At 35.2% G+C, this 63,897-nt stretch overlaps 1 protein-coding gene across 1 annotated transcript; it reads right to left on the reverse strand.

Moving 5' to 3' along the window:
- Nucleotides 1-17,374: 17,374 nt before the first annotated feature.
- Nucleotides 17,375-53,655, reverse strand: LOC131152145 (vesicle-fusing ATPase). The gene is made up of 21 exons (XM_058103827.1): nt 53,303-53,655; nt 52,557-52,652; nt 52,384-52,465; nt 52,167-52,217; nt 51,263-51,433; nt 50,769-50,923; nt 50,472-50,580; nt 47,870-47,969; nt 47,742-47,797; nt 46,944-47,009; nt 46,781-46,863; nt 46,502-46,635; nt 32,750-32,960; nt 31,044-31,175; nt 30,911-30,971; nt 30,719-30,778; nt 30,454-30,512; nt 30,280-30,367; nt 29,068-29,190; nt 17,897-17,962; nt 17,375-17,784 (listed from the first exon to the last, which is right to left on the reverse strand). Exons 1-21 carry the CDS (start codon nt 53,485-53,487, stop codon nt 17,641-17,643), a joined length of 2,232 nt encoding a protein of 743 aa, XP_057959810.1. The 5' UTR covers nt 53,488-53,655; the 3' UTR covers nt 17,375-17,640.
- Nucleotides 53,656-63,897: the final 10,242 nt, after the last annotated feature.

Below are 63,897 nucleotides of genomic sequence, written 5' to 3' on the forward strand. Positions count from 1 at the left end.
TCCTCCACCATCCTCAAAGTCGTCCCTTCCTTCACCCCTGTTCCATTGATTTCTTTCGAATTTTCTAATCACTGTGAAAGCCACAAGCGACAACAACAGAGCAGCCAAATACAAAGAAGAAGTAAACATAGTTAGCATCTGACCGTCGAATGTGCAGTATTGGTTCATCGAGGCATCCGCCATCTCCTTTCGGTACACTAACGGGAAGAAATCCTTCAAGAACGACACCATAGATGTAACCCCACCTAAAATGCCCACATCAGCTCCCTTGTCTTCTCCTTCCCACTCGCCGCTGCACTCTTTGCAACTCCGGCACCGTCCCTTCCTTCAATCCCCTACACTTGCAGTCGCACTCTCTGCAACTCCGACACATCTACCCCACACTCTCCTTGCAACTCCATCGCACTCTCTGCAAATCTATCACCTCCATAATTGCCACTGCGCTCTCTGCAATTCCGGCACATCTTACGCCGCACTCTCTGCAACTTCGGCACATCCGTCGCTGCACTCATTTCTCCGGCACATGCACCGCCGCTACACTCGCCTCTTCAAAGGATTCATTCGAACGATAGCATCACCTTCTCCACCAACTTGGAAGACTTGTCAAAGTTGGAGATTATTTGCAACAGGAAGTGGCTTTCTTGACGGCTTCCAAACCCAAGGTTTTCTCTGTTTCTCATTTATATACGTAGATAATATTTCTTTTGCAACATCTTGGTTTCATTTGTTGATTTGATATCTACAACTAATTCCTTTGCATTTGAAGATGGTTGGTGAAAGAGAAGATTCTCTCCAAGTCAATAGTGCTAAATTGAATAGAAATAATTATTCAAATTGGGCATATGTTAAGAAGAATTTTTTGATTGGAAAAAAACTTGTGGAGATATGTTACTGGTAATACCTGTATGTAGGGACCCGAATCCAAAAAATAAAATAAAGAAAAGAGAAGGGAAATTAAAAAGGATAAAACAACAGAGCTCGTCGACGAGTTTCCTTTTTCTTTTCGACGAAATCTCTTATGTGGCTCGATGACGAGACGCAGGGACCCGTTGATGAGAAGATACTGAGGGATTTTCGAAAGTTCTGAAATCTCTGGATCATCGGCGAGGTCACTCTCTCAGCGACGAACGCCCTTCTTCGACTCGTCGACGAGGCTGGCTGGGTCAACCTAGTTATAAATAGAATGTTCATTGCTTCATTGCTAAGTTATCCCATTTCTCTCTCTCTCTCTCTCTCTAAGATTTCATGTCATCTGTTGTCGGAATCAACAATCTGACGTCACTACGTGGATTAGGAGGAGAATCTTTACAATTATAGAGGATTAGATTTTCAGGTTTTTCCCTAAAATCGAGGTAAGGGTCTAATTTTGTTTTTGGTTTGGTATATATGTAGTAGTTGGGATTATAGTGAAGTATTGTTATTTGATTTTTAGGTTTCGGGGATCCCGTGTCGTTGTTTTGGATTGATTCGTTCGTATTTTGATTTTTGGGATTAAGGTAAACGGATTTGTTTACATCAGTATTTTTAGAAAACGAAACCACAGGTTATGTAGCTTATGTTTATATGTACTTGTTGACTGCTTATTTGCAAAGTTTTACCAAGTATAAATGTCAATTCTTACGATTTTCACGATTTTACGGTTTTGGCAAAAATGAGGTTTTTGACATATGATCTTCAAATTTCCTAAAATTAGTTTATTTGCGTTAAAACTAAAGTAGGAGATGTTTGAAACTCTTAAATTGCTATAGAAATGATATTTTACGAACCCGTCTATATGAAATGTATATTTGATCAAATAAGTGTGACGCATGATGTGAGTTGAATTTATACTGGTTTGAAATATATGTATATGAATTATGGGGACTAAGGTTCCAGGTGGTTATCAAAAAATGCAGAAAACAGGTGTCGATTAGATACCGCGCCAAGTATGAGAAAAGGATAAAATCTAGAGGTTACTAGCCGATTTTTACTATAGTATGAATGAAAGTATGCATGAATGAGATTATGAAAATACTAGAATTGCACAGGTTATTGTTGACTCTACGAGTCCAATTCGGTTTTGATAATGACAAATCACTTGGTATTTGATCTGTGCATTATTAAACATGCACGGAAGGATAACGAGTCATGGAAGCCTTAAAAAGTAAAGCTTACATATCTTGGCAAGATCCATGAAACTCAAAGAATACGAGAATCAAGATACAAGCGGCAAAGTTCAAGCACATCATGGGAATGGGTACTTAAACCTTATGTATTTACATTTTAGTATGATTTAATTTGCGGCTCAACATAGACCTTAGAATGATTTTAGGACTCATGTATTTTATGAACATCATTAGGAGACATTCATGGATTTAGAAATAATGTCAAAACCTTGGAAAATGTTTTTATAAAAAATCCAAGAAAGAAAGCAAAATAGATTTTTGAACCAAAAAGAAAATATGCAAAAATTGGGAACTTCAAATGACTGAACTTTATATTCAGTTGATTGAAGAATTTCCTTAGACGTCTGAAGAATAAGCTCAGTCATCTGAAGATTTATGGGCGAAAAACAAAAACTGGTAGAAGCACCTCATATGACTGAACTTTGACCTCAATCGTCTGAACTCGACACTTTGGTCGTCTGACCCTTGACCTTAGTCATCTGACCCTATGTCCAGGCTATTTTTTTCGAATGATAAAATGACTTTAGTCATCTTGGCTCTTGACCTCAGTCGTTTGAACTTGTGGGAAAGATTAAAAATGTGATTTTTATTGATCAAACACGCGAGCTATCTTATGATCCAACGGTTGAGATCAATTCTAAGGGTAAGACACTATATATACTGAATATCTAAACCCTAGTTCGCATTCCAAGAAAAATAAGAAGAAAAAAGAACACCTTTTGAAAGCGAATTGAGAATGTTGAACACTTTGCTATACGATTGCCTGCACTTCAACTTACTCTTATCAAGCTTGGGCAAATCAACTTTGGAAATCAAAAGGGTTTTATTCACACAACTTTATTTCCTCTTAGTATTAAGGTTTGGTTGATTCATTTAGCTTTTTCAAGGGATTCTCATATCAACATCTATCATTGAATATCTTTAGAGAAACTTGATATTGAGTTTTGTTTTCATATTCATATAAAGATTGTTTTTGACTAGTTGAATACTTGAGAAAGTTTTTAGTTGGTCATTGTTTAAAGAGTGATCGTTCAAGTGTGTTCAAAGCTAAAGACGTGATTTTTTGGTTACTTCTAAACTAGTTCATTAGATATCCTAAGAAGTGCATAACTAGATCTATACATATTGAAGGATATTTTCTGAAAATCATATATTAAGTATTTGATACTTGGTATTGTCATCACATAGATACATATATATATATATATGGGCAAATACTACCAAGACCACATTGAGATTGAACTCTTGAGTGAAATATTGTTTTGTTGACAAAATGTGTGTCAAATCTTTACAATCTTCAAAGCTATTTTTGTATTCAAAGATTTAACCTAAGTTTCTCCAAAGTATTGATTCATGGAAACATTTTAGGAGATTTAATAAAAAGAGAATTGTGTGTTGAAGCATATCATACATAAACGATTGTATCGTTTCATACATTTTGAGTTTCAAGTTATATCATATGTTAATGTATTAGGAATTTGAATTGTACTCATGAGCTTTTGTTTGGAAGCATTTTTGAGTGTTTTTTACAGATTCTATTGTATACACAGTTCGGTGTGTGAACCGGTGTTTGAGGAGAGAGTTGTATCTTTTGTAAGTAGCGGAGTAGGAGGGAGTTGTACCTTGTAAGCAACGGATTGTAAGTGAAGCTCCGTCCCAATTTAAGGAGCAAGGATTTTAGTGAAATCCTTGAGTGGTTGCTCAAGGCGAGAACATAGGCCGAGTTGGCTGAACCTCGTAAAACCCGCATTTGTCTTCTCTCTTCCTTTTACTCTTTACTTTCAACACTACATTTAAATTGTTCGTCTTGCATGTGCAGGTTGAATAACATTGCACACAATTAATTGGGTAATAAAAACTCATAGCTAAATATACAAGTAGGGATTAAGTGGTAAATAAATTCAAAGAATTTTAAAATACTCAATTCACCCCCCCCTCTTGGGATTACACCTAATTCAACAGTTATTATGTTTTAATGTAAATTATATATATGATATTGGGACCGCAGCTTGTTACACAGAGCATAAGAAGCTCAAGAGTATATGAAGCCTTAAAAAGCTTATATTCTGTAGGCTCGGTATCGTTGCCAAAATAGAGGTACAATGCAACCACATGCAATTATTTTTTAGTGTGGGTATTTAGTAGTCGGCTTGGTAAGAAAGGCCACTCGTCAAAAGGGATCAAGGTGGTGATGGCCAAGTCGGGTTGGAGTATGTTATGATGTCTGACAATGCCTGCATGAACAGGGCTCGATTAATGCTTTCTTATCACACAACTCTTGTCATGGGGAGATACTGACATAGTTATGATAGTTTCAAGCTGAACGGTGTTCTAAATATGCATATACATGATTTAGAAGCTTTAATGGGCAAAGTCACAAGTTTGAGTACAGACAGAGGGATTGTACAGTGTATGGGCATGTACCCTACCCTAACCTATGGAACTCTTACTTGTAATGATGCTGAGTTATCTATTATCAAGAATTTATATATGTAATATATATATATATATATATATATATATATATATTATAGTATTGAGAATGTGCAATCTATATAATTGTTTTCAAACAAGAATATAACTGTACAGTCACACACTGATATAATATCTTCCTCCTTACTGAGAAGTGTCTCACCCTAGTCTTACAACCTTTGTTTGAAGAGTTATAGGAAATCAGTTCTAGTTTTCTAGAAAGACTTTGGAGCGTAGAGTCTGGTTAGCTGACGTAAGTTTTGTTTGAGTTCTGGGTTTTAGCCAGGATGGGTTTTTTTTTTTTTTTTTTTTTTGGGAATGTAATACAGTTTATATTTTACGTACAAATGAATGTATGTAAGGAACGGTTAGTTACTCTGGTACGTCTATTAGAATCCATATGAATTTTTATATTTTCTGCATTGTACGAGAGTATAGATCATTATTAAATACCCGCATGTCCATGTTTAGGGTGGGTAGTTATGTATGTTATCAGGATTTGTACAGATTATGTATGTATAGTAGCACTCTGGGGCCGATTAAGGGTCGGGGCGTTACAGTGTATGCCCATTGATAGCAAGAAAGAGAATTATATAGAATTGTTAGTCATTTGGGAGGTGAATTGTAACGACTCGAAAAATAATGGTATTTAAATAATAAAGAGAGAAGGAAATGGAAACAGAAACAGAAGGAGACAGTAGGCTAGCATTCGTAGACGAAATTGCACTTTGGAGATAATATCCTGGAATTCTTACATAGGACCTCATAGACGAACACAGGGAATTTGTTGACGAGAGCATAAAGGGACTTCGTTGACGAAGCTACACCTCGTCGACAAGAAGATACCGAGAAGGGTTTTTGGGATAGTCTGAAATTCGTCGACGGGGGAGGGAGTTTGTCAACGAAATTATTAAAGGACTCGTTGATGAGGTGACGTGTCTCGTCAACGAATCCGGCTCTATAAATAGTGAAAACCCGAAATTTTTTATGAAATTTCAGCACAGGAAACCCTCTATTTCTCTCTCTATGCCCCTCCATCATTCTCTCTTCAATTTTGGGTCCGTTTCATGCCAGATCGATGATCTGAAGCCACCACGACGCTCCTAGTGAAGTTCTCTGCAAGTCTGCTAGAGCTGATCATTGGTGGAGTTGGTTTGGATTTCATCCCAATCTCAGGGTAAGCCATTTTATTCAGTATTTTTCTTTCCATCAGTTATAAGAAATTCAATACACGAAGAAATACTGATGTTTTGTTCTGAGGAATATTGTTTTCAAGATGTTGAGCTAGGAACTCTGTGGGTATCGGGCTAAAGTACAGTAGGGGTTTTTTAAAGATGAAGTAAGGGAAATATGCTATGTTAGGAGATTTACTTACGTTATCAGAAATTTTATATATGTGCAAATGTATACCAGATATTATACAGGATATGAATTTTTAAAGCATGTGTGACCTGAGTATATGATATTGATATGGAGTTTTATGTAGTTTTTCAATATTTCAAGTTATACAGATATAGTTAGATAATTGCAGATTTTATACAGACAGAATTTGTATACATATACAGTTTATTTCAGATGAATATATAGACAGTTATATATATATATATATATATATCAGTATACAGATATTTATTCGGAATAGTATATATAGTGTATATAGAAAGTTATGATTTCCTAAATGTCATAACACTTAGATTATACAGAAAGGAAGTATAGACAGATTATATAGAAAGAAAGTGCAGACAGATTACACAGTTATAGCATCAAAATGCTACAGATATTACAGTATTTACAGTACAACAATATAGTGTTATGGTTATTTTGGAAATATAATGAAAACGGTATAAAGAGTATAGTATGTATATATATAGTATCAGATCTCCGTGGAAAGATTACAGACAGATACAGTATAGATATAGAATATAGAGCACGGTACCGTTGTTAATATAGATAGAGTGTAACCATATATCTCAGATAGTGTGTGGATACCGTCAACCATGCTCGGAGAGTATGCAGCTTCCCAATTCACTGGGTTGAGGGGGGCTGTCTGACGAGGTAGTAGCTAGTACCGCGCCTAGGAGAGTATGCAGTTTGGCCGGGTTGAGGTAGTGTAGAGTATATTGACTTATCTGGAGGGCCGACCAAATTAAGTCCCACCTATGGGTCACACAACCCTGTCATGAGGGGTTAAATCATGACATATAGAGTCCCAGGAAAAGAACACAGCTATTTATATGTATATAGTTTTACTGCTTTTGTTGTATATAGTATGATATAGCAATATGAATGATAAAAGTTCAGATGATGCAAATGTTTTAAGCTACTTTACATGTGTTTTGCTGATTTTCCAGATCATGCAGTTTTATATATTTTAATGTTATAATTTTTATGACTCGGTCGCCACACACTAGTAATAGCATATTTCCACTTACTGAACGTCAACTTACCCCATTACTTTAACATTTTTCAGATGAACCAACTAGGCAAGCAGATCAAGCTCGCAAATAGAGATCACTTGGTCACCCTAGATATAGGGTAAGTTTGGTGTAGGGTTTTGTATTTTTGGGGTAGTTGACACTGGAGAGAGAAAGGTATTATGTAGCTATGGTTGAAAATACTGAATTCTGGTATTGTATATATATAATATGCATATGTGGTTATGTGATTTATGTTTTCCACTACATAGAGGTGTCCATTATTTTCATATATTGTAGTAATTTGTTATTATTAAAAAAAAATGGTAAGAATTTTGAGGATGTTACATGAATAATTCCAAAATTATTACCTGAATTAATAATTTTGTTGATCAATCCATTGGTATGCAGTTAGCTAAATTTTCTATAGCTAAGTAGGTTTGGGATTATTTAGCAAAATTATACATGCAATCTAATTTCGCTTAAAGATAGTTAAAGATGGATATTAAAGCAGCAAGGCAAGAAGATCAAAGTATTCAAAAATTTTACACTCTTATAACAAGTTTTTGGGATGAATTGGCACTAATTGAACCTACATATCCTAGTTTGAATAAGTCTTACTACACTTATAGAGAGGAAAAACGACTTGTTCTGTTTTTTTATGGCATTTCGAGATGAATTTGAGGTACTCCGTGGTTCTATCCTTCATTAGAGCCCTCTTCCCTTGATTGATTCAGTTGTCAGTGAACTAATGGTAGAGAAAGTGCATCTCAAGTCACATGTGGGTAAAGGTCTTCTCTCAGTTCCTACTCAGACTTTTTCAGCTGTCTCATCTAAGCAATCTTCCAATGGTCAAAATCAACATCATAAAGTTGTCATCGATGAATGTAGTCTTTGCAAGCAGAAGGGTCATTGGAAAGCTCAACGTCAATTATTATTAAGGGACAATAACAGGCTTTAAAGCCTAGGCATTATCATGCTACAACCACTACATCATCAGAAGAGTTGTCTCCCATCGTGCCTAAACTATCTATTATTGCATAGCAGTTGCAGAAGCTTCTTTCTACATCAAAGCCTAATGCCTTATCTATTTATCCCTCCATAGGTTTGTCATCCTCATCCACTTCAGGTATATTTCCATCCACTTGGAAATTTGATTCAGGTTCTACTCATTATATGTCAAATGACATCTCTATATTTACATAAATATCTTCTACATTGACACCTTGATCTGTTTTGGCTACCAATGGTACCCCAATGTCATTGGTAGATACCGGTTCCATCATTTCATCTTGTTTATGTCTTTCTAATGTTTTTTGTATTCCTCAACTTTCATTGAATTTTATTTCTATTAGTCAACTATGTGATTTTGGATACCGTGTTTACTTTACTCCTCTTCATCTTCCAATCATGTGGACCCTACATCTTCTTATTATCCAACGCGACTTCATAAGCCCCATTCTCATCTTGATTCATATGTTCTTACGTCTAATTCTTGTTATTCTTCTAGTTTTACAACTTTTTAGTTTCTCTTCATTCCCATTGTGAGCCTACTTCCTATGAGGAGGCAGCGCTTGACCCTATTTGGCAACAGGCTATGAATGATTAACTTGCTGCTTTGTATAAGACCAACACATGGGAGTTGGTACCTCTTCCTACAGATAAAACGTTAGTGGGATGTCTCTAGGTCCACAAGATCAAAACTAAGTCTAATGGTTCTCTTGAAAGATATAAGGCTCATTTGGTTGCAAAATGGTTTACTCAAAAAGTTGGTTTTGATTATGAGGACACATCCACACCAGTTGCTAAGATGACATACATACGTACTTTGATTGCAATAACTTCTATTAACCAGTGGAATCGCTCACAGTTAGTTGTAAAGAATGTCTTCCTAAATAGGGATCTCAAAGAGGAAGTTTATATGTCTCCAACCTTTGTGTTCCTCATCATTTAGGGGAGGTTTGTAGACTAAGAAAAGCTTTGTATGGTCTTTAACAAGTTCCGAGGGCTTGATTTGAGAAGTTCTCTGAAATGTTTTGTTCTTTTGGCTTCCGCTCAAGTGATCATGATTTCGCCTAGTTTTCTCATTCTACTTCTGCTGAACGTATTATTCTCCTTCTTTATACAGATGATATGATTTTAACTAAGGATGATATAGATGAGATTGCAAATTTGAATTCAGAACTGCACCACCACTTTGAAATGAAATATTTGGAACCCCTAAGATATTTTCTTGGCATTGAGGTAGCCTATTATCCTAAAGGATATCTCCTCTCTCAGTCCAAATATGCAGCAGATGTCATTCAAATAGTTTGTCTTACTGATACTCGAACTGTAGAAACTTCTCTTAAACTTAGTGTTCATTATACCTCTTCTGATGGGGTTCCATTGGCAGATCCAACTCTATATCGTACTATTGTTGGCAGCTTGGTTTACTCTCCATCACTCGACCTGATATTACATATGCGGTTCATATTGTTAGTCAATTTGTCTCCTCTCCCGCTACGATCCATTAGGTTGCTGTTCTCCTTATTTTACGTTATATTAGATGAACATTGTATCATAGTATATTACTCTCTTCTACATATCTTTAGAACTTTATGCTTATTCTGATACTGATTGTACTGGAGATCCTATAGACCGCAAGTCCATGATTGGTTTTTGTATTTTTCTTTATGACTCTCTCATTTCCTAGAAAAAGCAAGAAGCAATCTGTAGTTTCTCGTTCTTCTACTGAGGCTGAGTATCATGTCATGGCTTCAACTACTGCTAAAATAGTTTAGTTGCGTTGGTTACTTGCTGACATGGGTGTCTTTCTTACTGAACCCACTCCTATGTATTGTGACAACAACAGTGCTATTCAAATTGCTCGTAATTCTATCTTTCATGAACGCACTAAGCATATTGAAATTGATTGTCATCTCACACGTCATCATCTTCGCCTTGGTACTATCTCTCTCCTATTCATTTCCTCTACCATACAATTGGCTGACTTTTTCACAAAGTCTCGCACTATTTGTCGTTTTAAGTTTCTACTTAACAAACTCTCGATGCTTCTTGGTGCCCCATCGGGAGTTTGAGGGATGCTTCTTGGTGCCCCATCGGGAGTTTGAGGGAGGATGTTAGATAATATCCTATATAGTTAAGGGACACTTTAGTCTTTGTAGCATTATTAGGATTAGATTTATTCATTAGTTCAATTGTATTTAATGTATATATAAATAGCATAAAGGCAAAGTATTCTTTGGCCTCTTGTGCGACAACCCTCTCTCTCTTTGCATTGGATCATGAATGCTTTCAGTTTGGTATTGACTTTTTAAAATTAGGCAAAAAAATTGAAACAGTTTTATTACTTTACCTAAATGATAAAATAGTTAAAGGTTTCACTATTTAATTGACGCGATCATCTAAATTTAGCAATTTAGTAACAAAAATATCTTTTTATATTAAAATATAAATGAATTTAATTTGAAATTAGTTTTATAAATTTTTAAATATATTTATTTATGTTAAAAAATAATGATCATCTACACTACACGGGTCTCTTTACTAGTCTAAACTATGTAGCGGTATTTTTTTAACTTGGCAATACATATGTAGATCCCATTTTATCTTTTTTCCTAACATGATATTTTTCAAATTTTATAAACAATTTTAATTTTGGAAAATAGAGAATGAGCTAAGGTTGCATTTTTTGTAATTTTTTAGAAAAATAAAAATAAAAATAATACTATTTTTTAAGCGTGCCCTAATTATTTGGCAGGCACTGTATATGGTTCCATAGGAATTAATTATCATGTATTAATGATAAGAAATCACTTTTTAATTAAGTAGAATTTGAATATGGGACAGCTAAGCAATTATTTATGTTACAAGGCATTGGCTGTATACAGTACCTGTTGCAATGTTGGTTTTAATTCTTAAAAAATCAATTAATTTTTTATGTTTTATATTTTATATTTTATCCATTTTGAAATTTGATTAATTTTTTTAAGTCTAATAATTATTTTTTTTCATGTTAAATTATCATAAGTTGTTAGACAGGTACAGTTCAATGATGATAATTTTTTTAATAATACGTTGTTCAATAAATAAAATAAATATTTTTTTTATAATATGAAACACTAAATAAAATAAAGTTACCCGTATTGTCAATTGCTTTAAAAAATTAAAATAAATAGTGTCGCACAATATATAGTTAAAAGAGAAATTGAAGCAAATTATGTGGCCCTACAATTTTGTCATCCCTAAGATTTTTTTTTATGATTGTTAGATGTTTTGAGGGCATCGGTGACCTAAATGTATGCCTTTTTTGAGAGAGTCTAAGTAGAAAATTATTAATGGAATATATCTATGTAAAAATATTAGCTTCATGATATTAAAATAAATTTTAAAATTACCCTTGAGTCAACGGTCATAATTTGTCCATTCTTTATATATATGCCTTCATTTGCACAAATTAGTGAGGATTAGCAAATAGAATTACACTAAAACTCTCTCAAATTTTCAAATCCTATTTTATACTTTCATACACCTATTTCTTTTATCATTCAAGCCTTGTGAGAGTGCCTTGAGTAGGGGTGTACAAAATTTACCGAAAAATCGAAAACCGAATTAATAAATAATAATTGTATAATTTTATACAATAGATGCTACGGGCCCACGGCTGCTACCTGTTGCCTTGGTGTTGGATCGCCAGTCGCTGGTGAGAAACCACCTCCGAACGGTCTAGATGGCAGAGATTTCTGGGACGAAGTCCATGCGAGTCTGCGACGCTCGCACTCCTCTTCTTGGAGCTTGAGACTTGAGAGAGATGCCTCAGATAGAAACAGAACCCATGGACAGATGCCTCAGAGTCTCAGACAGTCACAGAACCCTTCTTGGAGCTTGGATGATCTTCTTGTTGGTGTGGAAATCTAGGGTCATGCGAATGCGAGAGTAGTACTTCTCGATCACTTGCCGAGAAGATTTCTTCACCGTCTTGGTGCGCACATGCCCCATCTGTGTGTGTGTGTGTTTGAGAGAGAGAGAGAGAGAGAGAGAGAGAGAGAGAGAGAGAGAGAGAGAGAGAGAGAGAGAGAGAGAGGCCACCGGCAAACTGCAAAGAGGGCAACTGGGGAAGTACAGATTTGCCAAGGCACATGCAGGAAGCCAGGAACCACATGCTAGCCATCTCACATCGGTTGGAAATGGGAAGAGAACTAGTATCCCACCCTATATATTTTATATGGATCCTCCTTTCAACATGTCTTATGTTTTGGGCTTTGCTATTAAAGCCTTAGCCCAAGAATTTTATAATGCCACAATGGGCTGTGGCCTGTTGATGCAGCCCAGCTCAAGTAATATTTTGTTTTGATAGTTCAAAATTTGGTAAAATCGAAAATAATTGAACCGAACCGCAAAGTTCACGGTTTGGTTTGTTCATAAACCGACGGTATACGGTTCAATTTCGGTTCAGTCATTTTGAAAACCGAGGAGTTCGGTTCGGTTGGTAGTTTTAGTAAAAACCGAACCGAACCGAACTGTGTACACCCCTAGCCTTGAGTGTTTATATTCATTTTACTTAATACTCTTATTTGTATTGTTTGTTAATTAATTTTGATATTGAGAGTTAAGTATAAGTTTTTTCACTAGTTTAATCTAATAAATCTTGTGTGGGGAAAACTTTGAGGCGGTTTTGCGTTCATATTACAAGACACCTAAGGCATTTATTTTGTGGTGCAAAAATATTTTTTACAAGCTTTTTCAAACATCTTTTGTGCTAAGCATTTTGAGAAAATATTTTTGAGATTGTTTTATTACTCTTGCTAACATCTTTGAAACCCTAAGTTGATATTGAGATATATTTTTTATACAAAGTTTCAAAGAAAAACTTGTTGATACACTCTTGTGCATGATTGAGTATAGAAATTATATTGAGTGTAGATTGCACATATACACCACTGAGTTTATCGTTCTCACATGTTTGGTGTGCATTGATTTGTGATTGTGCTTAGTGATACATATTAGCTTGTATAAGAAGCATTTCCGTGTACGCAAAGTTTTACATTTGTTGTATTCCAGGCGTGAGCCTGAAGAGGGAAACTAGCCCTATTGAATAGTCTTGAATTGGCGTAGATTCAATTAGGAAAGTTAGGTGCACCATCTTGGTACGGTATAGGTTTAAGTCAGCCCCACTAATTGATCTAGTTGTAACCGGTGTCGCTCTACCCATTAAGTGAGTCATAGTAGAATTCTTATCCTGGTAAGCCAAGGCGGGGACGTAGGCAGTATTGGCTGAGCCCCGATAACATATCGTGTGTGCACTGTTTATATTTCCGTAATTTACATTTTTACACATGTATGTTATTTTGTGAATGTTGCGCATGATATAATTTCTGCACATTTTATTTTTCTACGCATTTGGGTTTATGAGTATATAGACAAACCCTAAGTTGAGTATTATTGTTGCTGATTTGAACATAGTTAGGAATAAATTTTTTCCTTTATTTTGTTCAAAAAAAGTCCTCATTTGAAACAAAAAAAAAAAAAAAGGCTTTTAATATTTCAAAAATCCTTCTCGAGGCGAGAAGTAAAAAAAAAAAGAAATTGAATGAAACTCACATTTGATTATCAAATATAATTAAACTTTTTTAGACTTTTAAATTTATTATAATTAACAGATTCTATAAACAATAAAAAGTATTGTGCATTTTATGCTAATAAAAAATATTATGTATTTTAAGGCAAAGATGGTATTCAAGTGTGAAGAATAATTATGCTGACAAATGATAAAGTCTCAAAATACTTGGGATACTTATTGTGCAATTAGAGATTACTCATCTCCCATAACATTCTTATTCACACAAAATGTGAAACCTCCAATATAAATGTGTTCAACTCTAACTATCGAAATGTTTCTTATTATGAAACCAAAAAAATTATTTTCTTTACTGCATAAAGAACCCAACACTTTTTGGTGGAAAACTTTTAGTATTATATCGGGGAGAGCATAGATTTTAGACATTAGATTTTGGATTTGAATGTATTTCAAAATTTTTATTACAATTTTATATTGTCTTATCTAAATTTAATACAAATACAAATACTAGGTTTCTCCAAACATAAGGTTCGAAAGATATATTTGAAATTCTATCTTAATAAATTTGAAATATTAAAATATTTGAACATTTAGAAAAAGAAAAAAAGAAAGCCTAAATATACGTCAATTGAAAATTCTTTATTTGAGTGAAGGGATTACGAGATTCAAAATGCCGAATAAGAATTTTTATTTTTTTAAGCAAATACCCAAAAAAAAAAATTGTGATGAGAATTAAATTACTCTTATTTAAAAATGTTTTAACTTTTAAATGAGGTAGGAATCTAATCAAATAGGGTCTTAACCCTTTTTCATTCTTAACTAAGCTATAAAACAATTATGAAACAAACGAAGCCCTGTAATATGAAGACTATATATAATTAAATATGAAGGTGCATTCGTGGGTTTAGATATTAGTATATAATTGGCACTACTTCATGTATCTTTGGATTCTCTAGGAATGAAAAAATAGAGTAAAAGATATTGACCTTTTTTGAGATTTGGTAAAAAGATATTGACTTCTTCAGAGATTTGACAAAGAATACATTAACCTTTCCTAAGGTTTCAAAAGTTTTAGGGACCTCCCTTAAAATTTGCCAAAAGAATACAAACATCTTCTTATATTTTGTAAAAAGATAACTTTTTTTAGAGAAGATTCGTGTCTTTTTGTTAAACCTAAGTAGAGACCTGTGGCATTTTTGAAACCTCATGAGAGGTTAATGGAATTTTTGAAACTTCAAAGACCTTCCTTGAAATTTGTCTAAAAAACACAAACCTCTTCTTATATTTTGTAAAAGACAAATTTTTTGAGAGAAAATATATGTCTTTTGCTAAATTTAAGTGGAGATCTGTGGCATTATTGAAATCTCATGAGAGGTCAATGAAATTTTTAAAACTTCAGGGAGGTACTTGTCTTTTTGCCAAATTTTAGAGAAGGTGAATGTCTTTGCCATAAAAAATAATTAACCACAAAACATGATAGTTTGACTGCATACCACAATAATATCCCCACCATTCATTACTTCATAAATTTCCATTTCATGTTTATTATTATTATCATTGTATATTTTTAACATTCTAACCATCATTGTTAATAACAATAACAATATGTTATTGATCTTATTATTATGATTATTACTAAAAATATTTTTAATTAAAATTTATTACTATTTTTTTTTGTTGTTAGTATGATTGTTATAAAGTTATAATTAAAATTATTGTGTGTTTTCATTATTAAATTAAATAATTATAATTGTTGTTGTTAATGTTATTATATGGTATTTATCTATTTTCCTTATTATGGTGATTATTAGTACTACATATTTTTAAAATTATTATAATTATTTTTATTTATCCCTATGTACATTGTAAAAATGTCGGTGACATTATTAACATCAAAGCTATTATTATGATAAATACTATATTTTTCAAGAATCCTTCTAAGAGAACAAAACAAAAGTATTTTTGTAGGATAATGATCACATTTAAGCTATGTGATATTTAAAAAAGTGATTGTGAGAGGTCATTTTAAGATAACTAGAGTCAAGCACCCCTAACATTAATTATTTTTTATTTTATAGAATGAAACGAAATAAATTGAGTAATGAGTTTGATTCTATTTCGGGATAATAAAAATAAGTCATTCTATATCAATTAATCTTAACCCTATTTTGTAATTGAATACTAAACTTCAAAGACAATTGTTGAAGAGAAAATGTCTCATGCAAGATATAATTGGATGCTAAAAGCTTGAAATTCTAATTTGGAAATTGTTGAATTCAAATTTGAAATGAAATAAGAAGAAATATGGAACGAAAGATATGATATCTTTTGTTAAGTCCCACTAGGGATCGTTTAAATGAATTGTTTTGTTAATTTAAATGATTGTGGCAAATTTCTTTAAATAAGTAATGTTATTTAAAAAATAAATAAACACAATGGTATTATAAATACTAAATAAAATGTCTATCTCAAAATAAACTAGTTATATTCTTTTGGTGTCTTCTAAAATTATTGTCAAGTGTCTTAACATCATTTAGATGGGTAATAATATAACTACTAAAATAAATTTTAAAAATAAAATTAGACCTAGAAGCACTCCCAAATAATTCATTTTAGGACAAAAGACACTTAACTTCTCTGAGATTTGGCAAAAAGACATGAACTTCTTCTGAGGTTTGAAATCTCATTGACATTTCCTTAGATTTCAAAAATGGTACATTCCTCCCCTTAAATTTGTAAAAAAGACACAAACATTTCCTCAAGAGACGTGTCTTTTTACAAAATATAAGGAAAGGTTTGTGTGCTTTCGACAAAACTCAACGAATGTTGTTGGAATTCTTAAAACTTCAGGGAAGCTCTCTACAATTTTTCAAACCTAAGAAGAAGTTCTTATCTTTTTTCACAAATCTCAGAAGAAATTAGTGTCTTTTGTCATTTATTTTAAATTTAAAAAAAAAAAAAAACATTGATTGAACATTAGCAAACAAATATAACAATTATAAATATTTTAGGTAAACAAATCATAATATTGCAATAACTTTTTTAATATTTTTTTGTTGAAAAAGGTTATACTAGGATTTTTATACCATAAAAATAATGAAAACATTTTTGTTAAAATTTTTTTATCTATAATTACATTTAAATATTTAATTTAATATTTCACATTCAATAAGATCATTCTTGCCATATCAAATCCTATATTTTTTAAAACACAACTTCCCACATTTAGGTCGCATTATAATAGTATCAAATGTTATAATTATAAAAAATATATATATTATTTTTGAATAATTTTAATATTCATACTTGAATATTTATAAATTAAATTATGATGATATATTATTAATTTTTTAAAACATATATTTAAACTTTATTAAGAATTACAAACATGATTTCCATAATATCATTTACATGCAATCCCGTGCAACCCCGCTGACACATTTACCAGTAAGCTTAAACTGAGAGTCCCAAAAAAAAATTGGCTAGGTGATCCAACTGGACAAAACAAAACACACATGGTCAGCCATTTGGGAGGCAGCCCACATTGACAAGTAGAAACAGTTTAAGATGAGATCATGAGGGGATCCTCTGCCCAGTCCACTGCCAACCCGTTGAGTTGACTCAGCTTCAAAGTGCAATTAAGAAGCTCACTGGGGATTCAAAACCCAAGCTCTTGACATGCACAAGCATGCCTGAAACCATCTGGGTTTCAGTTCTTACTGTTAACCAGGAAGAGAGAGAGAGATTGTCAAGGCTACTTATCAATTATATCAAAAACATGAGTGTTTACATTTATAAACCCAATACCTACACCCTTAAAAGAACAAATATAGAGGAAACATAAAAGGGGATTTGGGAAAAAGCTGAATGGCAAATACAATCTGCAGAATAAGCCTGTTCATCGGATGGAACAGGAGAAAAATAGACAAGAAAGGGTATATGGAAGCAGCAAAACTGTGGTTTAAAAACTCGAAGCTGCCATGAAAAGAGAAACGCTATAGCTTGCACACTAATATCGGACAACATCCTGAAGGCAATCAAAGAAATGAGAGATGTTGATCTTTTCTTTGCCTGCATAAATTGCTTCTGCTCCCCCACCTTGTTCTCCCTGGGCAGCCATCTCAATTAGCATGTACAGCTTCTTGATTGGAATCTGTGAAACACAACAAATTGTAGCAGTCAAAAAACCCAGGCAAATTTGCTTCCAGGAGATTGCTTTAACAAAACTAGAGATGGGTGTTGAGGCTTAGCCTATTTTAACTTACATCATTCAGGGCCTCAGCAGCCGTATCAATATCATCATCCAAGAAAACATTTAGCTGTTGCAGCACCTGTTGGGAATTACAAAAGCATGAATCCAGAACTTGAGACGTGTTATACAGAAACATATTAGGATGGAATGTCTTGCTACCAAATTGATTGCTCCCAAAAAATTAAAACGAAAGAAAAAAGAAACAAAGGCGTTTTTTAGCCAGCATTTAAAAGTTTCCTTGCATGGTAGGAAGAAATTCTTCTAAACTTCTACCCGCTAATATTCCCTGTTAATAATTCGAAAAACAAGAATACAGAAATAAATAAACATTACCATATTCTGTTAACCGGGAAAAAAAAAAGGTATAAAATTCACTGTATTTATGCATCTCATTTGCCTGACACCAGATGATGATCCAGTAATTGCAGAATTATCATTTAAGAACTTCATTAAGCATTGTAAAATTCCATATTGCATTGTTCCCAAGTCCAAGATTAGTGAAAGCATGAAAATAAATTATAACTTAGCTCCCCAAACCAAAAATGCAAAATCTAAATTCCAGTCAAACATGCCAACTAAGTTTTTCAAGCCATTTGTTTTCTTGATAGATAATAAACACACACCTTAACAAGTGCGCACACACAACCACCTCTATGGATAGTAAAACCTTGGCCACCCATCTTTATTCTATAGATGGCATTATCTGAATAAAAGATTTTCCTTGCATGGTAGGAAATTCTTTCAGAGTTCTATCTAATAATATCCCAAGTAAATCATTCCAAATAAGAATTAAACTAACATATTTTGTTGACAGACAATATGGCATAAAATTCATAACAGCGACACTTCTCATTTTCCTGACACTGGAGACAATGATCCAGTAAGTGCAACACCTTGTACAAGTATTTCCTTCACAAAGCATTGAAATTATCCATAATGCACTGTAATCCCTAACTTCAAGATAAGTGACAACTATAACTTAGCTCTCAAGGGTAAAATCAAAATTCAATCCATGTTAAATAAATAACCATTCTTTTTATAGACAAATATGCACATTCTCAAAAGACACACAAAACCATCCTATAGGGAGTTCAACACTGGCCGTCTCTGTTTATGTTTTTGCATGTGTTTTGTTTTTCAGTTGCGGATGACAAATCCATGCCCACATAATTACTTTTCAAACCACAAAACACTTTTAGTAATACTGTAGTTGTCTGCTTGAAGTAGCAGTTCTTGTGAAATTGATCACCCAGCAAAAATTTATTTTAGTGTTCTGTTCCAAAAGGTGTGATAAAAATAATCCACCAAGAGCATAATGAGCACACAAACCTACACATGAGCAAATTGATAGGGATTCCAAACCTAGATTCCAATATCAAGGAAGATTAGCACTACTAGAAGGAAGAGAAGAAAAGGCAATTTAAAATTATAAAGGGAATATATTTCAAGAGCAACAGAACAAGATATTGTTTTAGGATTGACATCGAGAGATAAAAAAAATAAACAAAAGTTACAAGTGCTTATACTCAATAAAATCAATGGCAGCTTCCATATTCACAAAAATTACAAGTGTAATTGGTAAATGATGCAGAGCGGGCTTCTTCTTTGCACAAAAAGCAGCAGTTAACCTCAGAAAGTCCCCTTTTTCTAAAATTATTAAAAGTATCCTTTTCCCACACAGCCTCCCATGTGAACTAGGAGAGTTTGGGAGGGTCCCAAAATCTTCTAGAGGGAAGGAGATTTTCTCCGTTCCAATCCACAATTCATGTGGCTATAGATCTGACAGTAGGATCCAACCTCAAAAAACCCATCCTGGTATTCTTCCATCTAACTGCATCAATCCTCCCTATTGTCCAACTTTCATATAAAGAATGAAAATACACACACATACACACACATGAGAAACTCTCCATCTCCCATTCAAAACCCTCTTACTAGGGGTGAGCATAATTCGGGGAAACCTGAATTAACTGAATTAACCGACCAATTTCGGTCGGTTCGGTTCGGTCAAGAAATAGGGTCCGTTCGGTTCGGTTACGATTTTACCAATTTTCGGTTAATCGGTTATCGGTTCGATTAATATGAATTATCAATTCGGCTAACCGAATTAACCGAATTGATAATTAATGATTCTAGTGATTCTACTCTTATAGTTTAATACCAAAATATCTTTTTTATTAATAAAATTAATAGATGAGATGCCTAATTAAGCTCAAATTAGTAAAAAAGTTATAATTATATTATTTTTTTAATAATTAATTTTAAATTATTTCGGTTAAATTCGGTTAACCGAATTACCCGAAAAGGTAATTCGGTCGGGTTCGGTTCGGTGAGCTTCCTTTGTTCAGTCGGTTCGGTTATCAGAAATCATTAACCGAAATTTTCGGTTAATTCGGTTAATTAACCGAATTTGGCCGAACCGACCGTTTGCTCACCCCTACCTCTTACCTCACCCTTTGAAAGTTGTGTTCCAAATTATCTCCACATCAATAGCAAAATGGTTAGAACTTGCCAAGGCTCCTTTGTTACTGGCCAAATTAAACAATTATAGAATAAGATGTATTTCCCATTTTCCCTCTGTCACAAACGTGGAGTTCTCAATGGCCAAAAGGAATCACCCTTTCCAAAACATCCTAAAAAGTCAAGGAGTCAAGCCTGTGTGGCAGCAAGACTACACCAAGTCCAGCCCAACCGTACCCATCCTTATCCAAGGAAACACTCAAGTATCTAACCATGTGCTCAAGTCTCACGGCTCAACAGCCCTTTAACCAACCAAGGTCATCACTAAGGAACCCGGAGTCAAACGATAAGGAAAACAACTCACATTCGACTACTACTGAGGGTAACTCTCATCCCCTAACATATCCGGGTTAATAGATGGTACCGCCCAACTATACAGCCGATGGCTAAGATGGATGTATACCTAAACCTTCGAGCCAAAAAGACGCACAATTCCATTCCCAAATGGATCGTCTGTGGGGCTCCCAATCCCACACGGAAGCCCAAGACACCCCTTGAGGATGTCAAGAGCCCGTCTCTGAGCTCTCCTCAAGGTTGCTCAGTTAGTACCCATTAAGATACCAAGAGAGGTAGGATGCTTACCTAGTGTTTCCTCAAGAGTTAAGTCTTTGAAGTATTCTCGATCACGTATGAGTAACCATTAAGGATCTAATGATCATACATCTTAGATTCAAAAACATCATAATCAGAACTATCCACACTAACCACAATGCTACAGAGACATACCGAAACCATCCCCTTGACAACTGCACAACTGCATCTATGTTAACTGACCTTACCTCCAAGTCAATAAGCATACACCAAAGCCATGTGTTAGGGTCGCAAAACTCTAAGACCCTAATGTTTTCCTCCACTTAGTCTATCAACGTCCTCATTGAATACACGAACCAAGTTTTAGCAATATTCGTTGAACTCCAACCACAAACTGAAACTCTTCACAACTTTTCTCTGATGCCACGGTAGAATTGATCCCGCTCTAATCCAAAGTCGCTCATGGCACACAACTTAGAACACAAGGTCTTCAACCAAACTCAAGCCAAAACCAAATGCAACTTCCTTTGAGAACCACATTCAGCTCTCTAAACCACCCCAGGACTCCACGTCCAAGGTCACAACTCAACCGCAAGTTGACCACCAACCTGCATACTCAGCAATTCTGAAGAGAACACCACTCCCAGAACACAAATTTTCAATCCTTGATACGGATCCACAACTCTTCCAAAGAGTGTTCTCCATTGATCCATGAAGGCAAACCACTTCCCAAAAGCCAAACTCACTTTAAAACCAGCACCCTCTCAGATTTCACTCTCAATCCTAGGTATAGATCCATAACTTTTACCAAAGTTTTGAAGAGTGTTAGCTCACTAATCCACGAAGGCAACCAACTTCCCAAAATCCAAACTTCATCTGAAACCAGCACCCTCTCATCTTTGTTCAACTAATCAAGCAACCAACCCAAAATCACATCTGATCCAGGTTCTATCATACCCCAATTCTAATACATTGTACGGTACCATCTTCAAACGACCAATACCATCTCAAGGTTCCAAACCAACCTTCCCATCCAAGAATAGATCCCATCTCAAAGGTTCTTCCATATCTAAGAACCAAACAAGTAAACTTCAAAGCTTGACATCAACAACTAATGCCAAAGTGAGTCTCCCCCCCCCCAAAAGTCTTACAAGACACAACTCCAAAGGTGGATCCACACCCTGGGGTACAACAAGCCGACCAAGCTTGAAGTTGCCAAACCGTTCCAAAGGCAAGTCCCCCCCCCCCCCCCTAGGGAAGGAATCTCTTGAACACAACTCCAAGGATGAGTCCACCCCAAGGACGACTCTCAAAACTTAATTAATCTCAGCATCCAGGGTACATATAACCCAATTCCTCACAAGATAACCAACACAACCCAGAATACCACCATTATGAAGTTAAACAATCAGCACAATCCAACCATAGGATCAATGCTAGAACTTTCCTCGAGTCCTCATGTCTCAAGCTCGGGACACAATTCAGGTAACAATCTTCCAAGTCTGCAAACCATCAAGCTCAAACTTGACAAGTCGTACCAAAGGCAACTAGGCGAGTCCTCACCCAAGGAATCTCTCAAACACAACTCCAAGGATGAGTTCTCCCCAAGGAAACTCCACAAAACACGAGTAATATCAACATTCGGGGTTCACAACAAAATTCCTAGAATACCACAATTCTAAAGCTAACCAACCGGCACAAATCCGAGCACAAGAACAATACAAGAACTTCCTCAAGTCCTCAAATCTCAAGCTCAGGTCACGCCACAAGTGACAATCCTTAGTAACAAAACCAATCTTCCATGTCCTCCGACATTCAAGTCTTAAAACCCAAATCAAGCTCAATGATTCACAATCTTTTGTCTAATGACAAAACCGATCTCAACCACAATCCATCATGATTACCATTCCAATATCTTTGCTCCCTAGCATGAATTCAATCTTTGCTCTAAAAGGAAGCCCCCTGGCTCAATTGTGCTGCATAAACCAACACAACAACAACAAAGAAGAAAGGCCCTCTGGCCACAACAGCACATGTGCCTACTAACAACATGGCTCAAATGTCGTCTAGAAAAACTCGTCACAATGCCCTCTAGCAAACTCATCACAATGCCATCTAGCATGAATCATCAACAAGGCAACAAATGTGTACAAACGCACTTCCACCAATTCCACAACAGCAGTCTCCAATAGAATTTGTTCCCACCATAACATATCATTCGAGCAACTAGGTTCCAATGAAGTCCAATGAGCAACAATTCGTGGTTCCTTTCAATTCCATACCCAAGTGGGTAAATGTCACCACAATGACCAACACAGAGCCGCACTCGTGACTTGAGGACATCCGCCTAGGATGCTCACAACTCATTGTCCTCTATAGATCAACGAATGTCGCCTCTCTCTACAGGTACAAACTTCTCAAGTTCCGTAAACGCGGACTTGGACAAACTCCTTCAACTGTCCACTTCCACTAGATCTAAGAGTATCACCTCTGCCTATGGAACGAGGACATCACAAAGTTTCCTTGGAAAACCATCCGAGCTCAAATGCCAACCACAATAAGACGACTCCTTAAGTGTGGTAACAATACTAACCTCAAGAGCACAAGGTATTCTTATCTTAATTCTCATCTATCAACCCTCATCCCTTATCAAGGGTACAAGGCATCATCAAATAAACCGACTTTCGCAAGATATTCACTGAAAGCCAACTTTCATTTCATTTAGCTACAACAGGTCACATAACAAGAAGGGGGGAGCGCGAGACAAGAACTTAACCAAAGATAACTTGCTCCTTCCCCCAATCACAAACTGAATACCCGCAATTGAGTTGAAGCCAACAATTTCAATTTTATTCTCATTCGAGAATTGAGAGATCCTCTCTGATACCAACTATCACAAATTTGGAGTTCAATGGTAAAAAGGAATCACCCTTGCCAAAATCCCCCTAAAGTGTCAAGGAGTCACGCCCGTGCAACGGTAAGACAACATCAAGTCCACCCTAGCTGTACTCATCTTTATTCAAGAAAACACTTACGTGTCTAACCTAATGGTCATGTATCACAGTTCAACAGCCCTTGAACCAACTAAGGTCATCATTAAGAAACTCGAACTCGAACGATAAGGAAAATAACTCACATTCTGCCAGTACTGAGGGTAACTCTCATCCGCTCAACACATTCGGGGTATCAGATGATAGCACCCAATTGTATAGTCAACAACTCAGAAGGACGTACACCCAAACCTCCAGACTAAAGAGACTCACAGGATCCCATTCCCAAATGGATGATAGCGAATCCCAATCCCACACAGAAGCCCAAGACACCCCTCAAGGATGTCAAGAGCCCTCCCCTGAGCTCTCCTCAAGGTTGCTCACTTAGTACCCATTAGGATTACAAGGGAGATAGTATGCTCACCTAGTGTTCCCCCAAGAGTCAAGTCTCCAAAGTATTCTCGATTATGTACAAGTAACCACTAAGATTTAATGATCATACATCTTAGATTCGAGAACACCACAATCAAAACAATCCAAACCAACCACAATGCCACAACGACATACCAAAACCATCGCTATGACAACCACATAATCACATTCAAGTTAACCAACCTTACCTCCAAGTCAATAATCATACACCAAAACCATATGTTAAGGTTGCAGAACTCCAAGACCCTAACACCCTACACCAGCATTCCTACCAAGTCTCCCCTCTCAAATTCAAAACAAATTTGTTCAAAGAAGAAATCCCAATCTTTCCTAATGTTTTTTAATCCTACCCACAAGCACCCAGCATCTTTGCATAATGCAATCACTATGCTCCAACCCATTTTTTTATTCTTCAGTAATTTCATCCAAACTTGCCCTCTTTCCCCCATGTATCTCCAAAGTCACTACCTCCAAAGCCACTTACCAAGTGAAGCCTTGTTAAAAGAATTAAATCTCTTAATTCACAACCCCCCTTATTTATGACATTTTTCTCGATATTCTCCAATTTTTTTTACCAACAAATAGGAAATGAGCTAGAGAACCATACAGTAAATTGGTTAGTTGTATAAAGTACTTTTACTAAGATTAAGCCTACGCCCCTTAAAGATGTAATTTCTCTTCCATACCCTAAGCTTCTTCTCAAGCCTCTCCACCACTAGGTCCCCAAATACTTCAATCCATGAATTTCACAATTTCACTATGTGACGGAGATCCAAGTATAGAGTGAAAACATCCTACCCTTCAATCCATCATGTTAGTTGCAAATTCCCTTCCCTATTTTTTTTTTTTTAAAAAAGCGTCCGCGGGCCACAAGGCTCCCCACTTTGTGAGGGTAGGTAGAGGGTCATCACAGGATACGCAGCCTTACCCTTGCTTTTATGCATAGAGGTTGTTTCCTTGGATTTGGACCTATGACCAACCACTCACAAAGGAGCAATATTCTTGCTGATCCAAGGCCAGCTCCCATTTCCCCAATGAAAATAATCTCATTGTTCCCCAAGTTAATCTTCAATCCAGAGTGGCTTCAAAACATAATATTACAAATCTCATATTCATGGTTACCTCCACTAAAATCAATTGTATCACCAACATAGAGGAGATGAGACACTATCCTATCATGCAAGTTGGCAGTGACAGTGAATCCAAAAATTAAACTGGTACCCTCTACGCTAATCAACATCTTGGTAAGCACATCCACCCCCACTATGAAGAGAAAAGGTAAAAGCAAGTATCTTGCCTTAATCATCTTGAAGGATTGGAAGAAACCGTAGGAAACTCCATTAACAAGAATGAAGAACTTTCGCAGAGAAACACACCTTCTAATCCATTTCCTCCACTAAAGCCCAAAGCCCATCCTCTCTAGGACACAGAATAGGAAACCCCAAGAAACGTGGTCAAATGCTTTCTCCATGTCCAATTTGCAAATCACCCCTTTGTTACCCCCCTTAACTTCTACCCACCACTTCATCAACAATAAGGACTCCATCAATAATTTGGCGTTCCTCCACAAAAGCATTTTAATAACACCCCACCACTTCACCCCCACTACCTTAAAATTATTGGTCCAGACATTAACAATTAATTTGTAGATGCAACACATGAGATTCTAGGTCTAGAGTCCCTTCCCTCCTTTGGAATCAACATAACAACATGTCACTAACACAATTCACAAAATTACCCATGTAATGGAACTCCTTGAAAACTTTCATGAAATCACCCTTGACCACCTGCCAATTCTATTGATAAAAGACATTGTGAAGCCATAAGGTCCTCATGCAATATCCCCATCACTCTTCCACAACACCCCTTGAACCTCCCTCTTGTCAAAAGGAGCCCTTCCCCACTTAGCTTTCTCCTCCCCTTCTCCACTGAACTCAAAGCCATCCACTAAGGGCTTCCTATCAGTAGTCCTCATATAAATCCATATATGGCTTCCTCATCTCTATTCCCCACTCTAACTCCTCCCATCCACCACCACCTATGAATGAATTGCTTCTACTATGCTACTATGCTAGTTAGCCAATCTATGTAAAAAAACCTAGTGTTTTTGCCCCTTTCCTAGAGCCAAAAAGGCTTGGACATTTGCCTCCAAAAGATTTTCTTCATTCAAATAGCATCGACCCACTACTCCTTCGACATAAATCTCCTTTTCCTCCATGGAAAGGAAATCCAAATAGAAGTTTATGCCATCAACTTCTTGCTAACCTAGATCAAGTTCTCCTTTCTAACTTTGATCAATTGATATCTCCAAAAACCTCACAATTCCATATCTTGAGTTGTTCTTTCAAACCTTTCAGTTTGATTATCTCTATAGATAACTATCAAAACTCTCCACCGTCATTCCCTGCCACCACTACCTAGCAAGAACACTAAAGCCCTCAACTTTTGGCCACACATTTTCAAATCTAAATGGGATCAGGCCTCTCCTAACCCCCCCCCCCCCCCCCCCCCAAAAAAAAAAAATCAAGCACGAGAGTGTGATGATTCGACGTTGGCCTAAGAAGGAGTTTTCCAATGGCATTTGGAAAGTGATCTCCTACCCCATTGAGACCTTTAAAGGATCAAATTTGCACATAGACGGTCCATCCCTAAAATTTGACTAAACGGAATTCCCTCTAGGCAAGGTTGCTTCATCAGAGCATATCATACGCAAAATCTCTGAATTCCTCTACATCAATAGTCTCCTTTCTAGCTCCATTTCTTTATGAGGAAAAGAAAATAGGGTTAAATCTCCACCAAGGACAAGGATACTCCCTAAGATCCTTTGGCCACCAAAAATTCTTTCCACAATCTTCTGTCTAGGTCTGTAAACATTTGCAGAAACCCACTCAAAACCATCTATTGCAACCTTTTTGAAAATACATGAAATGGAAAAAGCACCAACTACGTAGTCCATCAAGTTGTCTAAAGATTTCCACAGGACACAATCCCCACCCCCCCTCCCCCCCTCCCCAACCAAAAAAAAAAGTCCTTTGTTTAAAGGAAAAGGAACTTGCAAGCTGTCACTCCTTAAAGGCTGCATGCCACTCCTAAAACAATAGAGTTCATCCTTATCTCCTGTAAGCACACAATGTCAGCTTCATAATTATTTAACAAAAATATTTTTAACAGCTTTCTTCTAGTCATTAATCCCTCTACCATTCCATGGGACAATCCTCCTCAACATTGAGTCAACAAGTCCCTTGCCCCCCTCTCTTGACACACCAGAACCCCTCCAGAACTTATTCTTGTCATAATTAATAGCAAATTCTAGCTCTATCCTTTTGCTCTCTCCCCAATATCTTCAAACAGTTTACAAGCCCTTTCCTCAAACCCCTCAAATGACATTCCCAAAGCCATACTGACTTCACTCTACAAAGAACCCAACTTGACATGTGCTTGTATAAACTTTAGCCCCCAATTTAGATGATTCCTGACCTGCAAACACTAGCCCCATTCTCCTCTGATTCAAAGTTCAAACATTATCTCTAATCTCAGACCAATCTCCCTGAGAATATAGCTTGATCATCACGTTAACTCTGAGGTTCATAGTTTCAGACAAACTCCAAGTGATAACACACCTCCATCTCTGGACACAATCTCTGACTTGAGATTTTGAGCCAAAGTGCATCTCCCTGTCCCCTTTAGAGGTTGCTTTCAAACATCCCTCACTGTCCAGCTGTATGATCACCACTGATTTCCTCTTATGTTTGAGCTCAACCACCCAATTTATCCCTTGGTTGACATGTTGCATTCTTTGCATCAAGATTACCTCTCATTCACAAGGAGCAGCTTGATCGTTGGGCCCTGAGTTCCCCACTGCAGCAGCATGGCCTGATCTCATTCTAGGCCACAATCCTTCAAGAAATTAGAGAATGGACTTAAATTACAAGAGGCCCATTCACTGTTTGAAATCCTTAAATTTTTCAGGCCCACCCCAGATTCTTTAAAGGAACCGGCTGAAATGGGCTTTATCCAGATAAAAGGCCCGAAACTCTTGATTCAAAATAGGATGTGGATTCAAGCTGGTAAACACTCCCTTCTCCCCACTCGCCACAGCTACATAAGAAGCACACACTCTTCCCCCTTCCTCAACCCTTTCTGCATTTCTAGTGTTGGGTCTGCTACTGGTCGAGGAAGCTGAGCGAGAAGAAACAGCCTCATAGGAGTCGGATCAAAGGACTTCCTCTCAATAGAAGCATGCTTACCCCCTCCAGGTTTCATGGTAAGAAAACAGGTAAGTACTGCAGGCAAAAGCACAGAGAGTCACCCCCCCCCCCCCCCCAAAAAAAATTCTATGCCTGTGGTTAAAACATTGAACTTAAAAGTGGTTTTCCTTGCATTGTTGTAGGTTTCAGTGAACAGTTTTTATCAGCATTTCCCTATGAAAGATTTACAGCGGAACTGTTTGCTCCAGTAGATCCATACTGTAAATTATTCGTTTTTTGGGGGGCTTTGTCTTGTTTTTTTCCTTCATTTGGTTATGGAGAATATCTTATCCTCCCTGTTTTCTTTATTTATTCTTGTGGTGCTCTTTTCCTCTGTCTAATAAATTTCTTTGTTTATCAAAAAGAAGAAAAACAAAATGCATTGCCCTCGGAGTAAATAAATATTTATCAAACCAAGTCACAAGAAGGAAATGATGACGATGGTGGTGAAAATGATGATTTACCTTTTTAGCATCCTCTATGTTCAATGTTGGAACATGGTATGTGACGGAGAAAGCATCACGGAGGCCAACTGAATCCAAGAAACTCACTTCGCTTGTTGTCCCAATCACCAGAATGTTTTTCCCCTGAATGAGTTTAAGAATGTGAGATAATTATTAAACAAATTTATGCTGAAAATAGCCATTATCTTTGTTACAGAAAGTGAAAATGGATAATCTCGCAACTAGATTCTGGAATCTGAGCATTCACAATAGCAACAAACTTATTACAGAAACTTATCAACATGGCAACAAGACAAACTAATGCATTTAAACTCCAGTAGAGTTGAACTACTATTTCTTTATTGATATGCTAATAAGTCTGTTTAATGTTTTAGAAAAAAGAAAAAAAATTCAAGTTTGCTACAGGATCATAATTTAAATTCCAAAAGAAGTATAGTTCTGATCTGATTTATAGGTGAAAAAAAAATGACCAGATCAACACGATTAATAAATAGGCTGTGAGACTGCAAAGGATCTGTTTGTAGATTGTAAAGTTTCTAAAACAGACCTTAGAAATCCCATTCTCATTACTTTTTGTTGAATCTCTGAGTCAGATTTTCATATAAGCTGGGAATTCTGTCTCTTGAAACCAACTTGTCTATATTTAGCTCCTTCACAAACATACAGTGTACCATTTGAATTTGGCTATTTTTCATTCAATGAAACGATCCTAAATATCATTATAAACATTGTTTCGGCTAAAGAAACATGAAATAGAATGCGTACAGAAAGGGCCACTACTTCTGGCCTATTATGTATGTTTTTCTGGAAGAATAGGAACTTTTAGAATAATAAGATAGCATTAAATTCATTTTGCCTCATATGAAAAACAAGTTGCAGGGAACGATCCATCCGCATTGGAAATAGTAAATCAAACCAGTACCAATGAAGAGCAAGTTGAAGAAAAGCAAGTTGCAGGAAAGAGATCCACCCACATTAGAAACAAATTAGGAACTCAAACCAGTAGCAGTGAAATCAGTGACACCTACCATACCAAATAACCGTTTAGCTGGGTAACAGAGCAAACAGAAAAGCAAGTAGCAGGAAAAAGATGTACCAGATTGGGAACAAATTAGGAATATAAACAAGTAGCCATAACAAAGATAAACAGAATGCATTCCATGACAAAGGTAAATATCATCAACATTTTCCAAGACCATGGAAAGAAAAAACCTTTGGAGGAAGCCGTTTCAGGAGGACCAATAATGTTTGAGAAATTATATTTGAAAAACGAGGTCCAATTGCAACAAACTCCAGTAGCCTAGAACAACCAGCAGAACAAATCAAATAAGGGAGGAAGCAAATAAATAAGAGCAGGGTCATAAAGTTAACATCAATAGAAATTACCTCTCAATGTCATCAAGGATGATAATGCTTAATTGCGACTTGTAAGCATCCTCAAAAACCTATCAAAAATGTAATGCAAGAAAATAAAATTTGACAGACAAGTTGAAAATAGCAAAAGATGGCTGGAAAGCAAAACATGCCTTCATAACACTAAGCATAAACTTGGCATTTGGCAAACATACATAAGAAGTCAAAGAGAACTTCCTCCTTGTTACAGTAACTTAACATATGTTACAAGTTCAAATTTTTGGTTGAAACATCAAACCTTGACAATTTGTGCACATTTACTGGCCTCACTAAGCCCAATCATGGATTCAGCCGAAACCTAACCAAGTAGAAGTAGAAAGTCACAAAACTAGAAACCTGTGCACCTCTGCTTGCATACATGAGAGAGAGAGAGAGAGAGAGAGAGAGTTTGGAGGGAACGCATGCAAAAGAAAAAAGGGAAGCCACATACAATCTTGACATAGGGGAAATCACTGTCAATACCAACAGTAGCTGCCATTGCAGTTTTTCCGCTGCACAATACAAATACAATTTAGAAAAATGAAACACTAGCAAGCAGAAATATGAAGGCAAAAAACATCTACCTGCCACTTGGGCCTTCCAAAAGACAAGTAACAAGTGGGCTGCCTTTGCTCACTCTTACTTGCTCCACCAGTAGCCTAGCTCTTTGATAGATATGTTCATGTCGTCGTCCACATTCCACCATGCCATTAAGCCTGCAAGTCACCTCTAGTTGGTACCATATGGATGATAATACTCAAGTGATAAAGTTCATTTGCCTCAAGAGACCAACCATTTGCCAAGATATATAGATGTGCTAGGACAAATTGGACTTTTGCTATTACCCGTGGTAAGCTCATGGCACCAGCATGCAACAGAGTAATACATCTAAGTGGAAAAGCAGCAACCATGCCATTAAGTTTGCTGATTACTATATCCAGTATTTACAACAACAATAACAACAGCAAAGCCGATGGTCAATCAGCCATATGAATCATCGTCCACCATTCTGCTCAATCTAGGGCAAATGCCATTTGACACACTACATGTTTATGATTAATAATCAATATCAAATTATTTGAAATTTTCTTTAATATTATTACTTATTAGAATAGATTTATTAAGATATCTATATATGTATACATGTACAATTTAAGAATAAAGATTAATTAGAGTATAAAAATATTGAATTAAGGAAGAAGATTTCGTTTACAAATAATTTTTTTATAAAAGTTGAATTTATAGAGGAGAAGAAAGAAGCAGTACAGAATAGGTCAAGAAATCCTCCAAGGAAAAACACAAGAAGAAAATAAAATAAATAAAGGATAAATGTTTAGTGAGGCAAAGCCTTCCAGTCTTTATGATGTCACTTCACCATTAAAATCACCGAAGGCGGAACTTTACAGCAACACTAATACAATCTTGCACCATAAAAGATCTAAAGAGATCGCCTGGGCATTGAAAATTCTCCCATTACTTCCATACAAATGCAGCAAACAGTAGCAAAAACAGCATAATGCCACAAAAATTTTATCCTTCCTGCTTTCTTTCAAAACCGACATTTAGACAAACTGACTTTTTTACTAGTGCAAGAACGTTCCAAAAGAATGTTAAGGCATCAAAAAATACAAGAAATTCAACATTAGTTCAAAAAGAAGGAAGGAGTTCTTCTAAGAGTTATTTTTTTTCTTTTTTCTTTTTTTTTGGGGGGGGGGGGGGGGCGGAGGAGTTAGATCGGATATATAGTATGTACTTTTACAGGAAAAAAAATAGAAAAATGCTTGGGTAGACTCATGTGAGGCTTATTTTAGCAGGTAACTTGACATAAATGCAATGAACCTCACTTTTGTTGAATGATACATTTGAAAGCATCATGCATATATTACAAGTAGAAAAATGAAATTCAAATCTTAAGCCCATAAAAATGTCACTTACCAACAAGAACCAGGCCTCAAGACAAGTAGTATTATGGGAATCAATTGATTTGGAATATCATAGAGGGAATTACTCCAAAGCAAACATTAAGATAAGATTGTTCAAACAAATTTAGTATTTTTGAACATGTGAATAACGACAAGCTCAGACATCATCTGACCATGAAACATGAAATTTAATACGTGCATAGACGCAAAATTTCACTATTTAGTTATAGCAAAGAGCAAAAACAGGCTTTCCAAATCTTGGTCAACAACACAATTAGAAACTGAATGATATGGATATTAACAAGTGAATCCAATGAGATTCAAAAATATACCGCCATTTCATATAAATACTAATAACATAATTATACCTGCACCGTTCAAGGTCATCTGTGGAGGCACCAAATGCAGGAATAATTTCTTGCAGGGCATTCAGAAAATCATCCATGGTGACTTTTATACTCTCTTCATCCACTGGCTTAGTCAGATCATCCATGCTCAGTTGCCGGTTCAAGGCAAATGATACTGCACTTTTTACGACACCTTCAAGCTCTGCCCCACTATAGTTTTTTGTCCTAGCAGCTGCATTGAAAAGAGAAAGATTCCTCTCAAATTCCAAAACCTAAATCTGAGAAATGTATGAATTTAGTCATAATCTAGGAGAAGTGGACTTAGATACTATAGAGAAGTTAACAACATATCAATGAGTAAATACATGAAATTAGATTGGATAAAGATAAAAAATAAACTATAATTTGTTTCTCTAGGAAAAGCGGAGTTGGATACTCAAGACTCCAAAATAAGTTAACATAAATAATGAGAATACATGTAATTAGTCTGGACAGAGATCAGAGATAAACTAGAATGTGCTTCACCAATGGATCTTAAGAGACCAAGTTAATTTATGTTTCATAACATAAACTCTATAACGACATATAAATCTGGATCCTAATCAAACATGCACACATCTATGGCCTTCCTACCAAAATTCTATGCACAATCTGACCACATCATACACAAACTCAATTCAGTTTCACAATCCAGTTGTACTAATCAATTATTAAATATGCCTATTTTATAGACCACAGATGTGTGCAAAAAAAAGGAAAAAGTAAGTATAATAAAAATACTACAAAAAATTAAAATAAAATGTATGAAAAATAATAGAAAGCAAAATAATATCCCAAAACTGAGCCAGTAACACCAAATACCCAAATCTTGCTCATGCAGAACCTCTTCATATTCTCCATTGTTCTTTCCATGTTGGAAATACAGGACAAGAAGTTTTGAAGTGCACTATTATAAGAAACCACAAGCAACAAATTTGAGATCTTTGAAGCATGACATTCCAAAGTGGATCAGGCACGAATTTTCCCCTTGGAAACAACAAAAACAACCAAGTTTAACAGACTGCTTGCCTATTACATCAATGAATCAACCAGGATTGCAAACTTAATGATTGGAATGTCTTGGAATCCTCATGCACTTTTATCAGACCAATTCTTTTCAGTGTCTACATCCTCTTCTTTGAAATCTTTATAGGTCTCTTGAATTCTTCATGTTTGGACATTATGACATCACCCCACCTACTTGATTTCCCTTTGGCTCAATGAAGTGCCAAGTGAAGATCATTGCTAACAATACAGTGTGACTGAATGGAGTGAGATCCAATTGATTTGAATCTTGGAATCTTCATGCACTCTTATCTGCCCCAATTCTTTTCAGTGTCGACGTCCTCCTCTTCTTTGAAATCTTTATAGGCTTCTTGAATTCTTCATGTTTGAACATTATGACATCACCATTGTTTCCACCTACTTGATTGCCCTTTGACTCAAAGAAGTGCCAAGTGGAGATCATTGCTACCAGCACCATGGTTTTAAATAAAGGCCGCGACCGTTACGTAACGCCGTTACGTAAAGGTTTTTTGGGTTACCGATACCGTTACACACCGCGAAATCGGTGGGAAGAAAAATCACGGCCGTAGCGGCCGTTACGGACCGCAACCGTTACGTAAAGGCCGCTACGGCCGTTACGTAACCGCTACAGAACTGTTACACCAAAAAAAAATTTTATTTTTTATTTTTTCTTCTCACTTTTTCTCTCTCTTTCATATATCATTCTTAATATACCAAATGGCAAGAGGGGGAAAAATTATAATGAGGATGACAATGATACAAAATTTACTTTTTCTTTAAATACTCACAATAGATGCATTAATTAACAATTTCAAAATACTAACTTATTAGGAATTTTTTTTTTTAATAATATTAGTAATGTGATATTTATGTTCTTTATTTTTCAACTTCAACCTTTTTTCTTTTCTAACTATTTTATATTTATATTATTCGTATGTCTTATGTGTCTAATAGATTAATGGAGTGTATAATGTATTTTATTTTGTTAATTCATTTAGCACACATAAGAATTTATCACAGATAAGAACAATGAGAAGTATAAATACGCACACACACGTAATTTTCTATCAATGATGGTTTAAAAAAATGTAAACTTGTTGCCCTTACCAAATAACTTAGTTACTCGAACTAAAGGGTCCAAAATACACTAAAACCTTTTCTAAGAATGGCCAAAAGCTTAAAACATGCAAGTACGCTAATATGCACAAGGTTGTGCGTGCTTCAAAAAAATTCACGGCCGTTACACCCGCTTCCCGTTATGTAACACCCGCTACTCCCGCTTCCCGTTACACCTGTTACCGTTACGTTACGCTACCCGCTACCGCGATTTAAAACCATGACCAGCACAGTGTGACTGAATGGAGTGAGATCCAATTGATTTACTGCCCAAAGCTACAATTTCAATTGCTGATATGATCAAGCTACCCTTAATATTCATCCAGAGTGCACTCAGCATCCTACCAGATACTGATTTAACTTCTGAAGACAACCTGGTTGTAGTAGTCATCATGATTGGAAGATAACAAGAATCCTAACTAGCTCAATAATTGCTTTTTCTGCTGCTACGGCTTTTTTCTGCCTCTTTGGGGCTTCAATGAGCTGTTTTAATGAAAGGTATCTAAGAACAGTAACTACATAAGACTAGTCTAAGAAAATTAACTACATAAGACTAGTATCAGTGAACAATACCAATAAAGAATAACGATGAATGGCAGAAGGTGATTTGAACATTTGGGATTGTAGCAAAAAAAAACCAAAAAAAGATTGGTTTGTGATCTGGTACCAATATGGCGTAGGACAATAGAGATGGACAAGAAACAAAAAGGGAAGAGGAGGAACAAGACCAGAGGGAGTGAGAATAGGAGATGATGAGAAGATGGAAAGGCCCCAAGGTCAAACACACAAGCTCATTTCAATTTCATAATGCAACTCTTTTAATCAATTACATTATCTTTATTTATAGACCTTGTTAAAGTCTTGATATACATTGTTGGCCCACAACCTAATAGCTTAAGCTTTTAGGTAAAGTCATAATCTAGCATGGTATATGAGTTGGTTAACAGGAGGTCCTAGGTTCTAGCCTTGTTGCCCATGTTTATTGTGTGATATTTAAACAATAGGTGTTATTTATCGTTTGTTTATCTCTCCACGTGCTGTCGGGCTGCACGTGTGAGGGAGTGTTAAAGGCTTGATATACGTTGTTGGCCCACAACCTAATAGCTTAATATTTTAAGCAAAGTGTAATCTAACAAACCTAATAAATTTGCAGAACAAAAATAAACAATGTGTCATTTGGTATCACTATCAAAAATTATGAAAACGAAAACCAAAAACTAAAAACCAACAACAATTAATATTTCTAAGACTAATACAAATAAAAATTTTGATTGAACAGATGCTGATTTTGTCCTTAAATCTTAACATATATGATTACAATAACAAAAATATAAAAACAATAAAAATTTTAAAAATATTCTAATAGAAATAGAAAGTATCATAATTATTTTACTTTATTATTATATTTCAAAACTCAACTACTTCACTGTACACAACATTTGAAAATAGCAAAAATATTATTAAAAGGTTTTTATTATTTTTATAATTTTTACAGATTTTTAAATTATATTTTAAATTCACATGGTCATTTTATTTTAATTTTAAATAAGATATGTATAACAAATGATTTAATCAACAAATTCTGGCAACAAGTTGCCAAGTAACTAAAAGTATAAAATCTAGTTTTTCGTTTTTTAAAAATAGAAAATAAACAGAAACAAAAAACTAGCAACATAAGCAAACACGATTGCATAATCTGCTTTGTAAACAAACGTGATGGCATCATCTGTTTCGTCACTTTACAAAAACAAAAATATAGAAAATAGAAAACAAAAATGATACCATAAAAGCCCTAAGAGAACCAACAATGCTAGCAAACCTTTTCCACACTAAGTTAAACCCTAGAATCCACTAATTAGTGACCCAAATATTATTACACAGCATTTGAGGGCATGGATTTCTGCCTTGGATTTGGATTTGGATTTGGACAAATTTCAATACAATCCACACAAATCCAAATTTTAGGCCTTTCCCAAACATAAGGTTATAAAATTGCTACAAAAATAAAATTTGTTCGCCTCACAAGGCTTAGAATCTTGTTTTGATGATAACAAAGCAAAGGAACTTAACATATTTGGTTAAGTGATGATTCAGGACTCAAATGTTCAAGATCAAGTGCTTGAAAAGTCTATTGAAAGCTTGTACTTAAAGCTAGAAGAACTTGATGAAGTATGTACTTAAGTCAATGAGCTATGAAGGAAGTCAAAGCAAATACACGAAGACATTGAGAGCAAAGCAAATACATGAAGAATTAGTAATTAGAATGTCATAGTCCTTAAGAAGTCTCATGTAAGTACTTCAAATGATTTCAATATGGATGCACGAAGCTCTTAGGTCAATTACGTGGACCTAGATACCTTTTAAAATACTTGGAAAATATTTTTATAAGGTCAAAAGTTATTTCAAAAATGTTAAAATTATTTTTGGAATAAAAAGCACCAAAACAGGATTCTCCAAACTCCCTTTTTTTTTCTATATTTGCATTGATGTGCAATTTTCTCTATCAATGGTTTCCTATCTTCAAGAATGTTCAACATGAAAGTTGTAGGATTTTTTCTTAACTTTCTTTTGATACCAAGATCGTCTTATTTGGAGTTTTATAGTGAAGTTATATCCAAAATACTAAAGGGTGGTTGAAGCTGCCAGCGGAATAGGCGACTGACATTTTATGAGCTTTTTAAGAAAGCAGACAGAACTGAGTCAGGCGACTGACCCTGCACTGTGTTTCAAAAATACGCTAAATTAAAAGATCAGGCGGCTGACCCCGATAGTTCAGTCGACTGACCTTCGGTTATTTAAATTTATAACAGTGAGGGAAACTTTCCAAATTTGATTGCTTGGCCCCCAAACTTTGTGAAAACTTGGAAAACACTACAAGCAACTTGGGCAACACGAAAAATTACTTTTTAACTCTATAAATACATGTTGATTTCAAGAATTAAACAATAACTAGCAAACACATAATACAAATTCCAGAATACTACTGCTGAAATTTTCTGATCACTATTGCTGACAAAGACAAGGTTTTTCTGATCTATGTACATTGAGAATTTCAATTCTAAATCTAAAATCCGGTAATAATCATCTGAGCTTCATCTTTTTATATTGATTTTGATTGAAGTATATTATGACATTCACTTGTACTAATCTGCTCTTGTTGAGAGTGTTACTTGTACACAAGGCTATTGTTTCTCTTGTTGTTTTTGATGGTTCGGGATTGTTGAATAGTAGGGCTAACGAGATGGGGTATTCTTTTTAGAGAGAGATTTGTTTTGACAATTTACGGGATTGAATTGTTGCCTAGCGAGAGGGGATTCTCGTTAGAGAGGCGAACTCCACCTTTGAGGGAGAGAGGTTGTAACTTTGGCCTAATGAAGAAAGTTGAAAATCCTCACAGCGGTTGCTTGGGGCCAGGAGGTAGGCCTTGGGCTGAACCTTGTTAAAATCCGGTTCTAAGCTCTTCTCCCTACTCTCTTTAAATTCTGCAAGGATATTAAATGTGTGTATGATCGTTATATCTTGCTAAACTTTTTGGAAGTGCTGGAATTCTGATTCTGAAGCATATTAAATTCAGCATACATTAGTTAATTGTTTGGTTTGATAAAATCATCAAAGTTCTGGTTTTTGAATATCAAAACAGCTGCAAGGTTTCTTAAACTTAGATCTTTTCAAAAATCAAATATCTAAAACTTATATTTCATTAATTGAAGTAAAGGAATAAATTCCGAGTTTTGAATTGAAAACATGAGTTTAATTTATAAACCATTCTAATCTGATTTTTGGAATTTAATCAGCTGAGTATTAACATCAAAGGTTTGAACTTGAAATTGAATATTGAATATTGATTTGAATCAAGGAGTTGATTGGATTAAAATTTCTGAAGTGTTGAATATTAAAGCTGAGATTCATTATTTTGTTAAAGGAAAGTTGTAAGCTTGATTTATTCGATGATTTGAAAATCACCTTGATATTATCTTTATTCATTGATTCTAATTTTGAATATTAAGAAAACCTGAGAATTTAACCAAGCAGGCCTTTAACATAAAAGATTGAACTTGGTATGATTGTTAATTAAAAATCAAAGGATTGTTGATCATTATCTTTGTGTTTGTGTGACTGCTGAAAAGAAGATTTGCTGGGGTTAACACTTAACTAAAGGAACTTGTAAAACAAAGAATTTGCAAAGAAATTTTTAAATCCCAATTCACCTCCCCTCTTGGGAGTACACCTTACTTCTCAAAATTTTTTAAAATTATGTAAATTAGAATCATATCCCAAGATTGAACCCATAATCCCAAGTGCATTAACCTTGTACACGCAGGGCTTCTTCACATCCTACATTGGGTTCCTTATTTATTCCTATTTAAAGAATTGATAAGGGAACACTCCCAATACAAAGCTAGTTCTCCATGCTCAAGTGAATAATTTTGAGATAAAGTGTGCTGATATTGGATTTTGTACTTTATTAACCCATATTGCATTTGCTCCAAACTTTAATGCATTCCTAACTTAAATTTCTAACCACTTCACCTTTTGCTTTCTCCTTTAAAAATGGAACACAGTAAAAGAAGAATAAAGTTATATAGAGTGAGGAGACTTTCTTAGTGAATATCCATATGAGAAAAAGAACCAAGTGAGGCTCGTACAAACTCACATATACACATAATTAACCATTTGGTTCCAAATCACTACAAAACCTCTAATCGGGCTTATAATATCACTTATAACAAATAGCTAATGTGCAGAGTTTGACTTGAACTGCATTGCTTGAATCAATTCAAATCATTGGCATTTGGCACTGATTTCATCAAGATAAACTGCAGTCTAGCTTGTGAAAACCAACTAAATCCAACTAATAATACTTCAACATAATTCAATTAATCAGAATAGGAGTAGACAGAAGTCAATTTCAACCTAACAAGAATATTAAATGATCATCACCATAATTTGGTATTGCTGTACCAATAAAATTATTTTAAATAATCTTCCTTTCATGGATTCATTGGCATTTTTTTCAACAGATTAATAGACTCTTTAAGCTACCTTACAACAACAACAACCAAAAAAAAATCCTAGATCAAAAAATCAACACTCAACTTCCAAATGAAATGAAATTTTGATTTTTCAAGATGCACATTGGCTTCTAAATGCCCAATGTTTCACAGCAATAAATAACATCAAAAACATGGCAATACCTAAAATTTCACCTTCGCAAATCATAACTCACTATAACAATCATAAATTTGCAGATAATAGCAGGGGGCATAAGATCGTTCTATTTGAAGAATTTTCCAAAATGTTAAGGATCAAGTGTTTAAATGGGGATAACTAGTTGAGTTGAACTTATAGATTAAAAGAACATGGATCCCCTCTGCTCATTTAAGGTAGTGTTTTTCATTTGATTGGTAGCTTTGAACAACATCATTGATATGGACCATTTAATCTACAAAAAATACGTATGCCAAAATAATGTATCACATTGGAGGGGCAGCAAATTGACTGAACTTTCACCCTTGAAGCCCATAGGTCAGATACTAAGGGCTAAATAAAAGAATAAGAGGAGCTCAATACTTTATTTTCCGTATTTTGAAAGAAATATAGTAGAAGAATATATGATAAGGGTGATGTTGAGAATATAAGGTCGGAAATGATCTTTCTAAGAAAGCATTTCCTGTAGGAATGATCTTCATAATGGGGGAGTAGGCCCCTGTCTTTAGCATGGTCTTAAATTTCCACAAAATTGTTGAAATTTCTGTTGAAATTTCCGATTTCCGTCACCCTTGAAATCAAAATGGCAGTCGATTTCCGCCTCGATCATTTTCCATTGAAATCTCAATGAGTCATCCGAAATTTATCGAAATCTTGAAATTTTGGTGAAACTTGCCAAAATTTTAACTGTATGATGAAATTTCATTAGAATTCAAATGAGAAAATTAAGAGTGAAGTGAAATTTCTATTTTATTTATTTTATTTATTTTATTTATTTTATCGAAAGAAAAGATTATTACAAGTGCTTTTGAAATTATATGAAAAAATAAACTTATAGTAACATTTTATTTAACCATTCATGTATAAACTATCATTATTTGTGTACTAAATAATATTTAAATGATTTATGAATTTCATTTGTATTAACTAAATATGTTTAATGTACATTATCTTACAAATATGTTTGATACACATACTATTTTACAAGTTTTCCACCTCCTACAAAACATAGATGTATTTAATTTGTAATATATTAGTCCTAAAATTTAATAATTTGTTAACCATTTCTAAAGTTTCACAAAGAATTCCATGCTTTATTACTAATTTCCGTTATTTTTTCAAATCGAAATCAAAATTGACATCGAAATTGAAATTTCCGTCGAAATTTCCATACTTTTGGAGCTTCGAAATTTGAGTCGAAATTGAAATTTAAGACCTTGGTCTTTAGTAACCCTTTTGGACCCCCATGCCTGGATTATAATTGCCTTTTATTTGTGCACCTCCTCATGAACTCACTAATGAAAGCAAAAAGAGAATAAAGAAAACAAGAGGAAAAGAGAGAGAGCTACAACACCCAAGTCTCAATCCTTAAGAGGAGAGAGGAAGAAGTCTGCTGTAGCAGGCTGAAAGTATTATTTGATTCATCCCAAAAAAAAAAAATGGCTGACTATATCTTGGGTCAAGCCTTTTAAAACATTTCTATGGCCGTCCTAGCAAAGTGACCATCTAAGCCCTACATTCAGACATAATCTATGGGCAACAAATATGTCCAGCAGAAATTAGAACATTAAAATTACCAAAGCACCCATGAACAGCCACATTACTTAAAAACTCACATGGCTTTTAAAATGTCTAATGACAGGAATACCCCCAAAAAGAACTTATGTGACTAACATAAAAATAAAATATTAATATATATATATATATATGTAGTAAACATGTAAATAAAGCCAGATCCAGGGCATAAAGCTAACCCATTAAACATCTACTATTGCACAATCAGATCCACTTTGCATTGCTATAAATCTACATTTGGCTTTGGACTTCTTATTAATGCAATTTGTATTCACCAAAAAGAATCTCTCTCCATCTTCATGCTTTGTGTTAAGGGGTGACAATGTAATCGGAATTTAATGGGGGAGAGAGATGGCTTTACATGTATTCTCCAGGGATTTGTAAATGAATATCAAATGACTTGTGTTATGGCTTGTATAGTGTTCTCTTTCTTAAATAAAATAAGTAATATTTACATTATCAATGAGCATGAATATCTCAAGCCTTCCTAATACATCGATGTCTATATGAATATTTCATGATTATGAGTGCTTGCTGAAACTTATGTGATGCCCACGTTTGCAGGCTGGAACGAGTGATTATTCGCCGACTTTGTTGGGGGAAAACCTCAACAAGTGTTGCGCGGCCCCCTTAGCTGATTCTAAATTGGGGGTCCGTGACAATTGGTATCAGAGCACGGTGTGTGTGAGCACCATAAACGGCAAGATGAAAACTGCGAAGTCGGCAAAGACAGAGCGCGTTGAGGCGCTAAAGGCAAGAGTGACAAATCTTGAAACCTTGGAGACGCAATTCTTTGAACTCCAAGTATTTGTGATAGAATTGTCAAAAGAGAGAGGCGTGCCGATAGAGCTTGAGGCTGCCCAAGAGAACACTAGAGGAAACCTCTATAGTGTATCTAAGCTTGAGATGAGAATTGTGGAACTTGAGAAACTCATTCCACGTATAAAATCCCTGGAGAAAAGACCAATAGAGCTTGAGGTCTTCCAGAGGAACATTGAGCAATTGGAAGCCTTCGAGAATAGGCTGAAATACATTGAGGGCATAATGTCATTCCTGACATCCCAAGAGGGAGAGCCGATAGAGCTTGAGGCCTCCCTATAGGAATTAACTGATGATTTTTATGTGCTTGCAGATAATGTCAAAGAATCTATTAGCACCATGAAAGAGGATTTGAAGGAGGTGGGTAAGCTTCGGAACCTAAAGGATCAATTACAAAATGACTTACAAGAGGTGAGTACTAAGTTAAATGCAGTGGCCCAAATGTCTCTAAGGCCAATAACCGATACTTGTGGGGGAACTCGGATTAAGGTCTCAGAACCTAAATGTTTTGCGGGCGCATGAGATGCAAAGGAGTTAGACAACTTTGTCTTCGATCTAGAACACTACTTTAAGTGCTCAAGGGTTGACCTAGATGAGGACCGAGTTAACATTGCAACAGTATATCTTACTGAGGATGCAAAGTTATGGTGGAGAACCAAATGTGAAGACATGCAAAACAACTGGTGTACCATCAATACTTGGGAAGAGTTGAAACATGCCTTCAAAGAACAATTTTACCCAGGAAATACAAAGTACATGGCACGGTGCAAGGTATATGAATTACAACAAATAGGAGGCTCGATAGGGAGTTATGTACGGGTGTTCCAGGCCCTAATGCTCAACATAAAGGATATGGCGGATTCTGACAGAGTCTTCCATTTCCTTCGAGGACTCAAATCATGGCTGAAGAATGAGCTGCGAAGGCAAGGGATTCGTGACCTTCCCTCGACTCTCGCAGCAACTGAAAGATTGGAGGATTTCTCAAGCCGGACCCTTGCAACGGGTGGACAATTGAACGACCACTCAAATGGTTCTCAAAAAAGGAAATACCCAACATCTAACAATCATGAACAAAGATCTTCCCAGGTATATAGATCTTCAGGCAGGGCAAGCAACAAGGGATCTAATAGCTTCTTGAGCGATAAGGTGCCCCGAACAACGAGAGAGTGGAATGACAAGGAAGCAAGGAATAGGGTGCATCAACCGCCACTTGCTTGTTTTTTGTGCATAGGGCCCCATCCCATAGCAGAATGCCCTGAGCGGAAGGCCTTGAATGCCTTGAAAATATTCCAAGAGGGAATAGAAATCTTCAACGCTGATTTGGGAGAAAAGAAGTGTATGGTGGGCGCCCTAAGGCTTTTGGGGAGTCCTCAAGAGCCCAAATAGTGAGTGGAATGGGGGAAAAATACTTGCAGCTTTTTGTGAAATTATGTTTCTCATTAGATGTATTACTTATGCAGTAATTTTTGTGAACTATTTTGCTACTAATTGTCTTGTTGAGATGGTGACAGATGAACAGCCAAATTTGTGAGGGACATTTGCTTTAAAGCCTAGAAACTCACAAAGCCTACATGACCATGACAATTTAGAGCTAGAGACCTGGTTCTTGGAGAACCCCATGTCAACGAAGAAGATCAGTACAGATAGAAGTGAAGATCCTTCCATAAATGAAGATAGTAGCCAGAGGCGTAATGAAGAATCATGCAGATAGAGTCGACAATGATGAAGGTCGTCAACAACAACATTTTGTTAAAAGAAGAATGGTGGTGACAAGACAGAAGACTTCCATCATCTCATACAAAAGATCCAAGAATTCATGAACTTCAAGACAACAACAGCAGAATTTGAAGATTGAAGACTCTTTACAACAATTGACGAGGTCGTCACTAGAATGAGTGGGGGAGAATTTTAGGGGGTGACAATGTAATGGGGAAGAGAGATGGCTTTACATGTATTCTCCAGGGATTTGTAAATGAATATCAAATGACTTGTGTTATGGCTTGGATAGTGTTCTCTTTCTTGAATAAAATAAGTAGTCTCTATGTTATCATTGAGCATGAATATCTCTTGCCTTCCTGATCCATCGATGTCTATATTAATATTTCATGATTATGAGTGGTTGTCAAAACTTATGTGATGCTCACGTTTGCAGGCTTGAACGGGTGATTATTGGCTGACTCTGTTGAGGGAGAACCTAGACGAGTGCCGCGCAGCTCCCTTAGCCGAGTCTAAATTGGGGGTCCGTGACACTTTGCTTGAATTGTGCCAAAGAAATACCAAGTTCAGTTAAATCTAATCCATTGAGATTTTACAAAATGTGATGCAATTTTGCAAGCAGAATGATGATAAAAAAAACTCCTAAGGACGATCAAGGTTTCAATCATTTATTAAAAAGGCATATTGGCCAATAATCACATTAATAATTTTTTAGGCCCCTACTAGTGCTGAATTCATTTCAAAAGAAGCCATTAACGACGATTGAACAGGTACAACCAAACAAGGAAGTGGGTGCAAGTTCATTAAATTACCTGAGTCATCCATCAAACTGAATGTGAACACAATAATTAAGAAGAGGGAAAGACCATTCAAGTATTTCCACTAAAATCCCTTTGTTTCCTCTGTTTATAACTCATGTCGCCTAATTTGCACTCACCACAATTATGAACAAATTGTAACACTACTAGTATTTAAGAAATTTTATTACAAATAACATTGCAACTAGCAATGTACAAAAATTACCGAAAAACCAAAAACTGGACCTAAAACAGTTTTGGTTCGGTTTTTTATCTTCAATTTCAGTTTCAGTTCTTGAAAATATAAATTTTTGTTTTGGTCTCGGTATTGGTTTCTAAGCAAAAATTGAACCAAAAAACTTAAATAATTAATAAAATATAATAATTTTGAATATTTACAGATGTTGCTAACTCACCCCTCCCAAAACCTTAACCCTAAATAAAATTCAAATCACCATTGCAGTACCAAGAACCCTCTGCCTCTGCCATCAATGGCATTAAAATCCTCATAATCTGCCCCTGACCACCCGCAATCGTCTCGGCCTCCTCCACCGCCGCTGTCTTCCCCGAGGCCCTTCCTCTCCCCACTGTTGCCTCTCCTGTGAAGAAACCCCTGCCCCTCCCCTGGACACCCATCGAGACCACCCATCTCATCCAAGCCTACCAAGAGAAATGGTATTCCCTCAAGCACGGCCAGCTTAAGGCCAAATTTTGGTGCATAAATGCAGCTGTGAAGTAAAGAACGAACAAAAATATGAAACAGGGACAAGAGAACATTAGACATAATGCTTCAAATATGGAAGCATAATAAATAAGTTGCACACCCTCCTTTTATTCTTGTCCCACATCGGTTGAATAGAATTTGGGAACTCCCTTCACTTCCTATAAATCTCTCACAATGCCCTCCAATGCTGGCATCCTCCAGTCATGCGCTTCCAATTTAGTTGGGCTTAGACATATTTGGACCAACAACCCAGCTACAATGGCCTTAACGGCTTGTTTATTTTAAAATTTTGAAAACCAAAATTAACCAAATCGAACTGTCTTAACCAATGGATTGCGGTTTTTTTAAACCGATGGTTTACAGTTCAGTTTCGATTTTATATTTTTAAGAACCAAACACTTCGGTTCGGTTTTTGGATTAAGCCATAACTGAACCAAATAAAACTGAGTTCACCCCTAATTGAAACACTTGCAGAGACACACAGGGAGACATGCACACACATATCAAGCTAAATAAAATGTATTTAATTTCTCTTACTACTGTCCTACATGACCCCAACACCTATCTAATTGCAAAATTATATCAGAATTTAGTCTTCTTACCAGAAATATTTCATCTCCTATATAAATTCTTTGACAAATTCTTGCACCAATTTATTAATCCGTGATTCTGAAACAAAAAACCTACCAAAATCATTGGTGTGGCTCCCCCAGGGATAACAATAAGAAACATATAAAGGCATAACTTACATACCAAGCTCTTGCAAACTGACATCTGGAGCAAGAAAAGAATTTTCTTTCATCTTGTTTGTATGAATCTGAAGAATCTGTAACCGTCCATTCTCATCAGGAAGGCTGATCTCCACTTGGACCTCTAAACGTCCAGGCCTGCAAACCAAACACTTAAAATTTTTTATTAAAAAAACAAATCATAGAACATTCAGATGGACTTAAAATTTTTATAAGCAAGTAAATGTATAGAATATCGAAACAATCTTACATAACACAAGAACTGATATGATAGAGGGGTCACCTCAAAAGTGCTTCATCAAGCAAATCCTTTCTGTTGGTCATTCCGATGAGCAAAACATTATTTAAAGACTCAACACCATCTATCTAAAACAAGATAATTTCTAGTCAAGTAATGCCATGGTTTGGCTAAAACATGGACAGACTGCTTCAAACTACAAACCAACCTTTGTAAGAAGCTGGTTAACAATGCTATCATGGACTCCAGTGCCATCCCTAGTTGAACCTCTAGACTGCAAAAGCCAAACAAAAACATAAGCAACGTAACCAAATAAACATTGAACTAACAAGTGCATACTAATAGAACTTTAAAACAATCAAAATACATTATATAACAGAAAATAAACAGCCCATAAATTAAAATTAAAAAAAAAAACTACTCAAAGAATTAGCAGAAAGAATGAGCCTAAAAAATTTAACAATATTATTCAAACACTGATCAATTTCAAGCATATAAATAGCTTCAACAATCTCAGTATCTATATAAGAAAAAGTCGAGACCTTTATCAACCAACAAATTGGGTAAAAATTATAAAGGAGAACAAATGTGAAAAATAAATATTCAAGATTGCAAGATACAACTTATAGCTGTCAACAACAATAACTTCCCTCAAGTTAAAACCATACATAGATTTCAGTAATATAGTGAGAGTACAGTTTTATCAAAACATATGATTTAAAACACAACTCTTTTCTTTTTTATACACTTTATTTCTATATATTTCAACAGTTTTTCTTTTCTGCAATTCAGACAATCAAATCAACCTATGTATGGGGAAGAAAAGTACTTTGCTCATATTAAAGAAAATGAAATACAACAAGGTCACTCAGACAAAACTATCAAAACTGATCGCTGGCACCAAGATCAAATAGCAGCTGTGTCTCGTGATTGATACATTATCTTCTCACAATATACAAGTATAAATGAGTAACCACAGACTAGCATCTTGAGTGCGTGCACCCACCTTACAAATAGCATCAATTTCATCAAAAATGATAACATGCAAGTCACTTTGATCCCCTGAAAAAAGAAGAAAAATAATCATTATAAACTGGGGAAAAAAAGCGTACATGGCCAAAATGTGCCACTTACCCCGAGTTCTTTGATCGTTCTCAGCATCAGCAAATAAATCTCTAACATTCTTCTCAGTTTCACCAACAAACTTGCTTAGCACTTCAGGCCCATTGACAATCTAGAGTTCCAAAAAAAAAACAGTCCAATTTCAAGAAAACTCAGAGACTGCCTATTATAATGACAGGCATAACAGCACGACATTTGTGCATGTAAGTTTAACTTCCCATTAACCCGCACATGCACTTTAAATGTAATTGAAGATTGATGTATCAGCTTTCAACCCATACTAACAATGGGCTAGAATTAGCAACCAAACACAAAATCAACATTCCTAGAGACAAGAACAGATATAAAAATGTGCAGACATGGGAATGGCAACACAAAAATAAGCCAACTTGACCGATTCTCTTGCAAGGTGCCCACAAGATTGACCAAATGAAAAACAGGTCACAAATTGTGCAAGCTTAACATTCAAAATCACATAACCTATCCTTACCGAAGAAAGAAGTCATAAATACAAGAAAAAGTGTAAATAATTTTAAGGAAATAGAAGGTGGCACATTTTTTTGTTCAATATTTTTGAACAAATACGAAGCCTAAATCATGCATGCAAATGACACTGAAATGCTCATATTTGGAAACTGCTGTTAACAATCTAAACGAGTGCATAAAGAGGGCGGCCGCTTATCAAATGTGTCAATTAAGTGCAAAGCCTAAACAGTATCATGCTGATAATAACCATATTAGGAAGCATTACGAGGGAAAACATTGGTCCAACCTAATGTTTTTCATAACAGAAAATACGCAATTTGCTCAAATAAGGGGGGAAAACCATCGAAGGGGACAAATCCCTACCCTGAACAACCCAAACTCAGAAGACCAAACCCAATCCTAACCCAAAACTGAAGGACAAACCCACCTAACCAAATCCATAAACCCAAATCTGCAAGGATATAAACAAAAACCAAGTTCTGATCCATCAAAAAAGGGTGCCACATGTCAGCACCTAAGATTCAAAAACCCACTTTTAATATATTTAGACAACAGAAACCATCTAGCCCACTCAGAAACAAATGGTAAAAATGATGATTTGTTTAGCGAGTATCAGACTCAGTCCCACATGGTTCAACATAATTGATTAAAACTCAAATCCGGAAAAGTGGACAGCATTTAACTGCTTCAGCATTATTAGACACTTCAGTTGCTCAAGATAATTACAATTACTCATCTCTTCCTCTAATCTCCAACATGGTAAATTAACTATTGATATGCTCTAAATCTTAACATTTGTGACAAACATATGCTTGTGTCTATACAGAAAAACAATTTTTTCAGTGTCATAAAAAATTGGGAAAAATCATGCAGTGAAATCATAATCAAAATAATACTGCTCCTAGTCATATCCAAAATGGGCTGTACCAACTACCAAGGCCAGCTAAATTCGCAGTCAAAACTAATACTTAAAATTTGAGACCTCAATAATGGCTAAAGTCCAAGAATGAACCCCTAGCCTCATTAAGTTAGTTCTCCAATGAGATCAAGATCAATAAGAAAACAACTAATATGAACAGAGTCATAAAGTCTACCATAAGCACACTGCAAGCCCTGCCCCAGTTACAATTGAAACAGCCAGTCAGATCCTTCTCTCCAATAATGAATCTTCTATTGTCAAAACAATAGGAGGATATATTTGATGCTATGCAAATCAATTAGTCAAAAATTGTCAATTCTAACAAATTGGGTGAATAAAGTGTAAATAAGTTCTGACTCAGTTTGTTATGCAACTTTTTGCACTAGGAGAAGGGGCATGCCCAGCATCGGATTGATGGCAGAGAATGTGCCAAGTGAAAAATGTAAGAATCAGCAGCAGGAGCAGTAGGAGCACTTTGAACAAAAGCAAATCCTATTTCTCCACTGTCAAGTGCTCAGTGTTTTCTGGAGTTGCTTTTAGCATATCCTGATTTGCCTCCCTAATTTTGTACCTTTTATGCTCTCCTTTTGGGGGTCCATTGCCAATAAAGATTTCTTTTCCGATTCATCCTTGGAGTTCAATACCTCATTCAAGAAGTTGCCTCAATCAACTCTTGATTTACTTTGGCATGGCTACTTATCAAAGAAAACAAAAATAGTGGATGCATGGAAAAGAGCTTCACATGATCTCTTTTAGCACATTTGGAAGAGATATAGTACAATTTATTATGATCTAATGCTTCCTATTGTAAGGCCAAAATATCTTCCTTTCTTTTGGATAACAAAAAAGATATATTCATTGAAGAGAAAAGAAGTACAGCTAAAATATCTTTGTCAACAAAGTATTTTCTTCAGTGGTTCACAGAAGGCTTAGGAACCGGATTCTGCCTTCTACTTTCTTCCTTTTTTCCCTTCTTTTTTTTTTTTTTTAAGGTCTTTTTTGGGTTTTGCGTGGGGGTGTTGGGGAGGAGCTTGTATGTATACCTTGCATGTACATGGCCTCAGCCACAACTTTTGGCTCTTATCATTCAAAAATAACAAAAGAAAATAATTAACAGCCATTGGAACAAGAAGCAACAGTGTAAGAGGGAGAAAAAAAATTTCAAAGCAGCTAGCAATCCCCATAATAAAATAATGCCTTCACAGGTACCTTTGGTTCCCTCCCGTTTAACATTTTTCCAATCTGGCGAGCCATTAGAGTCTTGCCAGTACCTGGTGGTCCATAAAGCAGCATTCCCTTGACATGCTTGATGCCCAATCTGCAACACAAAAACATTTTTTTCAGGCACACGAGTAAATAAATATTCTGAACAAAGTTACTGGACTTATTTTTAAAACAGAAATTTATCAGAAAAGGAGAAGAATAGTACAACAAAAGAAGAAGAAGAAGAAGATAAATACTGGAATTCAAAAAGAAACGATAGAGAGTTTTTAAAATTAACAATACTTATTGGTCACATGAGGAGGAAAAACTCTAGAGGCAAAGGCCCTTCGAAAAATATCTGCAAACTCTGCACTTAAACCACCAATACCCAATGATTGCAGATTAAACTCCTTCTGCCGAAAGATGTTGCTGCTAGCAGCTTCACGCTGATTGACAATCTGCACAGGTCTCAAAAAAAATGATGAATTATTGAATTGCATCCTTCAAGGATGATTAGACATTAGATAAGGAAAGGGCAGCCCGGTGCACAAAGTAATCATAAGTTCTAATTTCAGAAAAGTAAACAAAGACTAATATTACAGCAAAGTAACCAAGTACTAATATGATTGACAATATCCGATGTGTCAACATGCATGAGTCCATTCAAAAGTTAGAGATGCTAATTTCACCATTTCAGAACAGTTAAAAGTTAATTATCATTGGAGAACTGCGAGAAGTACTGGACCAAGTTAAACGAGAAAATCAAATAAGCATACCACAAGGGCATTTCAGATTACCTTGATACCACTGGACTTTGATGCTTCAAAAACAATGTACGTATCAGCTGAAATAATCCCTCTTTCAATATTGTTAGACTTTTCCTGCCCCTCTATGGCAGCCTGATTGACAGTGAAAATGTAACCGTTTCCATGATACTCAAAAGTAACCCTCTGTCCTGCAGTCATGACCTGCACATCAGGAAACCTCTTTTAAATTAATTTCCAGGAATAAACCATACACAATTTTTTTTAATAATAGAAAATTATTAATTGCATCATATCAATTACTCAGCACTTGATTTTACTAATAATTTTCTGGAAAATCAGTTTGAATTCAGTTACAAATGCAAACAATTGATCTGCAGTTTCTATTTCTAAAGCAGTATTCCTTAATAAGCCAGTAATTCTCCTAGTAACAGTTGCTCTGTATTCTTCAAATAAATCAGAATTTTGATCGAAAAAAATACAGGATTAAATAATAACCTTCCCTCTACTTTTTTGCCGTATTCATTTGGAACAATCAACCATTTGCATAATCATAATTCAGCCAAAGACCACAACATAATCATATCCATGACATTACAAAACCAATATCCCATGCAATACAATACATAAAATGGTTTATCTTTACTTCTTTCCTTCATCTATCTGACGATTTCATTCCTCTCTCTTACTAAATACATTTTTTCTATCAAAAAAATTACAAAATATATATAAATAGCATTAAGCATGAAGTCCCATACAATACAATAAATAAATAAATAAAACAAATCAAAAGAGTTTAGCTGATTTCTTATCTGAAAGAAGAACAAACAACACAGGACCATAAAATATCAACAAACAGTGTCAACTAGACCTAGTGCCTGAAAATATCATGACCGGGCAAGGAAAATGCCTATAGACAACCACATGCAGCTTTTACCTGGTTAATAAACCTCTTACGAAGTTGCTGAGCCAGAAGAACAGCATCAACCTGCACAAAAATATATTGCACAAAAATGGAATTAAGATACTGGTCATCCGTAAACATAAAAGCCAGCAGCTAAATGAAATGAGAAAGCATCAAACCATCAGATGTGCCATGCAATATTTAGTGGTAGACATATCGTCCAAGGGCATAAAGAAAAAAGAAGAAATACCTGTTCATCTTTAGTCCCTTTTTTAACAAACTCCAACTCGAGTGTAAGCAATGCCAAGTTGAAATCATCAGGTGGAACAAATCTAGAAAAAAGGTCACCATAACATAATTACAGAACTGATAAAAAGTGTGGCGAACATATTTCTGAGAAGCTATGGACTATGGCCACCTAACCTGCTTACTGATACCGAGTCCCCTGCAGAAACTTTAGCATGGCGACGTTGAATAGCATTTAGGGCAATGTGGCCATTAGGTATGGTATCGTGGGCAGTATGATTAGGTTAAGGCAACAACATTGATATTCTCATTAAATATGCACACACGCAATCACTAATCTGTCTCTCCTCCTATGACTCTACATTGCAGCAACAGGCCATGCTTCTCTTGCATACTATGAGCATTAAACAAATCTGCGTTTACAAGCAGGTACAAGCTCATCCATGATCACTCATAGTTGCAAATTCAATTATTCATAAATTCTAACATTCAAAGTCACACAGGAAAATTAAAGTGCCTGTACATGGAACTCGGCCATGCCAAGCGAGACTGAGAATTGGTGGAATAGAAAAATAATTAACAATGGACAATAATTTCATTGTTAGACAAACTTCATTCTCTCTTTCTCCCTCACCCTCTCTCAAATTGTAGCTGTCATTTTATAATTCTTTTAAGTTTGTTTTGTTCTTCAAATTAGACAGTTTAGGATTATTAACGAAAGTCAATTTTGAAGCCCATTGGATGTTTGTTTACCAATCCGCTATTTTGTTATTTTAGGTCTGATCAACAGCAAAAGTATAATTAACACTGGGTCCACTAAACAAGTAAAAACACAACGAGACAACAATTCTAAACATCATATACTGCAATGAATCGACATATAAGCACATAAATTTACGAGAATAATTGGTTAGAGAGGATATGATATGGAAAGGACAAAGGAATCACTGAACAAAGCGAGGAAGAGCTTGGATCCAGGGACGGAGAATTTTCGAAGGTCGGCGGGCGAGCAGTAGGCGAAATTGGTATAGGCGAGATCTTTGGCCGGCGTGTTGGTGACTATCATGGTGGAAGAATCGTAGGACCCGAACCCTGATCTCCCTGCCATCCTGCGATCAACAGAGAGATCCAATGGCTTCTTTGGAGAATATCAAAAATGCCGGTTGCTTCGATTGTAAGAAACGGGCGTTCGTTGATGTTGAGGGTGGAAGAACAGGGCAAGCGACGTTGGGGTTTGGGCCGTTTGGAGCTGGTTTAAAGTGGTCGATGGTTTTTTTTTCGAAAATAAGTCAGCATTACTAAAAGATTAAAAAATATTTTGGTTATGAAAAAAAAAACATAATTAAATTTTAAAATTGGAAAATATACATTTGATTACTATTCTCAAAGTTGAAATAAATTTATTTTTTACGGAAAACATATTTATTTTATGAAATAGATAAAGACTAAGAAATTTTATTAATAAAAATATCAAAAATTATTATTGAGAATAAAAATTAATAATAATTATTTTATTTAATTGTCATTTTTTAAACTCACTTTTGAGTATTTAAAGGATAATCATAGCATATTATATATGAAAGTTAAAAAATAATCAAAAAGAATTCTTTAGGTGATTTATTTTTTAAAAGTTAGACATTTTAAAGATATTTTATCATAGCATTATTTTGAATTTGCATTACATTTTTCATTAAATTATTGCATAATTAATTATTTTATATATAGAAGTGATTTCAATATTATTTCAAGGTTCCAATTGTTACAAAACCATCACAAATTTTGATTTTTACTTTTTACTGTAACAGTATAAATTTAATAATAGAACTTAAAAAGTCAAATCTTTAGAAAATGGAAAAACAAAAGTTGAGATAATCGAATCAAAAGATGAAAAAGATGTTTATTCACAATCAGATTTAGAAAAAGAAATTTTCCTTAGATATTTGTCAAAAGTCAACATACACAAATGGTACATAGAAGTTAAACTTGTTATTAACAAAATGTTTGTTTCAGTTGTTCGTACTCTTTTAGACACAGGTGCTAATATGAATTGTATTCAAGAAGAATTAGTACTAACAACTTATTACTAAAAAACAAATACTCAATTTTATGGTGCTAATAATTCAAAATTACGTATAGATTACAAAATTACAGATGTTCATGTTTGTAACAAAGAATTATGTCTCAAAACGACTTTCATACTTGTCAAAAATATTGAACAAGAAATTATTCATGGAACACCGTTCTTTACATTAATATACCCATTTCAAGTTAATGAAAAGGGTATTCACAGAGAAATAGGTGGTCAAGAAATTATGTTTGAATTCATAGAAAAAATGAAAGAAAAAGAGATTAACACTTTAAAGGATTTAACAATCAAAAGAATTAATTTGATCAAATAGAAAAGAAAGCATATTAAGCAATTATCAAGAGAAATTCATCATAAAAAAATTGAAGAAAGAATTCAAATCCCGGAAATCAAAAGTAAAATTGATCAAGTTAAAGAAAAATTAGAAAAAAAAAAAAAGTTTGTTCAAACTTACCAAATGCATTTTGGTCAAGAAAGAAACATATGATAAGATTACCATATGTAAAGGATTTTACTAAAGACAAAATACCTACAAAAGCAAGACCTATACAAATGAATCATGAGTTACTTGAGTACTATAAAAGGGAAATCAAAGATTTATTAGACAAAAAATTGATAAGAAAAAACAAATATCCTTTGAGCTGTTCTGCTTTCTATGTTCAGAACCAAGCTGAAATAGAAAGAGGAGCCCCTCGTCTTGTCATAAATTACAAGCCCCTTAACAAAACTTTACAATGGATTAGGTATCCAATACCTAATAAGAAAGACTTATTAAATAGATTATGTACAACAGTAATTTACTCAAAATTTGACATGAAGTATGGATTTTGGCAAATACAAATAGCTGAAGAAGATAAATACAGAACTGCCTTTACAGTCCCATTTGGACATTACGAGTGGAATGTAATGCCATTTGGATTAAAAAATGCTCCCTCTGAGTTTCAAAACATTATGAATGAAATCTTCAATCCTTATACAAAATTTACAATTGTATACATCGACGATCTCCTTGTATACTCTGAATCATTAGAACAACACTTTAAGCATTTAAACATTTTTTATAAAGTTATTAAAAGAAATGGCTTGGTTATTTCTGTAACAACCTGCTTAATTTTCATAATTTTTTTTTCCATAATACAATACAACCAATATAATATATCCAATAGATCATAATCTACCTGGACCCGTGGGTATGAGGGATAAAATAGAAACACATAACGGAAGCCTAAGCAGTAGGAAACATACAATCATAATATCATAAATACAAAACATCCATCACAATACCAGAGTTACTACATTCACTGTATTTAAGTATATATATCTCAAAAAAAAATACCTAGGTACATTTCCCACAAAATCCAACCGTCCCCACCAAAACTTACCCTTCAGAAATGGCAAATCAACAATACTAAATCAGCGGAGCTTTACCCGCTCTCCTATCAGGGGCTCTTAAAATATTTATAAAATTTTGGGGTGAGACTCTTCGTAGTAAGGGAAATAAACTAATACTAGTGTGTGGCAACATGAGTATCTCCTTGTTCTATATATAACCATACATAAACATATCAGTATAACTGTCTATATCATATCTGAGAAACATATATTCTCATATTATGGCAGAACACACATAATTTTCATAAGCATAATTCATCTCATATAAATATAATACGAAAACAATCTTGGTAGGTTATCTGACTATTGTCATGTATTACCCTCACATGACTAGGTTGTGTGACCCGAAGGTGAGACCTGACAATGGTTGGTCAACCACTGTCAAGTCAAAATTACAGTCTGTAAGTCCGATAGGTCTACCAGACCTGGTCCATACACCAGGGGCGTTCACACTTCTTAAAACCACATTGACCATCCAATCTCATGTCACTCCGTACAGCAACGTTAACACAAATATCATGATGAATGATGAACACATAGCATCAGTGCCGTGTAAGTGTTAGCCCAAACCAAGTCAATCAGGTTCTGATAACATATAGCATATAATGAAACTGTGATACATAAATATTACATATCATTAATTATCAAATCAATCATATCATTTTGCATATATACGTATATCATGAAAATCATCGGCTCGTATGCCGGTATTTCATATTTTACCATAGCTTAACCTATACGCCAGCAAATTATATCCATAGCTCAGCCCGTACGCCGGCAAACATATTCATAGCTCAGCTTATAAGCCAGCAAACATATCCATAACTCGGCCCGTATGCCAACAAACATATCCATAGCTCGGCCCGTACGTCGACAAATCATATACATAGCTCGGCTCGTACGCCGACAAAACATATCCATAGCATGGCCCATACACCGGCAAACATATAAAAATCTCGGCCCGTATGCCGGTTTTTCACATTATAAAAATCTATATCTTTATCATATTCTCAGAAAACAGTATTTCATTATAATTTCTACTCATGCCACACGAAATAGGTTTCATACATATTTAAACATACCATCTTTTACAGTAGTATTTCCCAAATAGAAAGCATATAAAAATATATTTATTTTCCTGAAATCAGATGTTGTAATATTATACATACTTTTTCATAAAATACTAGCTTAATTTATCCCCTTATATGATTCCTGAAAAAGCCCCCTAAGAAAACAATTCTGCACCCGTAGGGTTCCCCGATCAACACCCTGAAAAAAATATTCCTCATAACTAAACTTCAGTATTACTATGCATACTACGCTTTCTACAACTGTCAAGAAGTCAAATATTGAGTAGAAAGTCTTATCCTAAATTTGGGATGGATTTCGAACTAGCCCCACCAATGATCCGCTCCGGCAGACTTACAGAGAACTTTCCCATGAGCGTCGTAGTGATTTCATGTAATGACTCGAAGAATAATGGTATTTAAATAATAAAGAGGGAGGGAAATGGAAACATAAACAGAAAGAGGAAGTAGGCTTTGTTTGCGTTCGTCGATGACATGCACTTTGGATGTAATAACCTGGAAGATTTACACAGGACTTTGTCGACGAACACAGGGAGTTCATCAACAAGCTCATAAGGAGGTCCCGTCAACGAAGCCACGTCTCGTCGACGAGAAGATACCAAAAGGGGTTTTTAGGCAGTCTGAAATTCGTCAACGAGGAAGGAGGGTTCGTTGACGAAATTCCTTAAGGACTTGTCGACAAGATGACGTGTCTCGTCGACGAATCCAACCCTATAAATTGCTAAAACTTGGATTTTTCACAGAATTTTAGTGCAAATCACCTCTCTCTTTCTCTCTCTCTCTCTCTCTCTCTCTCTCTAAAACGCATCCCTCTCCTTCTCTCTTCAATCTTGCCCCCATCTTTCACCGAATCAACGTTCTGAAGCCACCACGACGCTCCTGGCGAAGTTCTCTGCAAGTCTGCCAGAGCGAATCGTCGGTGGAAGTGGTTTGAAATTCATCCCAAATTTAGGGTAAGGTTTTTTATTCAGAATATGTTTTCCCTGCAGTTATAAGAAATGTTGTATGCAAGAAAATACTGATGTTTTGTTCTGAGGGATGTCGTTTTCAGAGTATTGAGTGGAGAACCATGTGGGTGTAGGGCCAGAGTTCAGTGAGGGCTTTTCAGGAATTAAGTAAGGGAAATATGCTATGTTAGGAGATTTGATTATATTAAGATAAATTTTATAGTTGCATGTATACCAATTATTATATAGTATGTGTGGCCTGAGTAGATATTATTTGATGTAGAATTTTATATAGATTTCCCAGTATATGATGTTATACAATTTTATTCAAATAGCTTCACAAATGGATATTTATATATATATAAGATGTTTATTCAGATCAGTATATATAGTATTTATAGAATGTTATGTCTTCCTAAATGTCATAACACTCAGAGTATACAAATAGACTATATAGATAGAAAATACAGACAGATTATATAGTTATAGCATCAAAATGCTACAAACATTACAGTGTTTACAGTACAGATTATTAGTGTTATGGTTATTTTTGAAACATAATGGAAACAGTAAAAAGAGTATATATATAGTATCCTATCCCTGTGAAAAGATTACAAACCGATACAGTTTATAGAGCACGGTACCGTTGCTAATATAGATAGAGTGCAACCACATATCTCAGATAATGTGTGGGTACCGCCAAACTGTGCTCGGAGAGGATGCAGCTCCCCAATTCACTGGGTTGAGGGGGCTAGTTTGACGAGGTAGCAGTCAGTCCCAAGCTTAGGAGTAGATGCAATTTGGCCAGGCTGAGGTAGTGTAAAGTGTGATGACTTACCTAGAGGGCCAACCAGGTTAAGTCCCGCCTACGGGTTGCACAACCCTGTCATGAGGGGTCAAATCATAACATATAGAATCTTAGGGAAAGAGCACAGTTATGTATATGTATACGTATACAGTTTTACAGCTTTTGTCATATGTAGTATGATATAGCAGTATGAATAATAGAAAGTTTAGATGATACAAATATTTTAAGCTACTATACATGTGTTTTAGAGATTTTCCAAATCATGCAGTTTTAAATACTATTATTATAATTTTAAGACTCGGTCGTCACACACTAGTAATAGCATATTTCCACTTACTAAGCGTCGTCTCACCCCATTACTTTACCACTTTTCTGGTGAGTCAGTTAGACGAGCAGATCAGGCTCGCTGATAAATAGTTGATTTGGTTACCCTGGTTGTAGGGTAAGTTTGTGATAGGGTTTTGTATTTTTGGGGTTGATGATACTGGAGGGAGTTATTGTATATGGCTATGGTTTAAATGTATTGAATTTTGATATTATTTAGTATATATGGTTTTATGACTTGTATATCAGCTGCGTAGATATGAAAGAAAAAAAATGATATAAATTTTGAGGTCGTTACACTTCAGATCATCGAACCGGCAAAAAATCGGTTCGAGATCTTAGAGATAAGGTTAGGGAACCGAAGGAAGTAAGAGAGAGAGTTTCTGCGGTAAGATTAAGCTGAAAAATCACGTTTAACACTATTTATACACTGGTCTTCATCGACAAGCCACGTTACCTCGTCGACGAGGTCATAAAGACAACTCATTGACGAACTTTCCCCTCATCGACAAAATTCAGAATCTCCTAAAACCTCTCTCGGTATTTTCTCGTCGACGAAACGTACCCTCGTCAACGAGCCTAATTGTAACTTCATCGACGAACGCGAGGCCTACTGCCTCTTTCTCTTCCTTCGAAATTTCTATTTTCTCCCTCTCTGTTATTATTTAAAATACCATGATTTCTCCCAGGTCACTACAATTGCACAACCAAAAATCAAATTATTTCAAGTTAATATAAGATTTTTTGGTCATAATATTTATCAAAATACTATTACTCCAATCCAAAGGTCATTAGATTTTGCTAATAAGTTTCCAAATGAAATTAAGGACAAAAATCAACTTCAAATATTTTTAGGATGCCTTATTTACGTTGTAGACTTTATTCCTAACATTAGAATTTTGTTAAAACCTTTGTTTAAAAGATTAAAGAAGAATCCACCCACATGGACAGAAAAACATACCCAAGTTGTTATCAAGGTTAAAAAATTTGGTCAAAAGTCTACCATGTCTTAGCCTACCTGACCCAAAAGCCTTTATGATAGTAGAAACAAATGCCTCTGATGTTGGATTTGGGGGTATTCTTAAACAGAGAATTGAATCAAAAGAAACCCTAGTTAGGTTTCACTCAGGTGTCTGTTCAGGTCCTCAAATTATTATTCGACAGTTAAAAAAAATATTTTATCAATTGTTTTATGCATTCAAAAGTTTCAAGATGATTTATTTAACAAGGAATTTTTATTAAGAGTTGATTGCAAAAGTGCAAAATAAATTTTAGAAAAAGATGTTAAAAATTTGGTTTCAAAGCAAATCTTTGCTCGTTGGCAAGCAATTCTATCTGTTTTTTATTTCTAAATTGAATTTATTAAAGGCTCCTCAAATTCAATACTAGATTTTTTAACAAGATATTTTCTTCAGGGTAAAAATGGATAGAAGATAGAAAGCTAGTGATTATTACTTAAAAGATGCCACCCCTTCAAAAGCCTCACCTTCAAAGCACTCAGAAGTTATTCCAGTTTATAACAGACATTCACCCCTCAATAAACCACCTATTACTCAAGCTCCATCCTTTAGAAAAATTATGGAAGGACAAATACCTTCTCCTCTATAGTCCTCTTCTTCTCAAAAGTTTTCAAAAGGCTATTTTATCAAAGATTCCTTCGAAGATTTGTTTCTCATTGAACCTGAATGGGATGCACCTTCTCCCTTCGAAGTAATCAAGAAACGTTTCTTTCAGGGATGTCATTTTGATACTCCAGACACCCTAAAGAACAGAAGATTTTACGAATTAATTTTAGTTGAAACAAATTCGGTTACTATTGATCATACATATGACCTTCAAGATGCATCAAAAATAAATTTTTCAAAAATCAAGATTTTAAAAATTATTACTCCATCTGAGTGGGATCAGCACCTGCGGGTTTCCAAAAAGTTCAAGGGAATCTTCGTTCCTCAGAGCTATGATTATCAAGATTATATGAAAGCATGGTTCTATACCATGTATGTTAGAAACTTTACTCATTCTTGGTTTGTTCATTTTGATCAAAAGATTATCAAACATTTTCCTAGATGGTTCCTCACCTGGTTCTGTTTCTTCAGTCCAGATCCAGAAATCTTCCCAAAAGCCATTCAAAATGATTTTGAATTATTTCAAAAGAATTCCAAGTTCCCTTCTGATTATTCAGAAGAATCTTCAAGTCTTTTGTTTTTCTGTTCAATATTCATGGTTACTTGGATTTCATGTTGGGACTATATTATAATTCCCCCTAAAGACAGTTCATTCCGTTTCTCCAAAACCTTACGAAGAATCTTCAAAGTTTGTTGGTGGGACAAGTTCACCATGCCTGAAGGAAAGGTCAGAGCCTGGTTGGCTCAGTCTCTTACTCATGAAGTTCCTTTCCCTGCATCAAAATACAAGAAGAATATTTTTAAATAAGATGATACTATGACAACAATGTCATCGAGAAAGTCAAAATCCTCAGCAAAGTCAAAATTACTCAAGATGATAGCACAACTTGAATCAGACGATTCTGATTCAACAAAAATGATGATTCTCCCAAGGCCTTTGATTTCAATTTACTTGGATCAGATATCGACACCTGGTACAAATTTGTTCAAGAAGACCAAGAAGAATCCTCCTTGAGGAAGCCTATTTCAAGAAAGTGACAACTTGACAACTTTATCAAAAGAAGACATACAGCTGAACCCAATTGTCAAGAGTAGTGACTCCTTTATCAAAAGTAAGATTCCAACTGTCTGTTATTTTATTCAAAAGTTGAAGACTTTTACACCTGTCCACCTTTCAGCCAAGGTTGTAATTTATTTCCTTTTATTGTAATTGTTTAAGTTAAAGGTGGTGGGTCTCCACACTAATGCAGTCGTCCATGTGCTATCACCTTTACTTAAAGTCTTTTGTCTTTTGTGTCGGCTCGCTTATCTTGTAAGGATCCAGAGTTGATTTTAGTGGACAATGGGGTCCAAGGAGCACCTGCACTCATTCACCCCGGACTCCAAATGGTTTCAATTCCGAGCCTTTGTACCTATAAATAAGTGTCTCTTAGTCTGTTTATCCTCGCACCAAGTTGGGGGTTTAATTTCCTTAGGAAAGCCTGAGCCTCGAGCTCCACCCAACTCTCTCTTCTCCCTCTTCTCGCTAACTTTCTGTCTTAGGTTTCTATCATGTAAAGAATTTACTCAAAAGGCTAATAAAGTAAGCTTTCAAAAGCTTTCAATTTTCAAATTTGTTTACTCATTTATTCAAATTTGTTTACTCATTAAGTATGCTTTGAAGTTACATTCTTTGGATGATCCTTTACAACAGAAACTTGTTTTGAATGATCTGTTTTGAATGTTTACTTTCAAAATCTTTATAAACCACTTTACAATGGATGCCCGTAACCTAGCGGTGATGCTTAACCTCAGGTTTAACGAAGTTGTAATGGGGTTTTGTGTTCATTAACTTGTTTTAGATATTTGAATGTTTTGCTTGATTACCATTCTTTTGTTCTAGATTACTTTCGAATTAAAACGATCCAAGGGAAATTGGTATCAGAGCCAAGTCATTCATCATCTTTTTAAAATTTTTCGGAAAGTTGCATGTTTTGTTTTCACTAAGCGTTGGTCAGCCAATGAAAATTCGATGGTCAGCCCACCAAGCCAGGAGAGTGTTTAGGGTGGTCCCAGTGGTGGTCCCGATTAGGAAAAACATAACCTGCAAAACTAAAGAAAAATTTAGAAAGATTATGGATAAGCTAGTTCAAAATATCAGAAGAACCAGAAAGTTTTTAAAGGAAGCAAAATTGGAACAAAAAGAATCTACATCAAGCAAAAAGTCAGATAAGAAAGAAATTCAAGTTTCATTAGAAAAATTTGAAAAAAATTAGAAAACTGAAATGGAAAAGACTTACCAAAACAAGATCCAAAAGAAATCTGGAAGATGTCAAGAACAGAAGCACAAGTAATTAAGCAAAAGGGTGCCTTAGAAGTTAATGAAGAATATTTGGTCAAAATTGTTAACAAATCAGTTTCATTAGTTACGAATGAAGTCGGACAACAAAAGAGACTTTTAAGTTTAGAAGATTTAGAAGCTTTTAAGTCAAAGTATGATAGAATCCATATTGGAATGGTCCAAGTAGGATTATTCCCTTTAACAAGAGCCGGTCTTAACAAGCCAGTCTGTGTCTTACTTAGAGACGCAAGACATCATGAGTTTGGTGATTATTTGTTAGGGATGTTAGAATCAAATATAGCTGAAGGACCAATTTATTTTGAATGTTATCCAAACATTAGGGCAAATCTTCATGATGAATCAATCTACAAATTATTAACATTAGACATACAAACAAAAAATTATAACATGGATTCAAGATCATCAAACTTAGAAATGGTATATAGAGTTTATTACAAAGTAACGACTTCAACCGTTTTTCCAAATGCAATAAAAGAAAGTATGAAAGAACCTCGTTGGTATCTCAACCAAAAAAACTTCTTTGGCATGAGATTCAAACTGGGGGAGAATGAGAGTTTAACAATCCTAATTCTAATGAGAAAATTAGAAGTGTTCAAAAGACAAATGCTACAAGTATTATTCAAGATCAATCTGGAAATGTCAAAATTAATTTTCAATCTTTATTAACAAAAAGTAGAAGCGTTGGTCAATCCTCAAGATCAAACGTAACAGAAGACTTAGGAAGAAAAAGTATTTCAAGTGTTTATAGTGAACCTAATAGATATTACAAACTTAAAGGAATTAATTTTGAACCAGAAGTTCCTCAAGGTTATTATTCTAAAGAATCAAATTCACCTACAATGTCTCAAGCTTTAGATGAAGAACAAAGAGAAACTTTAAGAGAAGAAGGTCAAAGAAGAAATTTATT

Source organism: Malania oleifera, chromosome 1, assembly GCF_029873635.1.
Source record: "Malania oleifera isolate guangnan ecotype guangnan chromosome 1, ASM2987363v1, whole genome shotgun sequence".
NCBI lineage: Eukaryota > Viridiplantae > Streptophyta > Magnoliopsida > Santalales > Ximeniaceae > Malania > Malania oleifera.

Coding starts and splice junctions, on each gene's coding strand:
- LOC131152145 (XM_058103827.1), bottom strand. CDS start 53,487: ATGGCAGGGAGATCAGGGTTCGGGTCCTACGATTCTTCCACCATGATA. Junction 52,653..53,302: donor TCCTTTGTCCTTTCCATATC/ATATCCTCTCTA, acceptor ACCTAATCATAC/TGCCCACGATACCATACCTA. Junction 32,961..46,501: donor TGTCAGTTTGCAAGAGCTTG/GTATGTAAGTTA, acceptor TTTTCAATGCAG/CTGCTAGGACAAAAAACTAT.